The following is a 72,089-nucleotide window of genomic DNA, read 5'->3' on the forward strand; positions in this document are numbered from 1 at the left end:
GATGATATAGATTGATACAGACGCTTGCCTTAGCAACGGATGCGAATTTTCGTCAAGTTTAGGTGAGTATTTTTCTTATAAATCCCTGTCAAACTCCTAAGCAGGTGAAATGTAAATATGAAGCACGCGGAGGAATGACGTCAGATTTTAAATCGCACTGTAATCAATATCATGGGTATTAAGGAATGTTATTAGATTTTCGAAGCAAGGGGCACAACTCAAATTCCCTAAGATTAGATTCTGTTCGAGTTGATTCCCCTTTCCATTGTGTGTTTGATTAGAGATGAAAACAAACTATGACGGAATCGCAATCTATTTTTAGATAAAATATAAGCGATCGGGATTTACATACTCTCATTTCACCGAGTGAAGGGCGATTTACTGTGCTTGAAATTAACGTTTTGTGTTTATGAATTAAAATATTTTGTAAATGTGTACTTCAGCAGAGGCTGAGGTTTGAACCAAACATTATTTATGCCAAGTTTGAAGTTACTTGAACCAAAACTCGCAAAGATCTTGTTAAAAAACTGTCAAAACTGTTCGGATTTACAAACTCAACCAGTATACAATATATTATATCAATTAGATTACTTCAATAATAATTTCTAAAATGCGATAAATTAATATAAGAGAGTGGGTAAAAATATAATATCAACACTTTTTAATAATGAAAACGTGGAATATAACAATTAATACATTTTTCTCGATGAACAAACGATCATGAAAATGTGAAATCACGAAACGCGACAGTTCGATGAAGAAAACGCGATTATTTGACTGTACGATGACAATAATTCGATAAACTATCGTGTTTTTATCATCGTAATATCATGTTTTCGCGTTTACGTTATCAAAGTATCGTACTGTCGCGTAATCATCATTGTATTATCTAGTTTTCGCCATCGTGCTGGCGCATTTTCATTATCGTTCTGTCGCCTTACGGAGCGCAGGCGCAGAAAAAAAATCACTTCCCTGACAAGATGTCGGATTCAGGAGATAGCGCAGGGTTAATGCGGATGACACAGTAAAATGACGTTGCTTCACATTAACCTGATAAGAGCACTTGTGTTTTCTATGAATGATACCTCTACTACTGCTACTGCTACTGCTACTGCTACTACGACTACTACTACTACTACTACTACTACTACTACTACTATTACTACTACTCATCCTCCTCCTCCTACTACTACTACTTCTACTACTGCTACGACTACCACTGCATAATAATAATAATAATAATAATAATAATAATAATAATAATAATAATAATAATAATAATAATAATAATAATAATACCGGGAAACCCGACCCTCTCTTGCAAATTTGGTGTAATTATGACGATAATTAGAAAACAACAAAATCAGATTTTTCAGGCTGATGGTTACATTCAAATCGTCTTGATAACTGAATTATTTTAGTACGGTTATCATGAATGGTCTGTAAGGCCAAACGTGCAACACCAACCAATCTTTATTGTGTCAATCGGAGTTAAAACTTTAAAATAATATGTATAATATTTCAGATCCATTCACTTAAAGACATGATTCAAAGACTTAATACACGCATCCATGAAACTGACATTTCGTCACCCCGAAAAGAAATTCTTCTATGCGCATTCGCGCCGGAAGACGACAGTACGATTAACAGAACGCGAAAGTACGATGATGAAAACGCGAAAGTAGGTTGGTGAAACACGTGGGGTTATAATGTTAAAGGAGGAAAAATATGTAGGCCCTTTGTTTAAAGGTTGAATCTAAAGATAACTTGATTAACCCATGTCGAAAAATTAAACGAAGGCAAATATATGAAACTTTTTTTGAGAAACAGGGTTTTATACGACAGTCGTAAGCTTCTAGGTGACATTATATAAATATGAGTAAGATTTGTCATATGAATGTATTATTCGGTAGTAAATTCGTATTTTCCGGTTTTATCCGTATTACGCAGTATTAAAAATAAATCATTATCTGTTGTAGATATCATAGTTCAGATATTTGCCTGTTTATTCAGGATGTTTACAAAAATGTGAATACATGTATATCAAACTCATTCAGTCTTGAATCTTGAGCACAAATCAGAAATCTATTTTAGGCTTTTAATCCAGGTCACCATGCAAATATGCTCACGATTTTAAAGGTCAAGAACTGATAAGGATGCTAAGAGTAGCGAAAATTGAACTTTTTTAAGGACACGAAAAATGTTGATTAAAATTGCGCTTTCGCCATTATCATAACAGAGCGCTCAAAAAAACAATACGGAAAATATTTTTTTTTCAGAAAGTGCAGTTTAAAATAGGCGATATTTCCATTTATTCAGCTTCTATATTATATATTAATAAGCAATTTATGACGAATGAAACTGCAATATATGTGATTACATATGAAAATGATATACAAATATGTGCATTTACATTTAGAACTATTTAGCCCACAGCCTTCATAAAAATAATCAAATCAGCTCACACTGAAACGCACCTGAGTGATGACAATGGGAAGTGATTATTGAAAATAATAACCTTCAAAATACAATCGCTTTAATATCAGTGGTAACTAACTTAAGTGTGGCAAGTAAAACCAAATTAATACCCTTTTCCATTAATGTCATTATTAATTGCATGTTGATGTTATCATCGGGGTATGAACGCTGTTGGGCTAGTTAAAGTGTATATAGTCAAAAGAACTCCACGCGTACTTCAGCCAGCCCAACTACGTTTCTAACCCCGATAAAAGGTGGTTTTCAGCAACTTTGGCGATGGTTTCGAAAACCTGACTTATTGTTCAGGATGAAGGTTATATGTAATTAAGGTTGTTGAAGCTACAAACATTAACTTCACTTTAAGGTAAATTGGGGGTTCAGATATATAAGGTGATATTATACTGATAGCCGAAATTAAATTAAAGAGTCAGGTGACAACTGTCAAGGAAAAAGTCCTACTGAAATGATTAAAGGCAAAAGATCTAGTTGATAACACACCTGACGACTCATTTCAAGGATTTCTAATTGATAAAGGTTTAGATATTACAACAGTAGCTGCAGATAATTGCTCCATGCATCGAGACACCTAATTACCTAGTTTACAGCGTGATTATTATCACCTTTGATGGTAATAGGTGAGACTATATCTTCACAATATTAACGTATCGTAAAAGCGCCATCACACTTTGCACGCCCCTTTTATGATTGCAACTATAACTTTTCCTCGGGAGTAAGGAAAGTTGATGCAGCATACGGTAAATTGGAATTCACTATATCCATCTGCGCAAAGAAAAGTTCTTGCGAATGACCGTTTAAATGGATGTGGTGCAAAACCAGAAACAATAATGCATTGAGCCTCTGAACAGGCTTTATGTTTCAATGTTTCGTAATGTTCATTGTATTACTTAAACTTAACGTTTAGAGAATTCTGTTTGCCAATGGAATAAGATAATTTAGATTGTAATTGACTGAATTCTACTCGATTTTTTTAAACATAAATACAACATGAAAACAACGTTTTCTAAAATGATATCAGTTCGACCTGTTTCTTTTTCTTGACTGCTTTGTTTACAACATTTAACTCAATCAATGGACAATCTGCATTTGATTAATACACTCATTGTACAAGAAAGGTTGTAATAAATCAAAATATAAATAAAACTCCGCAGATAAGCACGATCCAAATAGAAAATTTGTAAGAAAACACTCGTGAACTGAATTACGATCATACAAAGCGGCAATTATTGTCCGAGTTATTATTACAAATTGAATAATTTGAAAACGTTAAGTTTGATTAGAACATATATCACGACACTGATACCAATACAGGTTTTGAGAGCGTGTGTTAGCAGCCTAGAAGCTCAGTCGGAAGAGATCTCGACCTGAGAGTGAGGGGTACCTGTTTCGAGCCTCGTTCGTCTTGCTGCACAATTTCTCACCCTGGCGCCAAATATAGGGACCGTGACTGTATATACATATCCTCAATATCCTGCCCGTGGTTTCTTCGAGAACATGTTAACAATTGTCTTTTAATAGGGGAACGAATTCCAACTTGGCTGTTACCGATACAGATTGTTAGAAGGTGTGTAAGCGGTCCGGTAGCTCAGTCGGTTGAGCACTTGTCCTGTTATCGAGGTGTACCGGTTTCATGCCCTGACATTTTTTCCACCCTGCGACACACATAAGATGTATATTTATAGTGGTATACTGAATATTGACCCTATAATATAATTCAATGAATAGTAAAAGAAAAGAGACCTACTTTTATTCGTTTTAATGAGCGAAAGATAAACAGTCATATGACGTGACTCCTTAACCTACTGATCGAGATTAAGAATTAAATGAAAATTAGAGCTTATTGTCAAATTGGCGCAGAAAGTGATGTAGCCAACAATTTTTCGAAATACAATGTTTTGCAGTAAATTCCAAATTGCACTTACTCCGTGGTTGTTGTAGAGGTATACTTTTGGGGAAAAAGAAAGTATAATTTTCTTCCAGAAACGTTTGGCACCCGAATCCAGTTCAAGATAATTTTAGGAAACCAAATATACATGACCCCAGAGTCAATAAACACATATTAAGTCGGGCGTCAGGTTCTGGCTTTAATGATTGTTAAGCTATGCTCCTTTTCGATGGTAAAATAACGCTGGTGTTATTACGGACACGCATTTCTTACAGTAAATTTGTCATGGTTTTAACTCTCAGTCGTAACTTTGTTACTATTTATGGGATTTCAATACAACTTAAAAGAATCGTGTGTCACTCTTACGAGCTATGCAGTTGGTTCAAATTAAGACGCTAGTGCAGCCTAATAAGGAATTCAAGGCTTCCTTTTCTATTTTGAGCATATATTATCATTATATTCTTTTAGCTCTGATTGCGCCCAAGCTTTGTATATCTTAAATTTGAAAATGTTTTGTCTAAATAAATATTTTTTAAACGAGTTTTTCAAAATATTTTTATGCATGTCGTAAATGTTATGAAATAAATGGCTGAAATGATATTGCTATAAATGACAAAATCTTATTTTGACCCAAATTATTAAATATCACTTTGAATGGCAAAATGCTTATTTTTCCCAAAATTATCGAAATATGAATTATGAGTTGCAAAAAAATGCTTTTTTACATAAAATCATCGAAAAACTTAAATGAATGCCAAAAAGATGCTGTTTTCCCAAACTCATCAAAAGTTTGCTATAAATTAAAAACATGGCGTTTTCCCCAAAATCATCGAAAGTCTACTATGAGTGGCAAAATGCTGTTTTCCTCTAAATGCAATGAAACACACAGTGCTGTGATGAATGGCAAAGATGCCCCTCCCCCATCCTCGAAATAAAAAAAAATGTTTTGCTTCAAAATACTGCAATGAATGGTAAAAATGTTTTTTCCCTAAATCATCAAGATATTGCTGCTATGAATAGCAAACGTTCTGTGGTGTTAAAACTCACTAAATGCTATAATAATGTTAACTGTGCCTTTTGTGTTTAATCAAAGTGTAGTATCGACCTTCAAACTGTGAAAGAGATAACAAGTTTCTATTAACATACCCCGTCAATAGGGAGTCACGTGTCCAATTAATGATACTTTATCTATATTATTGGAAGCAGATGTAGTGTAATTTAAATCGTTCATATCATTGCAATATATGTATGCTTTTAAAATTATGCTCGTTTGGTATCTTATATGTGAGCGCGGACGTTCAATTTGATTACATCACGACTTTGGTCCACTTTAATCAATAATAAGATTATAGTGAACGCATACTTGACATTTTCGTTGAAATCGTCCCAGTTTTGATTAGCCTAGATTGAAATCTTAATATTGGATGGTTTAACAGTAGCTAAATCGACGAATACTTGGTTTTAAGGCTAAATTCTAAGCATTACAGACACAAGACACAAAAAGTTCAAAACATCTCAGACAGACCAAAAATATCTCAATATTTCACTGACAATAAAAGTAAATGCAACGTTGTTAAAGACTACCAAAATATGAATGAGCATATGTATTGTTCCTTTATCATCATGCGATCAACAGAATTGTGACCTTTTGGCCCCTGAAATTATATGCGCACTGAACAATTTGAGAGGAGAGTGCATAGCTGGACGTTTGCTGATACAACTACATGCATGTGCTTTCAAACTACAGTGATAAACAGTCCTCTAGTTTTGCAAAGCTATCATCTTTGATAAAGAGGGAAGGGATACATGACTATATATCTTATATAAGTAGTGTGGACGTTCATTTTTCCAGTCCTTTCACTAGCTTTAACATTTTGTCTATTCGCCTGTTGAAGCATCCAACATGATGCGGTCAATATTGACTGTGGTGATTGTCATAATTATGTTATTCACAGAAGGACAAACAATCGAGAATATACATTCTGATACATGCACCATCAAGCCCGCGACTCCGCATGATGCCAGACTTATTGAGGGATCAATTTGGAATGGAAATAGGATGATCTGGATAACAATAAACAACATATACGAAATCAGTAACCTAAATGAATCAGCTGATATAGTGAATCCAAAGCAGTGGGTGCTGACTACAGATGAACCGCATAAACAACTTCTGCTACTTGGGGAGGATTTCATCCCTATGTCTCTGTGGACTTTGTCATTCAGTGTTGATAAAATAACAATTGATCTTAGATCAGTTCCAAGTGAATGTCTATTGCAGTTGAATGTGTCTGATCAGAAACATCTCCTCTACAGGCAAATGCTTGATCAAATTTTCAACTCATCTGTTGATCTGCCTGAATCATCTGCAGTGTGCCTTCAACAGATGGGTGACATTAGTAAAGGGATCGCTGATGTATACTATGGATGTTATGACGGATTTCAGAATTACGAGCTACAAAAAGGACCGTGGATGAGAACACTCGCAGTATTACATATCTGTTCCACATTTTTTGTGACTAATTTGTTTCTATACTTTCTTTTGAAATTATGGAAGTCCATGGGTCGTGCCCAAACATATTTATTAACATTCGTGAACATGCCACTACCGCCTTCTGATAAAACGATACGTGTGGAATATTCCTACGTTACTGAACGTGCCTCATATCCTGTATCCTTCTTTGCCTTTATATACAATCAAATATTCTGTCGCTGTTTTGATTTGGTTAAACGATGCTTAAATATTGAAATCTATAAATGTGTGTGGGATATCTTTAAATTCATTTTCGATTTAGCAACGTTAAAGTTAATTTTTGGTGGTAAAAGAACATATGAGATGCTAGCAGGCCTTGTCAAAATATGTTTACTTATGATACTGCAGCTGATTATCATCCAGGCTCCATTTTTGATTGCTAGTTCGTTCAAGATATCCGTGAACTCAGACGCTATCGTTGATTCAAGAAACATGATCACACAACTATTCCATGATATCCAATCTGAAAATAGAAACATGCTATTATATATATATGCGTGCTGTTGTTTTTCAGTAGGAGCTATGTGGGTTGTTGTACTTTACCATATGCTTTACACAAAACTTTGCAAAGGGTGGTGGTCAAGTAGTCAGTTTTTAGATGAACTTAAAAAAAAACTTACAGAAATGCCTATTCTCTCATATGATAGCAAAGCATTATACAATGAAGTCTACAAAGCCACAGTCACCCTATTCAACAAAACTTTGATATGGGGTTTTATCATATTACCATGTCTCTTCCTCTATAATATTCTATTGAATTTACCGTCATTATACTTTATTGCTTTGTTGATTGTGCACTTAATTCGCTTAGTTGTCTTTCCATGTCGTCTTTCAAAATTAGATAAAAATGTCGACAAGAAGACAATTTTTGTTGAATACATTAACGCAATCGTGTTTGATGTTGCTGCTATTGTATTTTGTTTGGGACTATTTGGAATTCCATATGCATACAGTATTTACTTTTACATCAAAGCTATTGCTTATACAGCAATAGGATTACAATTAAACTTCGATTATGCAAACAAATATTTAGTCATGGTGATACTTATTCTCGTGTATTGTTACCATTGTTTCCACAAGGTTAGCATAAAATCTCATGCGTACACTAAACTCATCCATGATCATTTACAAGATAAATTTAAATCGGATATCGAAGCAATATTTAACACTCTAACAGCAGAAAGTAGGCAGGCGTCAAAAGTTAATGGAACCTCTATAAAGGCCGATGGCCGTGACTTTTCAAGCCATTTCGGAATAAATTGGCCTGGGGGGTCAGAAAATATAGAAGAACACGATGAAGTTCAAATTACATGTTTTTGTCCTAATTTTCTAGTAAAGAATGAAGCCATTAACGACGGATGCAAAATGTGCTCTTGCAAAAGTCAGTTACGTGAACGCTCTTCTAAAAACGATTCAACACTTCGACCGTTAATTTATTTTATAGATGTGAAAAAGGGAATGTTTTTCCTTCCCAGAAAGTTTATATTGGAAGCGTTGGCTATTGAAGACATTGTGTCGCCGGGTCCGTTGGGTCGGCAATACACAAAGGCTTTAATTGAATTACTTTTTTGCGTCGTTCTCATCTTTTTTGTCATTACAATTGTGTTTGCATTGGGTCAAGGCTTGGATTTATCACCGGTGGGTCAGGCAGCGTTCGCTGTAGCTGGGGGATTTCTTCCTTTTTTGCTAGAAAAACTCCACTCAAAATCATCGAGTGAAAAACGCGTAAATGCAGATGTATTGCATATTTGGAAGTGCAAACTTGAACGCCTTGCAGCCACAAATATAGACTACATTTTTAGTGACACGGAATATGACGAAGATGATTCACTTCCTTGAAAGCAACAAATCTAGTGAATGGAATTTATGAATGAAGACATAATCTTATTACTGAAACGCAGACATTGAAAACTTAGCTCATTTCTTTTCAGCATTTGGCTTTTAACTGACTTTCGTTGTAGTTTTAATTATTTCAACAGTATGCGACAAAAATTTGCCATAGGGGTAGATAATTGGAAATACAAACATAAATCTCCTGCAGAACCAAATTTCGAGTGATCTTTGTTTTAATATACACTAAGATAAAATCCAATGAAATGGAGCGATTTTTGTTTTTGCATGTGTTTGTCATATAATTAAAGGTATACTCTTTCATTGAAAAGTTTTAGTTATAAGTGGACGTGGGTATTGTTTAAAGAATGTACATTACTTACGTATATATATTTGTAAATAGATGTATACAAATTAAGCTTTTTTTAATTGAATAGTCTTGTTGATTGAACGATTTTAATTAATGTTTCATTATTTTTTTATTTTTTTCTATTGGTATTTGTTTGTTTTGTATATATTTTGATATGAATATAAACTGATTAAAACTGAATGATTTTCCATAATATGAATTTTGGCATGAATATGAACTGAATTATTTGTCATTTATGTATATCAAATACACCATTGTTTGTACTACAAATCTTATTATATTTATGTTACTTTATTCTAAGAATGATTGTGATGAATTTTAATTAACTTCAGTAAAGAGTTATACTTAATATGGTGGCATACTTCTGCCACCAGATAACCATAAAACTAACTAGTTAATTAAGTGGATAACTAGTTACGTAACTAGTTAATTTTTTCAATAAATAAAAGATCATAACGGGAAATAAATGTATGTACGTGCCTTCAACTGCCATTCTTGTATTATTTTACCGGCCTAATGATAAGTGATTAACTAGTTACGTAACTAGTTAATTAGTTTTCACTTATCTATAAATGTATATTACGTAATATTTGGAATTTGCGTACTGTACCACAATCCTTCTTCCGCATCTGCGCGGGAAGTATATCATACATGACATGTAGGCTATAGATCGAAGAGTCTTGCTGTCTGCCCTCGCTCGTGCATTTACATACTAAAGTTTTTTTTTATATGGACACGGAAGAGCGAGATTTCAAAGGGGACCTACAATGTTAAAACTTTCTATGTACCTACTAGTATTATAGTCAAAGACCCTACAGATATGCTTATCCAAATTTAACAAATATTTTCTCTCTTCATCGTGAAATTGTTTAGAAAGCCTCCCCCTGATGAGTGTGTTTTCTCATCAAATTCAACGTAAAAAGCAATCGGGGGCTTTGTCCCCCATACTCCTGACAAAGTGGCAACCGCCTCTTGGAACCCGAAAATTGCACCCCCACATTTTCACATCCTGCGAACGGCAATGCATTACGTTAAGGATAGCAAACATCAAAGGCCCGCTCATAAATCTTTAATTACAATGTGCAAAGAATAGCCAGGTGTGTCGGTAGTTGTCGACCAGATGAGGCAATTATTGACCGGGTCGTTTGTTTGAACACAAAACTTCATTGATAAAAAATTCCCTCTTGTTTTTGTGAATTAATTCTAGAATACTATTGCAGATGGAATCACACCCATCAACTGAAGATGGTGGTTAATACCCCCAAAGACTTCGTATAATGTCTGCGATGACTTAAGTGTGACTGAATATCAATGCAATGGAGCAAAACAATGCTATTTATAGATAAGTGATAACTGGTTAACTAGTTACGTAACTAGTTAATCACTTAAAAAACTAGTTAGTTATGTAGTTAACTAGTTACGTAACTAGTTAATCACTTAAATAATTAGTAAATTATGTGGTTAACTAGTTACGTAACCACATAATTAACTAGTTAGTTATATGGTTATCTGGTGGCAGAAGTATGCCACCATAACTTAGTTATAAACTATTTTTTTCTCTTTGAAAATAGGGAATTGTAGCGTTTAAATGTACGTCCGAAATACTTGAGCGAGTCTTTGGCATTTGTTTGCTCGCATTCATATGACATGTGGTTATGAAGCAAATGGAAGATAAACACACACGCACGCACGCACTCACACACACACACGCACACATTCGGGGTCAACAGTGTTATGTATCTTACCGATTGTTTATAACCACTATTTCATTACCTTTTAAGGTCAAATCAATGGTAAGAGATAGGACAGTTTCTCTCCGATACAAATTTTAACCAGTCTAATATATATGACACGTGGTTATAGAACAAATCGCAGACACATATATGTCTTTCAGTGCCCTCTTAAAACAACCATATACCCTCAACATGTGCTTAGGTGCATTTGCGACGATACTTTCTTGAAAAAAAACGACAACAATAAACGTTCAACTACGGATTAAGTACTATAATGGTACAGCCCAGTTACCTCCTTTCACGAAGTTGATGACGTCTTTACACGACTGACAACTTTCTATTAATTTTTGTGGTGAAACTATTGGCTTCAATATCATTGTCAATAACAAACACCAGTGTCCTGGTAAGATGCTCTTTGGTTCGGTCTTCAACGGTGACGGGGTGCGACGTCAACTCCCTGGAACGGGGGGTGTTTCTAAAATTAATTTTCTGATGGAGTTTTGTGATCTACTTTAGCACCAAGATCACGCACAAAAGGAAATGAAACTCTTGCCATTTTCCATTGTGTAATTGAAAACATGGTTTCATTTTGCATAATACTAATGACAATCTGTAGTCGTCGTGAAAGAAATGATCGTAGTGAATGTACTGTATATATACTTCAATTAAACTTCCAAACTTAACATTGATTAGATAGCGTGAGCAGTTCATATGTATAGCACTCATAACATCATAACACAATACAAATCAATATACAACATCTAGTCAAATCGTTTTCTACGAAATATTTGCATTCTGTTAAACTACCGATTATATGAAAAGATAACATGGGTCAGATTAAAAACCAGAGATAAACTTCGCCCCAGCAATAGAGTTTAAAATACTCTGGAAAACTGTTCCCACTATAACTTTAGACTCGCCATATATTATACTTAACATACCACATACGACATGCGAATATGATTGTGTCATGCTTTAAGACCACATTGCATTATATCTGTACATTTCTCTTACACAATCATATCTGATATTGTAAAACAAAAAAACTTGAACCTGATTGCCTGGAAAGTTGACCGTTTAGATCATCGTCGAGCGTAGAACTAATAGCCACGAATATTTTCCCGCCTAAACCTCCAACCAATAGCCATTGGTCACTTGACTTTTACACCCGATTAAACCGCGCACTAATATTTGCGCGCCAAAATGTTAAGACAAAATTTCTGCGCTATACTTCGTAACTCGCAAAACTAGTAAGTCTGAACACTTTACCGAGGCAGGACATGCGATAGAATATACTTATGTTAGTGAAGTCGGTAATCAAATTAAAATCGTGAAACATTCATAATTTAAGTTGTTCTGTGATGAACATTTTATCTCTAGACAATCATCGACATAGCCGTCTTTGGCCGTATCTGTCTTCTATCGACCGTATCTCTTTAGACAACGGTCTGAAACTCCGTCAGACTTTGCTGCTACAGCAGCTCCACTGGCTCTTAAAGAATGAAGAATGAGTCCCCAAGTTTAATGTTGTAGCAACTTATTGTAACTTTGAAACTATGCATTCTCTAGCGCGGGTATAACTGATATTTTTGTTCTTTTTTAACAGGAAACATTTTTTGCCTGATCTGTATGCTGGCCTGAATAAAAACATATCTGAACCGACTACTAACCCGGCGCATTTCATGAAATGCTCCAACATAAAAAAACTGGACAATCCGATGTCAAGCCCTTTGATATTAAAACCCCCACGATAACTGTCTGTTTTGCTCTTCTTTATCCTAATAACTGAGTGTTCACTTTCAAATTTAACGTCAATACATGTCAGTGCACTTAGCTCGTAAAAACGTAAAACTCCAGCATAAGAGAGAAGAATCATTGCGAGATCCGTTGATTCAATAAACATGTCACAAAGCTTTATCAAATACTCAGAATTTACAACGTCTTTTTTAATGGGTTTTGAATTTAAACGCTTTGCACATTCAAGCTTTGATTTTACTACACTATTCTCTGTTGCATATGTAAAGTCATTTACAGAGTGGTACTACTTGATGGCTTAAAACACTGCCGAAATGACACTGGCAAACTTGTTATTGTCTAGCAATGATGATAAATACATTGCAATATGAATGGAATGCGCTGGTCTATTTTCCAATCCTTTCTCTATATAAAAGTCTATAAATCTCTTGACTTGGTAGTGATATTTCGAAACGGTGTTGTCCGCCTTAGTAGCTTGCCATTCTGTCGACCACATGTTCAGAATTGTCAATAATCACGGCTTCCTCAAACCTTCGTTTTAGCGCTTGTCTCAAGCCAATATATGCAAAACGTATACATATTGATACAACATGTACATGTTCCGTGTTCGCTTATGATTTAGATACACGTACGCCAGTCTGTACCTGTAAAACCGTATCAATGACGTTTCTTTGAAACGTCAAGCATATCACAATATAGCGCCATTAATCTTAAACTCAAGGGTTCGTGCATCAATATCCCGTTGTTCCCTTTTCCCTGTAAGACTGCGCCTGTAACGGAAAATTCATAAACATATTTTACAAAACTTCTAAAACCATGTTTCCCAATAGTGAGTAACGGTCAAAATGGAGCCGATATCCACCTAGGAACGGCCACTGTTCCTTTGCATTTTTCAGCAACCATCTTGTTCAAACGTTCAACGATACGATTCGGTGGTGGAACAATCCAATTCATCTCTCCTACCCAGTTTTGCGAAAAGCAATCATGGCGTCCGTATCTGGTACCCACCACTTTGAAATGAAACGAGCACATTTATTGTTATAATGTGACGCAAATCTATCAACTGTTAATGGTCCCCATTTTGTGTCTAAAAATTTAAAATTATTATCACTTATTGACCAATCATCTGAATCTAAGCGTCTTCTTAAATGATCTGCTTCTGCGTTATCCTTCCTCGGAACCCATTCTACAAACAAAATGATGTGGCTAACATAGCATATACGATGAATATCAAGACATATTTCGTGTAAATCGTCTTTAATCAGAATGTACTTTACATTTTTATTATCTGTGTAAACCAGACCATTTTTACCCACATCGAATCCGGGAATTTGTCTTTGAGACGGAAACCGTCTCTCGCTAACATAGCGAGCATACTCACTTCCGGGAGCATACCTCTGAGACTCGACCGGATTCGTGCTATCTGAGCGCACCCGCCCACTTCCGGAAGCATAGCTTGATGCTCAAGCGATCTCGCGCTATCTGAGCGCACCTGCCCAGGAGCATACCTTTGAGACTCAATAAGCCTCACGCTTTCTGAGCGCACCTGCCCACTTCCTGGGGCTATATTCGAATAAACTAAGCAAGTATTCTGAAAATACCTCTTTTCCGAGAGCAAACCATCGCAAACGCAGTCTTTGCGTGAGCTGCAATCCGTTTCGTCATCTGATGACGTCACTTCCATGTCAACTAGTAAACCTGAGGTACAATTAACATTATGATATAAACCTACACGTGATCCCTGACCAAAAACTACTTCACTAATCACGAATCCGCCGAGCCCAAACTGCTTGCGTCTAACCAAAGACTAAACTCAGTGGTTTTGTCATATACCAAAGACTTGCCTTTTGTGTTCAATCGTTTTACATTTTCCCGCCAAAACGTCAAATCATTTATGGCGTTTCCGTTAACCTTGACTGGAGCATTCCAACTAGCTCTACTATCAATATAACAATGCAAATATCCGGTCATTCTAAAAACGATCTTACCAAGCACGCTTTGTAATGAAACAATTTGGCTAACGATACCAGCTAAACACGCACTCTGACCAGATCCAGATTATCGCTTGCGGGTTGAAACTTTATCGAGTCCTTCGCTATTTTTAGCCTATCTATCCGTTCACAAGAAATGAAAATTTGATTTGATTCAGAGTCTAGCTTTTGACCTAACCAGTTACCGATGCGTTTCGGATACCAACTGCATTTGTCTTTTGCCAACAAAAAAACAAATTCTCCTACTGCCAGGGGAATGAATGAACTTGCTAACGTTGCTTTTGTTTGGTGAATGTGGCCGCCTATACCGTCATCAAGGAACATAATAATCTTGTGACCTAGAGATCTCCAATATTTGACCAACACCCTTAAAGTTTTACTAAAAATACATAGCGTTGGAAATACCGAATGGCAAAGATTTATATACATACCATTTATCCTCTCAAAAAAAACTCGAGATATATACATTGATCTGGGAAAATATCAATATAATGATTGGCGCTTTCTTAATCAAATGAGAATATATATGTGCCTTTTTCAAATAATGTTTCTGCAACTTTAATGTCCTCGTATTTCATTCGAAACAGATGCAAACATTTATTAATGTGTCTACAGACAGTCTGGGCTTACCATTTCTATTATACGCTACTGTAAGAGGATTCACTATATGAGGTTTCCCCTTAACCTCTGAAACGACACCCTTTTTAACCAGGGAAGCTATTTCTCCCTCTACAAAACTTGAGTTAGTCCTTGCAGATTATTTCTCAGCTCGATTCTCTCTGGAATCACCTTAAATGGTAACTTATTACAATTGGCAACCACATCCAAAATGTATTGATTATCGGACGTTTTCGACCACAATCAGGTATTTCTTTATTCTTTATTTATGCTAAACTCCACCCTATCTTCTTTTAAAGGGTAATATATAGAAGGACTTTCTTGCCTCTCCACTTCTGGTTGAGAAGGTTCAATTTCCGGATGATTCGTACCTGAATCTGTTACGTCAATAACCAAGCAATTCATAAAACTACTTATCTTGTTATTCTACTGGCTTGTGTTCTGCAGGCACTCCATATTCCAATGGCCAGACTTCCAACACATTAAACCCAATCCGGGATGCTGCCTGTTCGGTTGTACGATGCCTTCCTACTGGCTCGAGCTTCGGCCTGTATATGTGCTTCTCGTCGTCACTGTCGTCTGCAATGACATTGGCCTCGTACTCCGAAACAACACGCCAACCCAACTCGGACGTGTCTGCCAAAAGTTCCAGTTTCTGGTTGTGTTTCAGTAATTTAGTAGCTATAAAAACACAATACAACTGGCGTAAGAAAGCGCTATATGAAGTACTTATTATGTATATGGCTTATGCTTCCCATCTAATAAATGACCAATGTGATCACTACAATCCGCGTTATGTACACAGACAAATTGTTATCGAAAGAGAAAATTATCGATGTTATGTTTACCTTGAACAATAGCCTCGTGAGCGGAGTTCAATTTTTGCGCCTCGACGTGCGACCCTGCCGTTTCAATTTTCCCTAATACCCTTAAATTAATCTTATACTTTTCCTCGTTACTTTTCTTTTTAAATTTAGGAATGTCAAGTAAAGACGAGGATTTATCACTTATCTTAGTAATCAACCCCCTGATGCTTCGGAGTAGCTCCTGGTTGTTCGTCCTCATCACTTCCATGATTTTTTGTTCAGTCCTTTTTTCCATAACATCTGACATTTCGGATGTCGCCATGTTTCAAGCAAAAGAAAAGGTGACCGTTCAGATCGCTTTCGAGCGTAGAAGTAACCGCCATGAACAGTATCCTGACTAAACCGCCAACCAATAGCCATTGGTCACCTGACTTTTACACCCGATTACACCGCGCACATATATTTGCACGCCAAAATGTTAAGACAAAGGTTCTGCGCTATACTACGTAACGTGCAGAACTAGTTATAATATGCGGTCACTGGTAAGTCAGTGTACGAGTAAGGAGCTGCGGCTTCAATTATAGCCTTGAGACCGTATATTTTCACAAAGTCGCGAAAAAGCCTCTGCGGTATATACAAACTGCAAAAATTAAAATGCGCATACAATTTTTTATGTTACGTGCAAAATAGCTTTACGACGATTACAAACCACTGAATTATTCATCTTCTTTACTGCACATGCGTGTAAACTTGAGATGTTTTAAAACTTATACAGGCTTACAATCTAAATTGAATAAAATATCTCCTACCCCGTAGTGACTTACCATCGTGGAGCTACGCAGTGACCGGGCTGGGTAGCACTAAAGTCTATTAAATTATTATTGTTAGACCATGATTTAGTTTATAGCTAACATTAATTTCACGTCGTATTGGCATAAAAGTGGAAAACGTGCAACTAGTACAATATAACTACCAGCTTAATAATACATTTTCCTTTAAAGCTCATATTTCCACGGTGGGGCAAAACTAAGGCGTTCCCCATCCGGTTCTACGAAAATATAACAAGAACAAACTTTGTCATGGGAGACCACTGCGTTGGAGAGCTACAGTTACGTCATACTTTAAATTTAGAATGATTAGTCACATAGTGTGGCGAAAAAGAGGATAATGGCGGTATGTTTAACCTCTTACTAATCTGTATATTTAGATAAAATCTGGATTCCTTTCTTTATTAGTGTACATCAGTAACGTTCTTATATTATCATTGCTTCCAGCTGCGGTTGTACACAGTTATCTATATAAACATACATCACTAAATGACTTCGGAATGTAAATAAGCTATGCTCATCGACCAACATTGTTGACATATCAAATTTGAAAGAAATAATAGTATTAGCGTTTCTTTAATGTTTTCTAGTGATTATAACATTGCGTATATTAGTAAGTTTTGTTTATATATGTGATAGCATTCTGCGTTTCAGGTAATATGTATAAGGAAAGTTGTTAAAGTTTACAAAATGGCGCAGTTTTCAACTTTACTCTGTAGAAAATTCCCAATATTCTATAAATATTTTTAACGGGATACCATTTGTTTTCTTTATGTAGCTTTCTTGGACAGGCGTAAAGTGCTATAAAGTCTTGTTTATGAATGTGGTATCATTCTGCGTTTCAGGTTATATGTACGTATAAGTGAGACTGTTAAAGTTTACAAAAGGGCGCAGTTTTTAACTTTAAAATGTAGAACTTTTCCACTATTCTATTAATAATATTAACGGGATACCATTTGTTTTCTTTATATAGCTATCTGGGACAGTCTTCAAGTGCTATAAAGTTTTGTTTATGATTATAACATTGCATATATTAGAAAGTTTTATGTACGTGGTACCATTCTCCGTTTCAGGTTATATGTATAAGGAAAACAGTTAAAGTTTACAAAAGGGCGCAGTTTTCAACTTTATTAAAAATGTAAAAAATACCTACTTTTCTATAAATAATATTAACGGGATACCATTTGTTTTCTTTCTATAGCTAACAGGGACAGGCGTCAAGCGGAAAACATGGTGAGTAATTTTTATCTATTTAACAACGTGACATTTAGATATCAAAATAAAATACAACATAAATGAATGAATGAATGAATTAATTAATGAATTAATTAATGAATTAATGAATGAACGAACGAACGGACGGACGCACGCACGAACGAACGAACGAACGAACAAACGATCGAACACACGAATGATTAAATAAATAAATTAATTAATCAATGGGTAAATGAATGAATGAATGAACGAACGAACGAACAAATGAATGAATGAATACAAAACAAATAATAAAATACATTTTCAGTTATGACCAGTCTGATGAAGAGGACGAAGAGGAGTCTTCAAGACTAATTAAACGTCCGAAAACAACAAGCCTATCTGGTGAGGGCTTTTCAAAACATATGGCTTGTATACTTACAATTAAAATCAACTAAAATATATAAAATTGAACTCGATTTTTCTAGTTTTTTTTTGGTTCGAAGTATTGTAGTCACATTGTCATCTACGTCGTTAACACTGCGGGCATTATATAAACATTTGCATAAAATATATTATTTAAATGCTTTCGAACGGTTACATACATGTTTTTGTATGTCCATATGCAGAGGCGGAATCAAACCCACGAACTCCTTCGATCTCAATCCCCAAAAATGCCCTAACGCCGTTCTCGGAGTCTGGTTACGGTGCATCGAGTTTCGGCATATCTCCCGGCACATTTTCCAAACAAGATTCATCTGTGGTTCAGCCTGCATCGAACGGGTACAGCTCGGGTATAGGTAAATGGTTAAATGTATTTCAATACTTTTTAGCTCGACTATTCGAAGAATAAGGAGAGCTATACTACTCACCCTGGCGTCCGCGGCGGCGTCGGCGGCGGCGTCGGCGGCGGCGTCGGCGGCGGCGTCGGCGGCGGCGTCGGCGTTGGCGACACCTTGGTTAAGGTTTTGCATGTAAGCACCTTTAAGTCATTATCTCAGTAAATACATCAGTTATTGCATTGAAACTTTGGATATATGTATTCCCAACTATCTTACATACTAAATTAATGAAGTTAGATAACAATTATTTGAATATAATGCAAATAATAGGCCTTTATTATTCGACTTAGAAATTCTGGTTAAGGTTTTGCGTGTAAGCACACATGGGTTAATATCTCAGCAACTACTTGAGGTATTACATTGATACTTTCTAGTTTGCATTTAATGCAAATAATTGCCCTTTATTATTCGACTTAGAAATTCTGGTTAAGGTTTTGCATGTAAGCACACATAGGTTAATATATCAGCAACTACATGAGCTATTGCATTGAGACTTTATACAGTGGTAGTAAACCATCCAACCTACTTAATTAACCAAGTAAGATCACTCTAGTTTGCATTTAATGCAAAATAATTGCCCTTTAATATTCGACTTAGAAATTCTGGTTAAGGTTTTGCATGTAACCACATTTAAGTCAATATCTCAGCAAATATATCATGTATTGCATTGAAACATTAGATATGTATTCCCAGATAACACTTTTTTGAATATAATGCAAATTATGGGCCTTTATTTTTTTACTTAGAAATTCTGGTTAAGGTTTTGCATGTAAGCACCCAGAGGTTAATATCTCAGCAATTACTTGATGGATTGCATTGAGACTTTATACAATGGTACTCAACCATCCAGTCTACTTAAATAACCAAGTAAGATAACTCCAGTTTGCATTAAATTAAAATAATGGCCCCTTTTTTATTCAACATAGAAATTCTGGTTAAGGTTTTGCTTGTAACCACTTTTAAGTCAATACCTCAGCGAATACATCATGTATTGCATTGAAACTTTACACACAGGCTCCCATCTGTTTAACCTTCTAATTAATTAAGTAAGATAACTCTATCTTTTTTATAATATATAATTTTGGCCCCTTTATTATGCGACTTAGAAGTTCTGATTAAGGTCTTGCATGTTAGCACACATAGGATAATATCACAGCAACTGTTTGATGTATTGCATTGAGACTTTATACAATGGTATTCAACCACCCAACTTAATTGAATAACCAAGTTAGATAACTGTATTTTGCAAATAATGGCTTTTTATTATTAGACTTAGAAATTCTTGTTAATATTTGCATGGAACCACATTTATGTTAATATCTAAACATACCATGTATTGCATTGAAATCTAATCTAACAGTAATCCATGCATGTTTCGCCAAAACTTTTCAATCCTTACAGTCGAGCGCGCTGTCTCTGTGACAGCTCTTGTTTGTTTATGTATGCAATGCCTTTCCGTAGTATTTAACATGAATCATTTTCACCGAAAGCCCTTCTAAAAATCATTATGACCAATTTATGTCTAAAATAAACACTGAATAGAATAACAACCATAATAAATGGTCAAATAAACACTTGCAGTAAACTTCTTTACAGAAAGGATGGAATGAAATAATCAATTAAAAATTCAACATCTTATGTATTCATCAAAGATCTAGCCCATTTTTCCTAATGATTTTAGACTCTGATTGTGGGACGCCAAAAGTTACTCGAAAGCTGTGGCCATCCGAGAAACAAAAGGAAACGGTATGCGTCCAGAACAAAAGATCTGACTTTATCAGAATCATTACAATAACACCCAATAAAGACATTACGCAGTGAATATTAATTTCTAGGCAAGTAAAAGTTGTATCGAAAATACTTTCGAAAAACGAGGACTACCTCAATAGTAAACAATCTAACTTGCTTTTGTTTTAGGTCATTCTTACACGGTTTGGGCCTGATCATTTAAAGAAGTTTTTACAAAAGAACTACATATTATTGAAGGACGAGATCGATCCAAAAGGCATTGCAGATATTTTGCGTGCAAAAGGTGTCATCAGACGTCAGGCAATGGAAAGATTAGGCGAGACAAAAAGCAGAGCCCAGCAAGCAGATATACTTATTAAAGCTATAGCGAAATCCAAAATGGCAAAGGATGTAAATGTAACAAGATATGTACTAGATGCATTCACAGATGAAGGTCGTGAGGATCTGTTTGTCTCGTTTGAGGAAGAAATAGGTTAGTGTTACATATTTTTAGCTTTGTTTGGGCAGTTTTGCACAATAACTGACTGAAAAGGAAAGTCCTACTATCAAACTATTACACATATATCGACATTTTAATACTTCGAATTTAATCTCTTCTCTAGAATATAGTTGTATGCGTTTACTGTAGAATCAGACTTAAAAAGGCAAACACAAACAAACGTTTATTTGTTTATTTCAGATACGTCCTATTCCACATTTTTGCCTACATATTTTGATGTAGATGATATTGAGGAGAAATTCTTGCACCATTGGAAGGACATAGAAGATGAAATTGATCCGCTAGCGATTATTGATCAGCTTCTGGCAAAGTTTGTTCTCTCATTTGACGAACATGAAAATATCAGAAGTATAGAGTTCAAACCGGATAAAATGTTATGTCTATGCGAGTATGTTCTTCGAAAGTCATGGAAAGCATTTGGTGTATTTTGCCAAACCCTGAAGGAAGAGCCTATCTATTCACACATTGCGGATAAATTGATCTCAGAAACTAGAGGTAGAAAAACGCAAAAAGGTAATAAAACGTTGATGCAATTTGGATGTTTTTTAAACTAAAAAAGAATATGAATGACTTAGACATTGATAACATTGTGGTTAACTTGTCGTTTTTGTCTGCTAGGCTTTGATATAAATGCCTTTAAGCTTATCAAATACCGTGTAAATACGCTTCTACATTTTGATGTGAAGTACAATCCATATTTGTGTTTCTGTTTTGTCTGTAGAAGGAAGATCGAGCGAAAACATTGATTTTCGAGGAAGAGTAAAAGTCATTCGACGACAAAATACACATGACATCGGTACGTTTAAATGCATCTGCTTGAAAGATCGTTTTTTTATTGCTTTAAATACTATGCAATAATTATTTTCCACGGAATGACATTGTTTATTGAATCCACAGAATTTATCAAAACGTATTATTATACTTTGATTTTAAAGGTTATGGAATGAGCGAAATAACATACAATTTGGGATCAAAAGAATTGGAACGGATGATAGTCGAAGACTATTCGGATGACGATGAACATCTGCATGCAGAGGTGAGTCTTTGTTTGCAACATGGCATACGACCGATTTTCAATTACTTATTTAAAAAATGCAATTCATTTCCGATGTCAAATCTATGACAAACAGGGTAGTACAATTTAACGTTATGTGAAAACAAGGTGTATGTTAGCTGTTGGATATTGTACAAGTGCGTCATATTCGGTTCCGATTAATCTGAATAAACTGAATATTTATTTAAAGATGCACTCTTACTCCCAGGTAAGATTTACCACAATTAATAATATTGTTTTGACATTTAACAAAAAGATGAATAAATGTCAAAAACAATAGTTCTTATGAAGGATACAGGGTTAAATTGGAAAGAATTGTGCATAAAGCACAGTATTTCTACCTTATGAGACTATGGCAGACCACAGTTAATCTTTTAGCATTCACCAATCATTTAATATTTTTGCGCTTTCTACTTTTACATACAAGGTTATAATCTTGTTATAAGTAATTATTATTTTCCATAAATGCATAATTCAGTAAGTAGTTAAAGGTTTATCATTCACAATTTATGTTTGTTATACATGTGTATGTATTGATTTTGAATGAGAGTGTTAAGAAGAGAAAGATTATACGATTGATTTCACTGTGTCATTATTACATGGCGTGCACTAGCATTTCAACAACTAATGGTGATCACAATGTTACACATATTTAGTTTATATGTTTAATTGCAGGTATTTCGTATTACTAAAAACAACAAGCAATGAAGCAATTTAAATAAACTAGGACTCAATAATTCTCAGACAAAACTGTTTTAATAATAATGTGTTTACTCATCTTGTTTGAGCGACACATTGAAGTATTTTCTAGAATGTATTTGATTTGATTTTTACAATCCTCATAAGTGAGTATCTAATACATGATATATATATATATATATATGGATTTTACAGGCAATGGACTTAGGATTTGAAGTAGAAGAAGTCAAGTTTTCAAGCATCAAGATAAAATTGTCTAGTCTTTCATGCCAATCACAAGCTGAATTTCTTCGGCGTTTGAAAGAGTCTGATGAATTTGTTGGCAAGATTTTAAAGGCTGTTTTAAAGAAGAAGCATTTGAAGAAATTGCGAGAAGCTGAGGTTTCCGAAATACCGTTTAGAGTAACTTTACAGTGGCCAAAACCAGATCAGGGTATTTCTAGTTTTTCATTCAAAATTAAATTAAAACTTTTTAGGCGTGCCGTTACGAACGTTTTTTTATTCGTAAGAAATTGAAATTACTAGCTTCTCATAAAGACATTGTATTCAAAGATACTCTCGTTTGTGTTTTTACAAACATTTATTGTGATTTTTAATGTGTGTATTATTTTAATATAAAACATAGAAGAATATTATTTTTAAAACATTTTTTGACTTATATAATTGAAGATTAATTCGATGCGTTTAAATGTTTATTTTTTTATTTATATGAAATATTATGTATTTCAGTTAAGTGTCTATGCAGCCTGAAAAAGGAGCACATTGTTGAACACTTTACAAAGATAGAAGGGAGCTTAAAGCATGCTGATGAAATTTCAAGAGCCTTTGGTGAATTCGAAGGATTTCCAGAAGAAAAGAAAAATGAATTCTTGAGTATGAAAACTAACGAAAATGACAGCAAAGCAGATGCGCTTCTGCGAAAGATTTTAGACGGAAACACCACACATCTATGTCTTTTGGAAAGGGAACTAAGGAATCATGGCTACAACGAACTTCTCAGGGATATTACCTCCCCTGCTCAACAATTAGAAACAGGTTAAATATCTCTTTCCAAAATGCATTATTAGATCAATCACTAATTGAAAGAGAGTGAGACTGGTAAGGTGGATGTATTATTTACTGTCTCACACCGAAGAAGTCGAGAACAGCTTTTTCTTGGTTTAACAACCGTACGGGTTCGACAGACGGACCCGAGTGTGGTAAATCTGTATTTACAAACGTGCTACTTTATACTTTCTGAAAGTGTATAAGTGTAATAAATGTATTTTATATGTATCAACGAAAGTGTATTAATATTGCAGATAAGATTCCAGTAGAGTACCTTGAAAGGCATAAAGGGTTGCTTTTTGAAGAGATAGAGCCAAGAAGATTTTTAGAGATGGTAGCTGGCTTAGAGGGTTCAGATGAAGTCGTGGAGACGATTATGAACAAGAGTTTGTTGAGACGACAGAGGTGCAACGCGCTTATTGAGTTCATTAAGAAAAAGAATGCAATGACTGTCTTTGTTCAGGAACTCAAAAATATCGGCCTGACACATGTCGCTGAGAAATTCGCAGTCCAGAAGATTGACTCGCAAAGTAAGTTCAGTTTCTTTATTGAAATTTTAACTATACTAAATCACGTACTTAAATACAGTATATGCATTTGTAGGTACATGTTGTATCTATGATATATATTGTTTTACGTGCAATACATGAATGTATTCCGGTTCGAATTATGCAATAAACTTTGCTTTTCAGGATGGAGAGAAGCCATTATTTTTTCATCGAAAGACATTGTCAATGAAATCGAACCGAGTCGATTCAAAACATATTTCAGAACTATTGAAAGTAGCCATTCAATGAACGATGCATGTAGCCACCAAAGCCGACGAGAGCGTGCTGTGTTCTTTTTGAAATGTCTAACGAAAGGATCCGACGCTTTCATAAGTGACTTTATCAGCGCCATGGGCATACTAGGTTATGACAGTTTGCTTCAAACGCTAAAAGAACGTGCAGGTATGTATTGTAATTTAACTCAATATGACTTAACCTTGCAGCAAAAGTTGTCAAAGTAGTCGTTGGAAGCATCAGTACCGTCCTTCAAAACATTTAACCTTGACTATACCTCAACAACTCGTTTGAGATATGCCCGTGGATCTTAATGATATGTGTATCGTCGCGATTTACTACAACATATATCGTGAAATGAGCCTTTACGAACTGAGAAAATCGGACAAGTGTTGATATCGGCTTGCTGGTCAGCCAATTAAAATTTATTTTTGAAAAGGAAAAAATGGAGGTATTTGAATAGTCTGTACGTTTTCATCGTCAGCGGCGATGGCGTTGTCGACAAACATGATAGCGTTGACTTTAACATCTATGCCATTACTATCAACCTTTGTACGCATATCGCTATGACAATGCAAATGTTTATAGACGTCTCAACCTTTCGCTGTATGTCAAGTAATGTCTTTTTAATAAACTGATAAAAAAGTCGTTTAGCGCTCTTATTTGTTTAATTTCCAACATACCATGATCACTTGCACAATTTAAATCCAAGCTGCATGAATCCAAGCTGCATGATTTCAATTTGCAATGAAAATGCGTATTTCAGAACAATACAAGGATTGTCCAAGACTTGCTCAAAGCATGCGTGGAAACAGTAACATAGTTGCATGTGGAAATATAACTGTCCTATATAACGAAGGTATGCTTTGATAATTTATTCACATAACTGTTAATTCATAATTGAATTTTAAAGGCCTAAGCGTACATTTCGTAATACAGAATAAAGTAATTTTCATACCACCAAGATAAAGCAATAGCACTTCGTTGCAACTGCGAAACTTGTGTTTCTTTCGTCTATGCCCAAACCGTTCACTGTAATTTAAACATTATTTTGATTGTTAATAATAGAAACAGAACAGAACTGTCCATTCAAAATCTATGTGGATTTAAAAGCAAATCTGACGGAAAGTGGTGACGAAAGTAGCGAACATGAACATGATGAGGAAGATTTCCCGTCCAAAAACACAAGGACTAAAGAGTGGGTTATTAAACAAATACAAGAGAGAAAACGTAAACACGAAGATACTAGTGGAGAGGAACCTTTGGGTAAGTTAAGGGAACTTAATTGCTATTTATTTTGGTCGGTTTTTGTGCAGTTTTTAAATTTTAAACCGATTGACATTTATTTATTTATTTATTTATTTATTTTATAGATGACATTCCTATGAAAATGAAGAAAGACGACAATGATAGCTCGACATTTTCGCAGGAAGTCATTCAAACAGCCAGAGCTGATGAGGGTTGCGATCACTTTACTTCAGTAAGCTCCCCTAAAGCAAACCAATCTTCACGGCATAGTTCAGGGAGAACATATCCTACTGAATATGAGGATATATCACCTCCTTCATCGCCAGCATCTGGGACAGGCAAAGGCCATCAACTGTTTAGAGCCCGGTATTCTTTCAACGCAATGCAGATACCATTAGGTCGACGGAGAAACTCACTATCCGATGGCGCTTCGAACTACTCATCAATCCCATCGTCAACTGAATCGCCGAGTTCGCCAGCACCACTGAGTTCATCATCCCCGTCCGTGTCGCCTGTAACTGTTCAAAGGCGTCGCGTTATAAGGTCACCGTTAATGTCACTTTTATATGATATTTTTGGCCTAAACAAAAAATAGAACTGTTTGTAAAGAAACAATGACGGTGTGAACTTAAAGTGCAGTTAATACTACAGCAACAGAAAACACGGTGTTGGTTTTAAGTTGTAATCTGTCAACGACCTACTGTTGATGTGAAAGAATAACATATTGTAATACAATGAGGTTTAATGACGTTTGCATAAAGCTTATATGAGTGTTTCTATTTCTGTTTTCTTATCTCCACATACAATATATATTTTTGTATTCTTATTAAAGGTACTTGATTTGATACATGTACATGTGCGCAGCTTTTTACTGGATGTAATATGTGTTAATGTTTTCTTCTCAGTACTTGACAGATCCTCTTATTGTTCATTCTATTTTGTCTGATTTTAAACCCATCGGAAGTATGCGCGTTTATTTATAAAGCGACATATTTCTGGTCTTTTATAAGTATTTATTTGTACATTTTTTTTATAATTGATTCGACCTTTTACTTTTATAGTATTTAATTGTACATATTTTTTATAATTGATTTGTATACGACAAGGTAATATTGTAACTTTAACATACATTGATTGCCTTTGACTTTAATTTGCAATAAAATCTTGACTTTAAAGAGTGCACATTTTATTTAGTTGTCGGCGTATATATCGGCGTCGTTAGCAATAAACTGGTTAATATTTTAAGATATTGAAGTATTTAGGCACACGTGCAAGCACCCTACATTTGGAACATCAGCCTTAGCATTTGCTTTCAGCACTAGCGTTGTATTACACATATCTTTCTACGTTTCATCAGTTAATTTAAATATTAATACGTTTTTTAAAACCTACAACAGCAGTAAATGAAAACACACGTTAAAGAATGATGAAATGTTAATTTATTTAATTGCACGTATTTTTTTTATTTAAGGAACACGTTAAATCGTTATCAACTAACCAGCATGAATAATCAAGGAACATACAAATAATTATCACGGTAGCACGTCTACTGAGACGAGCTTTTCATTTAGGGAATACGTTCAAGCGTTTTTAACTAGACAACATGCTAATCGAGGAACATTTAGAATGAAGACATCAGGCATCCAATTTAACATTATTGCCAAATGGCTCAATGAATCGACAAGACTGTACTGTGAGTGACTTCATCCCCCCCCATTTCCTTCTCCCCCTCATTTCCTCTTTCTTATTATAACTAGCATCCCCCCCAACCATCGTGTATTTCTAAGAATTATGTTTCTTTAATTATAACATCCTACCTTAAAATGGCGTAATACCCATATTGTACCAGTTATTTTTGTATATTTCTATCACTTCGTACCATCAGTAGTGTATCAAACTATTTCTGAGATTATATATTTTAATTATTTGTACTAACCATATCTCTTACAATGAAATTACTCACTGTTTATGCACTTCACCACTGTCTATTTTGTTTGTATGTTATGCATTTCTGTAGCTCATATGTTTATTTACTTTTTTTCAATATATTCTGCAATAAATACTGGCTGCACCAAACGACAAGGCTTAGCTTTATTGTACATTCGATACTTAATATATATTAATGCTGCACACATTTTTCTTTCAAATTAAGTGGTATCGAAAACTGTTTTTTATGAGAATGTATGTTTGTTATCAGAATGAATTCACATAAGTTTATCAGTTTAAAATTATACATAGTTCATGAATTAACTACCGTTAACAATGCGTTTCGGCAAACTAAAGTACATCCATCTTTTATATATATTTTTAATATCATATTTTATAATCATTAAACATAATCCAATCTAATGATGTTCTATCAAATATTCAATAGTATTATTTAAAATAAATTATTTTCGGTCATTTTATATCAATAATTTCTTTTGAATACATGATCATGAATGAAAAATATCCTCGTGAAACTTCAATGCCCGAGATTGTTTTCGCAAGACATGATAAACCGAGTCTGGATTTTTAACAGAACAGAAATGTTTTCGCCTTACCAAGCATGTAATTAAATAAACCTCATATATATATAAAAAAATACAAATATGACATCTCCACATCTGGTAATGTAGTTGGTTCATTAACTTTATCGACACTACTCATTCATTATAGAAATAATTAACAACCTTACCAAAAGAAGCATATTGATTTCGAAGTAGCAAATCGGATGATTTTAAACATGGTCATTGTAACGTACTGTGGGAGGAGCTAATGAATATCGGTAGTATACAAAACCATAGAGCAGCTCACATTAAACATACTAGTATTATAACAGAACGGAACAGACCAGTATTGCTATAGTTGGTAGATAATTTTATATCGACGTGTGTGGAAGGATAGTATAAGGTCTTATCAAGCCAATTTAAATGATAATCGATGCAAAAGCACTGAAATACAGAAGAAGGAATTTGATTAAGGACACTTTAAGTTGATGACATTAAGTCTTCAATCGTTGAAATTGAACAACCATCGGGTAACTCAGTTCAATTTGAAATCGACACGTAACAGGGCTTAATTTGGATACCTGGACTTATTACAGTGATACAAACTACGTTAATAATTAAGTATCACCTGCTAGACCTATGAGTGCGTTCGAAGTGCGATAGAAACTTTTTCAGTTGTAATTCATTACGGCATAGAATTGAACCTCTTGTGGTTGTAAAGAACTAAAAGAAATTAGTTTCAAACCTGGCAAAGATGAGGACAGTATGCTTTTTGCGGACGGACAGTCAGGCCAGCGAAGAGGACAGTGGTTGTGAGAGCGAAGGAAGCCAAAGGGGAGGAAGAAAGAAGGTCCACTTTTGTGGATTTCAGGATAATGAGACTGAAAAAATTGAGACACATTCCGTTACAGACATCCCTTCCAAAAACATCCTTGAGAAACAACAAAAATGCGAGCGCAAGTCGCGGAAACGTAACGGACTTAACGGAGTGAATATAAATAGGGGTGATATACCAGACGGATCTGACATTTTCCGCCTTGTGTTAAAAGAGATTCAAACGGAAGACTCTGAAGAGGAGGAGGTTGTGACGCCAAGATCAGACTGTGTTACTCCTACCTCAGCATTGAAATCCATTCTTAAGAAGAAATGAGTGGTTTGTCGGAGGCGAATACTTAAAAAGGACTGCTTAACAATGCTATGCTGGATGCTCGTTTACCTTCGAGTATCCGATGACTTGTCCCACTATGTTGTAATGGGAGGGATTGTAAACGTATGTCTTTAGTTTTTACAAATTTGATGGTTAGAAACTGGCGAGAAGATGTTCGATAACAATGTGATACTCCTGCTAAAGCATCAAGTATAGCCTCCAGAAGAAAAGAGAGTTTTGTCGAAGGCAAAACCTTAAAAGGACTGCTTAACAATGCTATGCTGGTTGCGCATAAACTGCGTACCAGTCAGCAACAGGAAGCCTATGATCGGTGACTAAAGCTGAGGGTCTAACTGCCGCGTTTATCTTAAGGTACCTGATGATTTGTCCCCACCGTGGTTCCCCATCATGGGAGTGATTGTATGTAGAACGTACGTTCTTATGTGTGCACACATTTGATTGTGGGGAAGTTGGTAAAAGATGTTTGTTTAGTAAGCGGTACGTTTCAAAGTGACACTTGGATGGTGCTTGGACGCGCATTACTGCCATTGTTAGTAATTTTAAGATTGTATATACAGATATACACATATACACAACATTACACAACAGGGTATGCATTTCAGTTCATATGAATGTAGTACGTGTATGGAGATCCTTCTCTGTGATGACGGTTGGCTGCTAAGCCATAAAACCATTGTGTTTGAATATATTTATATCAACGATATAATTTACATGCAATAGACTGTTGTGATAGCTTTGTTTGTTACTTTTTTGTCATTAAGTATAAACTTTTCTTGAAAATACAGTACATGTACATATTATGTTTTTTCAAGAGTTTAACTTTTTTGTTCTACGCATTTCTTCTAAACGTGCAATATGCAATATTTAACTCTGATGTATTACTATCATAGGTGATAGAATTCTGTATAAAGTTCACTTGATATAATAAAATTAATACAAGTTATTTGATTTTTGTTGTTTTGAAGTTGCGCTCATTTTGTTGCTAATGATATATGAGAAATTATTTTTAGTCTACATGTATAGTCGAACCCCGTTCGCTCGAACTTCAAGCGACCGGCGAAAACACCTCGAGCCTAGGAAAATTCGATCCAAGCGGGAATGCTTTCTTTCAGAATAAAGAAATCGGTCCTAAACAACCAGTTGTCTCCAAGGGGGACGTCGAGCCAAGCGAGTTTGAGCCAACGGTGTTAGACTGTATATGCTAAAAATGTGCCAAACAGAAAGATTATTTTTATTTATTCGAAAACAACAACAACGATCTTTTAAAAATGATATACAAAAGTACGATACACCTATATGCAACATGAAAATAACAGTAAACTAACTATACACGTGTCATCCAATTCCTTGACCTCCGGAGGAATTAAGACTGACCTCCGACAGAAAGAAAACATTTGTTTAAAACAGTTATCAGGAGATCTTACAAAAGAAATCAAACAATGTTTGGTTGAGCTTAGTTTATTAGCAATACTTTCCTCAAAAATGTGGTGTCTAAACGCCTTATTGTAAAATTTGGATATCTTAATCGAACCCATTTAGATATGAAACTTTAAAACAGAACATTTTGTAACTAAACACACTTGTTTTTCACCCACATGCTGTCTAATTACTCACAGATTACAATCGGAAATCTATAATTATAGAACTTATTATTTGGTTTATGAAAAGAAATGACGTTTTTCGAAATTTGATATTCAATTGTCTTTTGTCCACGACAGTCCGGTTTTTGTAAACAACTTAAAGCGCACCATTTGCGATACCATTCGACTCAGACATAGTCTGGAGTTAAGTTAATGCCATATTGGTTTTTGAATTTGCTTTGTTTATCAATTTGTGAGAGCGATAGTCCTTTTACAAATCTGTCCTTCTTCGATGATTTATTGCCTGATAATAATTCGCTTCTGAAATTGCTTTTCAAATGAAATGTACTTCTGCAGAAGTCTTGAAAATCTTGTTCAAACTACGCTCATGTTGTCCCGCGCATATCAAGGACTATCGTTTCAACTTTAATTCTTCTAAAACGTATCCTTTACCAGGTTTTCAACGAATGGGGATGTTGTTGGGTGGAAGGGCGGGTGGGCGTTCGTCAAACATTGGTTTTCGCACACTTACTTAAGTTAAAATCGATGTATAGTAATGTAATGCGGTGTGTTGGTAGCTTATCTGAAGAGCTAGCTGGGATTGCTCCTGAGGGGAGGCAGGAAAGGTCAGGGTCAAGGTCCAAGGTAGTGTTACTAAAATGGTCTCCGCCCAACAACTTACATAATAATTGATAGTTAGTGATGAAAGATTGTGTGTAGGTAGTCTATGCAAAGAGCTAGCTTGGGATTGCTTTTGAATGGGTGTGGGTCAAGGTCAATGTCATTGTTAATACATATGAAAAATGGTTTCCGCCCAATAACTTTAGGTAAAATTGATGAAAACTAAACACATTAAGATACTTAACTAGAGTAACTTTCAATTTCTTCTATTTCTGACAAAGTAAAGATAAAGGCTGCTTCTTTTTCCTTACTTATCCAAGAAATTAATTGGCTATACTATCTGATTGTCCATATTAAAAACCTGATTAAGGCGCATAGCGGCTTTTCTAGTTCTACTTTAATTTGCGTAACCGGTTTCCAAATACTTGGATAAACCTAGGAACATACGAAGCAATTCCGTCTGTATTATATTATCAAGATTCCTAATCCATAAAAAGGAAGACAGAAAATCAAAATCCCAAGATATGTCCCTATGAAATTAAATCTCAGAGTCAAGAACACTAGAAGTTTAATCGTACGGAGGCAATAAGGTCACGGAATACAATGGCCTAAACAAGAACTGTACACAACAATCTTTTAAACAATCTTTATTGAAAATAATGACAGAGAATATGTATACAGTCGAGAGCCATTGGCTCGAACTCGTTTGGCTCGATTTCCTTGTTGGCTCGAACTCGTTTAGCTCGACTTCCTTGTTGGCTTAAACTGGGTGTAAAGGACCGATTTCTTTCTACTGAAGGTAAACATTTCCGCTTGGCTCGAACTCCCGAGGCTCGAGGTATTTTCGCCGATCCATAGGAGTTCGAGCCAACGGTTATTATGAATCACATTGAATCAGTTCAGTATTGATACTCTTTTTGATTTAGGAATGTGTAGCGCCGTAATGTATACATTTTCGGTGATGCGGTTAGCTTATCTGCATAGTTATTACACCAGTTATATACGAAAAATAGTGCATGTGTTTATATCACTTTTGTGCAATTAGTTACGTTATAAGACTACATAACTTTATGAGGAAGATTTGCCGCCTACTTTGTCAATTATTAAAACCCTGTTTACATATCTTTGTAACAATTAATTGGCTGTTTTTGAATCAGGAAGGTATTAAAGTATTCTATGAACTAAATCATTTATGATCATGGTATGCGTCAGTTTGTTTATCTTTAGATTATGCTAGCTTATTCATAAATCAAAAAGGAACATGACAAGTCGATTTAACATTTTCAAAAAGCCAGGAAAACAAGATAACACCCATACCTTTCCTCTCCCAAAGCGATATAAAACATAAAACGTAGATATTATGGAGTATAGCTTATTATGTCTAAATTATTTAAAATCATTCAATTATAAAGCGACAGCAACTAGTCCAGGGGCCATTTTCTCAAATCCTCTGTTAAATATGACGCTACGTTACCTTAATAGCCCGTTAAATCTCTAACGGGGCGTTACTGAACGCTTTGTGAAATATGAAATTGTGAAATTGTTAACTAACGCCAGCGTTGAAGGCCATGTTTGGCATGACAATCTCCTGCTGTGCATGTCCTGCTAATTGCACTGTTATCACAGTAGAGGCCAATTTCTTGTGTATTTGCTTATTGGCTCAGGGATATTAAGGGTCCCTTTCTAGTATAAAACCTCCCAGACTGCACAACAGGATACTCAAGATGATAAGACAATTAGGAAATTAGATTAAGATCAATACATATAGGTTTTTACTATACACGTTTTTTTTTTTTTTTTTTTTTTTTTTGGGGGGGGGGGGCACTGAAGGATTTAACTAGGCCTTTAAATGCTTCACAGTCCGTTAACTCCTACTTCCTGTCCCATAACGCATCATTCAATCCCAAAACTCCCATTCCAAGATGATGGGCTGTCAAATTTCTTCTGAATCTGAAAAAAGATCATTATTTTTCAAGAAATGACTAGGGAAAATTTATCAATAAATTCAATTATTTAACTTGTGTATTTTTTTTTCATTCTAACAAAATTATATCACTTCTATGTTTTACATTCATCGAACGAAAGAAAACAAATCTCAGAGCCATAACCGAGAATGAACTGGCCATAAAAATGTGTTTTCTTTCAAAAATATTTGGTAACTGCTTCGTCTTAGCTTAATTTAATTTGGTTTGTATGTTGATTTTAATACTTTTTCGCATTGTCTCTTTTAAATTCGATTACTTAAAGTGCGAAAACATTTTAAAAAGCCGAACTGTTTAAAATCAAATCTGATAGACGCCTGCTACCGCCAAAGTGAGATATACCCACAATTTGTTTGAAACTTCACATAAGTGGCCCTTCAAAGATACTTAAGGCATGTTTGTTTGAATTCTCCATCAGATATAGGGAACAGTAAAGGCAAATAAAACATGGGACTAGGTCAATGACATTGAAGTTGTATTTAAAATTTAAATGCCCTTCATTATATTTATTATTCTACTAAATTTAACTTTACTTCATTTACAATCAAATTGACATTAAAACCGCCAAGCTGAATTTGTATATTAGTATCAATGAAATATAGAAGAATATTTTGTCCGTTACAAATATGTAAGTCAATCCCATGCATGCTTTACTGTCATTTGGCATAAGTCCATATTATGCATTGAATTTGGAGATTCAATGATAACATTCTGATTGTTATTTTAGTCAGAAATTATTGTAGTGGGGTAATTTATAATAAGTAGTAGAGCCATGCCATGATTAATAACGATTTCTAAAAAACAACTAGGAGTGAATCATGCGCGTGCGTGCCACAGATCATCTTAACTGCATGCTATTAGCATATATCTAGGATGAGGAATCACATGACATCAAAGGGGTTCTCACATGGGTCATCACGGCTCAAAACCGATGTCAACAAACAAGGAAGTGACGTTAAGTTCTTACGAACTTTTTTGACAGAAAAAAATATGAAAATATTTCTTAGCCTAGAAAAGACGATGTTTTTTCGACTTTTTCACGTGTGAAATATTTTAGATTTGCTTGTGTTTTAATGATGCAATCCTTTGCCAAAATTTCAGCGTTGCATCGTTCGACAAAGTTCCGTGACATTGACCCACGTACATTGATTAGCAAATGTTTGGATTACCGCTTTTGAACGGTCAGTGAAATTTGAGCACAGGCTTAGAATGTCAAATAAAATAATGTGCGTAGGCAATGGAAACGTAAAAAAGATGGAATATGTCTGCTGGATGTAGAAAACAATGTACGTGTTTGCAAAACGTTTACAAAGAGGACGGTGTGACAATGTAACAGCCCGTTTATCATAATGAAAGAAATAAAACCTACGATAAAAGTTTAGGTTTACAGCACCGTACGACCACAACGTGAAAATGTAGGCACAAGCCAAGTAGTCGATAAAAATGCACTAGTCAATTGTAACCACGCCCCCTCACGGGGCCGGGGTATAGCGGATACTTTGACTTTCGGTCCAGCCAATCCCGGGTATAATCCCCGTCCTGCGGGGACAAACTGCGGGTAAAATCCCCGCCAAATGCCCTCGCACCCCGGGATACCTAGGTAAGGCCCATTCCCCGATATTTTCGGCGCGATAACAAAACCATCACATTCAATCCGCACTGCGAGGCCACCTGGAAGGTAAACACACGGCCCATTTCCCCGGTATCCGTGGTATACCCCCGGACCTCCGCTATCCGCGGTATACCCCCCGGATCTGGTGGGGCCGTGGTAACAATTAACTGGTGCATTAGCAAACAAATACACTCTGTGTTTAGAGGCACTGGACAAGGATTAACACGACAATGAACGAGAGACAAAAACGTATAAACATCACATTCAAACGACACAGACACACGGACTACACACTCATAAAAATAGCTTAGCCGATAAATGATGGAATAACCGCCTTTGAACGGTCAGTGGAACATGAGTTCACTGGAACACGAGTCTACTGGGGACTTTACTACTCTTTATGACCACAAACTTATACTTATTATTTAATTACCAAATTAAAAATATAAGCCTCATAAGAGCAAGCAAGCTATAAAGAATAAAGTTAGAAAAAACATACTAATTGAACTGGCTACTAGCGCAAAAGGTTTTTGTAGTTTCTCTCTCTAATTCACTCATTAAAATATGTATTGACAATAAAACTATTTGAGGACCAATGTTTAAATCAAAAGAAACCAGAGTTTTTTGTCGCATTAGGAGTTGTTTTGTACACCAATGCAGAGTGGATTGGATTTCGGTATGGCAGATATTCATGAAAGGTCCCCCACTCCTGGGAAATATGAGACCTTTGTCATTCCACGAGCCTACGCGAGCGTGTGACGATTGTTTAATCATTAAGGTTAATGATTCATTGAACAGATTGCAATATTGATTATAAACTGGCATCATAATAGAAATGACATAGCAGATTAATTTATGGAGTTGATTAAATGATTTATTTGAATTCAGTAAGAGCGACTGTCATAATGACGAAGGGGTTTGGGGTAGATGCCAAAGGAGCATAGCAAAATATATATCTTTGCCAATGGGATTCAAGGGGATTTTCCATCTTTCCCAAATAACAGGTAATGCCATAACAAATCGTTTCTATGTTTAGCGTCCGCGGGCAGGGGCGGATAGATTGTGGGCTTCCCGATCCCCCACACACACAAATCTATATGATACACAATCATGCCGAATATTTTTAATTTCCTTTTACTATTATTCTGACTATAGAGCATATGTGTAAACAAAATGCGTCATGCTTTGTACTAGTATCCTTGGCATTTGATATCATCAAATTATGCATCCTGTCTGATTTCCATGATCAACACACTTACTAGAAAAAAGTTTTATTTGAACTCATTTTGCAGTGGAAATCTATTTAACAATTGAGAACGGTCCCGAATGGACTAAGGAGGCTTATGTCACTCATTTTGTATTCGTTTTTTTCGGTGGTTCGTTTATTTTTCAGGATAGATAGGTAAGTTTTTGTCCTAAGGGTTGACGCTTTACACAAAAAAACAAAACGATTCGTAGTGGCCTTATATAAATATTATTAATTAGAGTTAAGCAAAAGTATTAAAATATTTTTAATATATGATTTGCTCCCATATATCAAATAAGCAATAATTTGAGAATTCGGCAGAAGTACTGAATGTGAAAATGAAACATGTTTAACATATGACCAGCTCATTATTGCATACAAACAATATTTGCGCGATTAACAGAAGTCCTTTACGAGAAAGGAAAAAAAACCCATTTCATATAGAATGTGCTCTTAATAACAAATTAAACATTCTTGAGAGATAAGCAGATGTTCTTAACGAGAAAGTAAAATATTTTGATATAGCATGTGTGCTCAATATGTCATATTAATTCACCAGTCAATTGTAATCACGCCCCTCTTCACAGGTCCGGGCGTATACCGGGGAAATCGGGGAAAATGGGCCGTGTTTTTCCTTTTTAGGTAGCCCCGCAGCGCGGAGTGAATGCGGTGGTTTTATGTTTGCTCCGAAAATAGCGGGGAATGGGCCTTACCTAGGTATCCCGGGGTGGGGCATTTGGCGGGGATTTTACCAGCAGTTTGTCCCCGCAGGGCGGGGATTTTACCCGCGATTGGCTGAAACGAAAGTCAAAGTCACAGCTATTCTCCGGACCTATAGGGCCGTGGTTACAATTGACTGGTGCATTAGTGTCACGAGAGATAAGCAGAACAACTGTTGTTGTTTTTTGTAAATAACGGGAAGGAAAATATTTCTCATATATTACATGCTAATTATATCATATGAACATTTAGGCGTAGGATTCCTAACCACTAAATCTGCATGTCATTCCACAATCATCTTATCAGTTGCGTATCAGTTGTATACATACAAATGGTTATGAGTAGATGTTCTTAACGAGAAAGAAAACAATTTTATTTAGTATGTGCTCATCATATTATATAAATAAAAAAAGTTAACTGACATACTTAAAGAGAGAAAAAGAGACCGTATAGATAGAATGTACTCATCTATACAAATTAACAATTCTTTAGAGATAAGGAGAAGCACTTAAAGATAACTTAAAACAGTTTTGTTTTTATTTCTGACGTGCTCATCATATCATTTAACAATTCCCGTTCAAGTTTATTATCTTTACATTACCATTCTGTAAGGACTTTTGGAATGTTTTGCTTCTAGACTTGATCCTATAATTCTATTTGATCTAGAGCATGTCCATGCCATTCTGAAGAAGATAGCATTAAACGCGCACAATACAGGTTGACGGTTGAAGTTTTTAATATTAATGCAATTTTGTATTGTGTATTATTCATTTAATTGTACTGATCAAAAGGAAATATGCATATGAGTTGTGCACAGATAAAACATATCGATATTTTGAATATTTTAAATTGAGTTATTTGTGACCACGTAGCTGTTAATTTTTTTTTGTGGGTAAAGACTTACGTTGTTTTCATCTGTTCACACATCATATGCTTTTATTGTTTTGATCATTAAAGTCAAATGAGTTAAAAATAAAAATGCATTAAAATGAAACAATCTATTTTTACATCAACCAATATTGTGCGCTTTAATTATATTAAATATTAAATATTTTCTTTCATTTTCCATCACAAACAAAAACAACGTTGATTCATCGATGACCATAAACAGACAAAAAGTTCAACCCAAGCAGAAAAGGCATTATCAAATTATATATTACCATATTTAGTAAGTTATTTGGTATACCGGACATTTAATATAGGTCCTAGTTTAAGGGCGATGTAATGCCACTCTCCAAAACAAAAAGAATATCTTTTAATTCCTACTTTGTGTCAGTATTTACCAACAAACCTTTTGTCATATCAGATTATTCTCGTGCCCTTGTGTCAATATTGGTAATGGGCACGCGAGCCGCTTTTGTTGTTGTCAGAAATATGACCCACTAGATTACAAACCGATACTTCTATCTTGTCTCTTTGGTCCACAACTTTAGAGGCGTGTTTGTCCAAATATTTATTCAGACTGGTCATTTCGTATCAACTTATTGACTCACATGGCCTTTGCTTTGGAAAGTCAACAGACTATCCGGCGTTTAATCACCGCTTCTGGTATTGTGTACTTTTGAGAGTATCAAGAGTGTTTTTATTTATTTTTTGTATTAAATTTAAAGCATAAAATATATGCGTGCGTGCGTGTAAATGTGCGTGCGTGTCTGCGTGTGTGTGCGTGTGTATTGGTGCGTGCGTGTGTTCGTGCGTGAGTTGGTTCGTGCGTGCATTTCTGCGTGTGTGGATGAGTATGTGCGTTAATTGGTACGTGCGTTTATTGGTGCGTGCGTGTGCGTGCGTGCGTGCGTGTTATGGTAGATATATAGTCCTTTAATGCAGTTGACATTTAAGACATCGTTCTGAATTAAAAGAATATCCCTTTAAAATTACCGATTTCTCCGACCAAAACATTTTCATCTCTGAAAGTAGGTAAATGAATGCATTTAAACCATGTACCATTTAATTCCAGGGTCAATATTAGTCTTGATTTGGTTTAAAAGGAGAGCACCTAAGAAGTACATGTTCTCTTGCTTGAGTATAACTATTTTATTTCGAATAAAGGAAGCCGTGTATTCATTTTAATGTCACGCAAGCATTTTCTCAGGGTATTTTAAAAAGATAAACCCATTCATCATCAAAATCGGTTTTCCAATTTGAATACGTTTATAATTCGAATAGATGGCAGACTGATAGTGTTAATTTCAAATAATTTTTATAATTTTAAATGTTGGGTGTAGTTGATATGAAAGATATACAAGTTGGAAGTGAACAAGTATGTCTTTCATACTGACAATTGTACCCGCTCTTAATTCTTTTGAGGTCTCTGGACTTTTGACAAGGCGGTGACCCCGGTTTGTTGAAGACGTAAGGCTCTGTTCCAATTAATTAAACCCATATCATAACCTTTTGATCCTCAAGATAGTGTATATTATGTTCCCAACGACTAACAACGCCATACGAAACTTACTGAAGGAATTAAGGTATTACATTTCAAGATTCAATTAAGTGTAATAGCTCCAATCTAATCATAGACTCGACTTAACCATAATCCCTTTGTATCCTAAATATTAAGCCGTAAAATGATTAACTCCACATAGATACAAGGCTTTAATTGTTTGTAATGAATTGATTATTTGTCGGCGCTATTTGATTTTACTTTTAATAAAGTCGTTAACCTTTTAAAATATTCAATGGATACAGTGATCCTATTAATTTAACAAGGCAACGCTCTTGTGTGTCAATGTAAACTTGCTTGTGGGTGGGGAATGTGTCATAAAAGTATTACTTTGTTTAAATTTGGATTGTTAAGATAAACAAAAATATGTTAGCATTACAAACTATAATCGTTATATTAAAGTACAACGGAATACTAGTTAAAACATTAACCGCCATAAAAGTACCTTTAAATTGAATAATACTGCATGAGATGTCGTTCGGTACAAATTTATCATAATAAATTTTGGATTTTTAAAATACACAAAAATCTGCTGAGCATTATGAAATTTAATCAGTATATTAAGGTGCAACGAAATACATATACAAACATTACCGCTTTTGAAATATCTTTTAAATTGATTTATCAATAAAGATGTACGAGATGTCATTCGGTACAAATAAATCATGATGCATTTTGAATTTTTAAGATAAACAAAACTCTTTAAAGCATAGTAATATTTTATCATAATATTGAAGTTCACCTGAATACATATAAAAACATTTTCCGCCTTTAAAATATTTTGAAATTGAATTATTAATATAGCTACATGCAATGTTACTTGGTACAAATTCATCATAATGAAGAAGGCAGGGTTAGTAAGTAAAATATAACTTTGACAACCAAAAGCGGTTAATGATTTTAATATGCACGTAAAAAAATGTGCGTTTATCATTTAGTTACATGCGTCGGACCTGACCAATACCTGTATCAAGACTGTGTTTAAAACAATCGGATTCAAAACGAAGCTGGCGCTATTCAAAGACCTGAAAAATACGATGGAATAAACCAGTTCCAGTTTAGTCAGAGGCAGCAGTTATTTCCCAATACCACGCAATAAACTCAGTTTTTAAATGAGTCACAAGCCAACAATTCTGATAAATTTGCATTCATAGAGAGCATGATGTAAATAGAAAGTTGCATACTCTGTGAGCAAAAGGAGAAGACATGATGTAAACAAATCTTTGAAAGTTGCATACACAATGTGCATTAGGTGAAGGCATGACACAAACCGTAGAAATTTGCATACACGATGACCATAAAGGGGAGGCATGATGAATATAAACCTTAGTTAGAAAGTTGCATACACGGTGACCATAAGGGGAAGGCATGATGTATACAAACCTTAGAAAGTTGCATACACGGTGACCATAAGGGGGAGGCATGATGAATACAAACCTTAGAAAGTTGCATACACGGTGACCATAAAGGGGAGGCATGATGAATACAAACCTTAGAAATTTGCATACACGGTGACCATAAGGGGAAGGCATGATGAATACAAACCTTAGAAATTTGCATACGCGGTGACCATAAGGGGAAAGCATGATGTATACAAACCTTAGAAATTTGCATACACGGTGACCATAAGGGGAAAGCATGATGTATACAAACCTTAGAAAGTTGCATACACGGTGACCATAAGGGGGAGGCATGGTGTATGCAAACCTTAGAAAGTTGCATACACGGTGACCATAAGGGGAAGGCATGGTGTATACAAACCTTAGAAAGTTGCATACACGGTGACCATAAGGGGAAGGCATGGTGTATACAAACCTTAGAAAGTTGCATACACGGTGACCATAAGGGGAAGGCATGGTGTATACAAACCTTAGAAAGTTGCATACACGGTGACCATAAGGGGAAGGCATGATGTATACAAACCTTAGAAAGTTGCATACACGGTGACCATAAGGGGGAGGCATGACGTATAGAAACCTTAGAAAGTTGCATACACGGTGACCATAAGGGGAAAGCATGATGTATACAAACCTTAGAAAGTTGCATACACGGTGACCATAAGGGGAAGGCATGGTGTATATAAACCTTAGAAAGTTGCATACACGGTGACCATAAGGGGGAGGCATAATGTATACAAACCTTAGAAAGTTGCATACACGGTGACCATAAGGGGGAGGCATGGTGTATACAAACTTTAGAAAGTTGCATACACGGTGACCATAAGGGGAGGCATGGTGTATACAAACCTTAGAAAGTTGCATACACGGTGACCATAAGGGGAAGGCATGGTGTATACAAACCTTAGAATTTTGCATACACGGTGACCATAAGGGGGAGGCATGATGTATACAAACCTTAGAAAGTTGTATACACGGTAACCATAAGGGGGAGGCATGGTGTATACAAACCTTAGAAAGTTGCATACACGGTGACCATAAGGGGATGGCATGGTGTATACAAACCTTAGAAAGTTGCATACACGGTGACCATAGGGGGGAGGCATGGTGTATACAAACCTTAGAAAGTTGTATACACGGTGACCATAAGGGGAAGGCATGGTGTATACAAATCTTAGAAAGTTGCATACACGGTGACCATAAGGGGAGTCATGGTGTATATAAACCTTAGAAAGTTGCCTACACGGTGACCATAAGGGGAAGGCATGGTGAATACAAACCTTAGAAAGTTGCATACACGGTGACCATAAGGGGGAGGCATGATGTATACAAACCTTAGAAAGTTTCATACACGGTGACCATAAGGGGGAGGCATGATGTATACAAACCTTAGAAAGTTTCATACACGGTGACCATAAAGGGGAGGCATGGTGTATACAAACCCTAGAAAGTTGTATACACGGTGACCATAAGGGGAATGCATGGTGTATATAAATCTTAGAAAGTTGCATACACGGTGACCATAAGGGGAGTCATGGTGTATATAAACCTTAGAAAGTTGCATACACGGTGACCATTAGGGGAAGGCATGGTGTATACAAACCTTAGAAAGTTGCATACACGGTGACCATAAGGGGAGGCATGATGTATACAAACCTTAGAAAGTTGCATACACGGTGACCATAAGGGGAGGCATGGTGTATACAAACCTTAGAAAGTTGCATACACGTTGACCATATGGGGAGGCATGGTGTATACAAACCTTAGAAAGTTGCATACACGTTGACCATAAGGGGATGGCATGCAGCGCGTTCAGTAAAGATGTTTGCGGCGAACGTTTGCTGTTTGGTTTCCCGCTTAACGTGTATGCGCTGCGTTGCAACAGGTATACAAAACAAAACGTTTGCGAGCGTTTTGTAAACGCTCGCCTGACTGAACGCACTGATGGTGTATACAATCCTTAGAAAGTTGCATACACGGTGACCATAAGGGGAAGGCATGATGAATACAAACCTTAGAAAGTTGCATACACGGTGACCATAAGGGGAGGCATGGTGTATACAAATCTTAGAAAGTTGCATACACGGTGACCATAAGGGGAAGGCATGATGAATACAAACCTTAGAAAGTTGCATACACGGTGACCATAAGGGGAGGCATGGTGTATACAAACCTTAGAAAGTTGCATACACGGTGACCATAAGGGGAAGGCATGATGAATACAAACCTTAGAAAGTTGCACACACGGTGACCATAAGGGGAGGCATGGTGTATACAAACCTAAGATAGTGACATACAAGTGTGAGAATTACGGAACTGCATGATGCATAACAATCGTAGAGAGTTGCATACACGGAGAATAATAGGGGATGGCATAATGTATACAAAGATGAAAAAGATGCATAAACAGTGATCATAACGAAGGCATGGTGTATAAAAATCTGTTGCATACACGGACAGCATTCGGTATGGCGTTAGTTATAATCATAAATTGCAAGGAAGAAAAGGGATATTGGTATAGCAAACCAATCCCTTCGTTGATAATAAACAAAATGAAACGGAATAGCAAACATCATTATAGTAGATGAGGCGCGGAACAGATTCTTTCTCATGGAAATTGAAAATTCTGCTGAGTACATAAGTAATTACAAGTAGGATTTTGAACTGCATAATTATTTCATGCTTTCAGAATTTTCTATTTATTCAGGTATCATTAGGCGCCTACAATCATGAGAAAGTTATTGACAGTCAAATGTTTACAATGGCGTTTTGACGTTATGTCTATTGTGAAAAACACCATGAGATATATCACAGAGAGTTAATTACTATACAAGTTCATCATAAAGTGTTTACTTTCTTTTTAAGAAGGTAGCATACACAATGAATGTGTTGTTTACGACACAGGGTATGCAAACAGTTTTTGAATTCACAATAACAAGATTTCTGCTGAGGTTATGTTAAAAGTTGTTATTAAATTAAGTTAAGGGGGTCAACGGTAGTTTCAAACTTGATTGAAGTGTTTCAAACTTAAAAGTGTTTGCTCAAAAACTTAACAAGATTTTAAATCCATTAAATGTTTATTGAAATCCTTTGGTGTCGTGTTTTCATATCCTTGTTCGACCTACGTATTCTTAATTATAAACATGCACTTTCGCTGATTCTGTTTGCACGCTCGTTTTTTTCTCCCATCGAAATGTTTGTAGAACACACGCACTTTTAAAATGAAAACTTTTTTGACAATTCAGTAAATTGCAAGTCATTCGTATTCAATCAATTTGTCTTTAAAAAAAGGCAATATACTGTTTTACGTGTTGATCTGCTTTTTATTTTTACTTACTTGATAAACCTGTTAAATAGTTCATTTGCAGTTCACAGACATAATTTCATTATCATTTTCGAATTCCGAGGAATGACTGTTTCCGGAATGTATGAATTATTTTGCTAGTTCAAAAAATTTGTTCAAGTAAAAACGGAAGGAAATTTACAGACGTTGACACATTTGGTCCTAATATCTTATGCGTTTCACATCATAACAAAAATAGTGTGCTGGGCTTTATTCTGTAATAAAGGAGTAGTGGCAGAGCATTTATACAATGCGTTAACACTTATTAAAGGTAATGAATATATGGAAGGAACCGAAAACAAGACACTGTAATCTTTTATGCTTCATGGCATACTCGGTACTCCTCGGTATTTCTCGGTACTCCTCGGTATTTCTCGGTACTCCTCAGAACTCCTTGGTACGCCGAGGCATACTGAAGGATAGCAAGCCTATTTCCAATGGTATATTCTGTAGAATAATAGGAATTCTGACGTTGACTTAAAGCGACTCGCTCATGTTTTTGGTACCTATATTTTCCGGATATGCACCTGAAAACGCGACTGTACGATGGTGAAAACACGATAGGTGTATCGCATTATGATCGTATTATCGCGTCTTCGTTACCTTGCTGTCGCGTTACCATAATCAAACTGTCGCGTTTTCGTTATATTTTTTTTATTTTGCGTTTACATCATCGTACTATCTAGTATCGCGGTTCAGGTCAACATATTCACCAGAGCGGAATTCCGTGAAATAAAGTATCAAGTCCATGAGATTAGGCGATAATTTGATCCCTTCATTTGTTCAGGTTGCTATTTTAATGATATCATAATTATTGTTAAATGGATTATTGTCAACTCCTGTATCTACCGTTCAATTGTTTTAAGTAATGGTTAGATGACATGAAGTAATATCTTTATGATGAGGAATGGACAGAGTGAGCGTCATTTAAAGCGAAGTATGTATCGGATGAGTGGCAGTAGGCGTACCTTTAAACACTCGCGAAAGTTTATAACGATTAAGCCTAGTACAATTTTATTGGCTGAAAATATAAGTTGAATACTAAGTTAGATATTCAATTTTAAATATTGTTTACAGAAGACACGTGGAACGTCTCGCAATGATACTCAAGATCGAGCTCTTTGCAGAGGTATTCACAACTCCTTGTTGTGGAACGAACGACAACTTTGTTCGACTAACGAATCCTTACGCTGCCTAGAGAAGCTGACAGCGTACAAAAACTAGACGTAAACTTTTAAAAACAAACACCTGACTCTTTTTCACACGAATAACATGATAACTGTTCTTGTACTATAAAAAGCAACAACGTTTACATAACGTTTATTTGATCAGAGTTTTTGTTTAACATACAAAATGTAAAGAGAAAAAACGATATGCCTTGTATTGAGATCAATCCTAAATTAAAGAAAACAAACCAACAAACAAAGCTGATACAAAGAGGTTATAACATTCGTGTAAACTTTATTTAAACTTTGCGCATGCCTAAAAACTCGAAGCAAGAATTCTTAAAAGTATTTCCATAATAATATAAAAATATCAAAATAAAATTTCTTTGTAATTAAAAGATATGAACATAAACACATTTAAAGCTGCACTCTCACAGATTGCAAGTTTTTACACTTTATATATTTTTTGTCTCACAATCGGCTGATGTTGGCATCAATACCTTCAATTCAGTCATTTTAGATAAATTACAATAGAACAGATCTCAATATTTTGGTGAACTGTCGAAAATTTCATTTTTATTTAAGCGTAAGTAATGCTTTTAGTCATAATTCATCAATCAAACTGCTATCTGATCTTTTGTCAGCAGTCTTATATCAGTGGTTCCCAGACATTAACGCAAAAAAATGGCTCATTCAAATACAGAATAAATAACTCTGTGTTTGCAGCTTTAAAGAATTGGCATTTTTTTTTAACACGTTTGGGCAAACAGAAAAACAACAACAAATGTATATTGATTGCATCATGAATAAAGATAAGACGTAGCAAAAGTTTAAAGATTATGATTTAAAATATAAATAATAAATGCTTCAAAAACGTGACTTTTTGGCATGAATACATACTTAATGTATAAAAATGCCCAAACTATGGCGTGCAGTTACGGTCATTAATGTTTGAATTGTCAGTTAAACTCCATTGAAAAAACACAAGAAACCAGTCACCCTTGATAAGCAGAATAGATCTATGCCACAATGAGCGAGTAAAGCTGGATTACAGTTATTTAAACTTTCTTTTTGATGTTTTCTTCTCTCTGTTTTGGATAGCTTTTTTATCAATTTTCAATTATTCAAAGTCCATTCAGATTTAAATACAAACAATATTTAAAATTAAAGTTACCATTATATGGTCACGTGATTTTCATAGTGGCAGAAATTACTTTACTGTAAGGGAAGTAACACTGCAAAACAAGCTCAGTAGCAAAAAGTTTAAACATAAACCCGGCTTAATGGCACTGGGTAAACGCCAAAGCCTAAACTACAAGCAGCAACCATTTTACTGTAAAAGCACCATCATTTTAACACGATTATAGCACTGTCAAACATAAGAACTTAAACACAATACACAATAATGCGGAATTTTTATAAACATTATTAGTTTAAACATCGTAGACTCGTGTTCCCGTCAATAAGAGTGGTTGAATCTCAACACGTTATCCAGTTAGCGTATTGGTTAGGGCAAGTAGCTATAAAATGCTGTACAAAAGTTACATAATAAATTCAGTTTAAAATAAATTCAACACAGTAAATACATGTATATAAGTACCATAATTATATTACATGGAACACACATTCATCAAATATGAATATGTAAACTACCAAACACTACAATATATAACTAAATATAAACTCTGTGATAAAACTGTTGTCATGTGGTAATACAACGGACTGTCAATCTAGGTCTATGCCAAACTACTAAAAATACCAAACTGACACTCCCACTGGGGTGGACTCCAAAAGATAGATATTTAGGTGGCGTCATACATTTGACATAAAATTCCCATGCTATAATTTCTATTTGGCTGGATACAACACTGTTCACGTACATCACTTGTGTTTGGCTGTATTCTACAGTGCCCATTTATAGCACATGCATTTGGCTGGATTCATACTTGCACAATATCCATGCACATCTCTTGTATTTGGCTGGATTCATACTGCTACAATGTCCATGCACATCTCTTGCATTTGGCTGGATTCATACTTGCACAATGTCCATGCACATCCCTTGCATTTGGCTGGATTCGTACTTGCACAATGTCCATGCACATCTCTTGCATTTGGCTGGATTCATACTTGCACAATATCCATGCACATCTCTTGCATTTGGCTGGATTCATACTTGCACAATGTCCATGCCCATCTTTTGTATTTGGCTGGATTCATACTTGCACAATGTCCATGCACATCTCTTGCAATCGGCTAGATTCATACTTGTACAATGTCCATTCACATCTCTTGCATTTGGCTTGATTGTTACTTGCACAATATCCATGCACATCTCTTGCATTAGGCTGGATTCATACTTGTACAATCTCCGTGTACACCACTTTTGTTTGGCTGGAATCGTACTTGAACAAGGCTCATGTATATCACTTGCATTTGGCTGGCTTTATATATTATCATCACTTGCATTTGGCTGGATTCATACTTGCGCAGTGTCCAGGTTCTTCAAATACATTTGGCTGGATTCATACTTACACTATGCCAATGTTCATCACTTGCAATTGGCTGGATTCATACTTGCGCATTGCCCATGTTCTTCAAATACATTAGGCTGGAATCATACTTACACTATGCCAATGTTCATCATTTGCAATTGGCTTGATTCATAATTCACAGTAACCATGTACTTCATTGACATTTGGCTGGTTCATACTTACACTATGCCAATGTTCATCATTTGCAATTGGCTTGATTCATAATTCACAGTAACCATGTACTTCATTGACATTTGGCTGGTTCATATTCGCACTACAACAATGTTCATCACATGCAATTGGCCTGATTCATACTTGCACAGTGCCCATGGCCTTCATTTACATTTGGCTGGATTCATAGTTGCACTACGACAATTTTCATCACTTGCAATTGGCTGAATTCATAGTTGCACAATGCCCATGTAATCCATTGACAATTGGCTGGAATCGTACTTGCACACTGACTATGTACTTCATTGACATTTTGGCTGGATTTATACTTGCACAGTGCCTATGTACTTCATTGACATTTTGGCTGGATTTATACTTGAACAGTGCCCATGTACTTCATTGACATTTGGCTGGAATATTACTTGCACAATATCCTTTTACTTCACTTGTATTTGGCTGAAATCGTACTTTCACAATGAATGCATATCACTTGCATTTGGCTGGATACAATAGTGGCCATTTACATCACATTCATTTGACGGGATTCATAATTCTGTTTGTGAAATCGTAAGCGAAACCGATTCTCCATTCTGTAACATAGAAAGATAACTATCATTTTCCAGGTTGTTTAAAATATGTCATTTTCAACTGAATGGTTGATTTGTTTTCTTTTCCAAACTCCTGAAAAAACTTATAAATGTATCAAAAAGTCTAAGACGTGTACCCATTCATTCTTGGTCCTTAGAACAGATGAGCTTACTGATTTATCCGATCAATTTGGGTACAATTCGTCATTTATCCATTGGACATTGCATTTATATTGAATAACACAAAATCAATGTATGTTATCAAATACAGGTGTCAAAGCGTTAAAACTCTATCAGCTTGTTTATTTTATGCCACTGAAATCTTTTCGCTTTGACCCCAAGACATTCAAACGAATGACATCGCCCTGGAACTTTCAGTAAGGAACAGATTTATCAAGTGTTCCAATCTGCTTGCAACATCCGCATCAGCATGCTCATCCTCATCCTCATCATCCACATCATCCATATCACCTTATTATTATTATTATTAACATTATAATTTTTTATTTATTTGTTTTAGTGCGGGGGAACTTCTTTGTTTTACAGGCTTTATCCTTTTTTACAATAGGACTTGGAAGTTGCCACAATTTTCATAAATTAATGCCTGTATTAACCAATACAAATGTCTGTATTTATATACATGTATATATAAAACAAAATTGTCTTACTTCAACTTTTATTGTTGCTATTGCCCGTCTGTCTTCAATATAGTTGTGTCTGAAATGAAATTAGCATTAACATTATCAGTATGCCATCAAGCGTGATTAGGACAAGGTTACAATTACTTGTTTCATTATTCATGTGAAATAAGTATGTCTGGTTTATTTACCAGGGTAAGATTTGATAATGTTGGTCGAACAATTTGAAACCAGTAAACAATTGTAATATTAGATTATATTAAATTCAATCAAATTATAATGTTATACTAATATTATAAGATACAAATTATTCCTATAATGATATTATTTTTAAAATGTAATATTAACATATTCAAATGCAAAGTATGGTCATATACTGTTATTGGTGTATAACATTGTACTAATATTATTAGTAATACTAGTTATACTAATAAAATAAAATAGGAAGACTTTGGGGTTAGCGCCGAAAATTTAAATGAAAAACAATTTGGTACATTTTACTTTAACCGGTAAATGAACTTACAGTCTGTGGCCTGTTTCTTTGGCCACCTTTATGAAGAAGAAGCTGCATAGCGACACTACAGCAATGCCAAACACCACTAAAATAGCAATCAGCCAAGTGGGAAAAGTTCCTGCAATGTAAAACACAGGTCGCGTTTTAAGGTATATATTGCACAATTAATTATTTTATTAAAAACATATACTTTACATGTATACATACATTCTTAAAGAGAGGTCTTTTGAAAGAACAAAAAGAAAACATTTCATATAATTTCTGTAAACTTTGGAAAGATGTGTGCCATAAAATATTACAATACAAGCAACCAAAATTCATATCAAAAACCGAACAACGACGGTTTCGCTTACACATAATACTTATGCAATTAAATATGAATATCTATTTGTCGTCTGCATGGTTTTAATGTAATTGTCTAATTTCCCCCTGATATATTATGATCCCCCATTGTTTTCTTATATTAAGCGTACTGTTTATACCATATAAAGGCATATCTTACCATTTATTGCTGGTTCCCCATACACTACCATTGGATCACCAGCCGTTAATGTCCTATCCAAGGGTCGCAACTCCATTCGATATGCAAACTGTGTATCAAGGTCCTTTAAAAGGTAGTTACTAGCCATACCAGGCAAAGTTACGTTGACAACAGAATCTAAAGAAAAATAAACAACACTGTTGTTTATTTATTTTCCATATCTATTTTAACCCATAAATGATTTTTTATCGAGTACACAAAGGTAATATACTAGTTTATATATTTATAAATGTAAATGCATTATGGGGAAAGTGAATCCATTAAAAAAATCTTCACGCGATGTACATAATGTCCTGTCTTTTTATAAAACATTGTGATATTTATATATTGAAAGTCTGTGTATGTGTGTGTGTATATGTATGTGAATATGTGCGTATGAACGTATGTATGTATGTTTATGTATATGTATATACATATAAAACTCTGTTCTAAGTGTATCTTTATCACTATTTTATTTTGTTTGTCATTGTTAAAACGCTGTATACTCATGGGTATTTTTGCCTCGATGTATTTGTGAATAAGCCCTAAGCCTTACTATCGGATTACCCTGGAATAGCAAAAAAAACAACAATGTTACCTTTACACATTTCCTCCTTTTCACTGTTTCTCGGGCACACCGTAAGGATGAACCCTGCCACATATGGTCCGGGGTTACCATTATCACACGCCTGCGTATTCCACTTAATAAGGGCGCTCCCTTCCGCTAGGTCCTCGGTATGTATAGTAGGGTCATATGCAAATATCGAAGCTGAACCTGTTTGAATTGTAAAATTTTAAGATATCAATTCCTGCAAAAAACAGTGATGGAAAGTATATGTTTTCTCAAGCAAAGCTACTATCAGAGTTTACGCTTTATATATTATCAATGAGTTCGTTCGGTTGCTCAAGCTTTCTTCACAGTCCCCACTTTGCCATAGCTTAACTCCTTGATTGAAATGCGTTACTTTTAACTTATTCTTTGCATTGTCTAAGAAAGCGGGGGCTATTAGGTTAGCACTGGGTAAGCTTCTTAAACTGCTTTACGCCTATCACGAAGGCTTACAACATATCATCATTCTAGTGCAATAACTCAATAACTGCTTGTATTTCTATATGCAGTTATTGAGTTATTGCACTAGGGTAACAATATATTCCAACATTCAAGAGATGAAACCTAATGAATATTTTTTCAATTGTTAATTTCAGAGTTTTGCCCCTTACTCTTCGACGCATACAGACAACTGGTTTAAAATATATTTCATAAGGGCATTAATCGCTCCCTCGTCGAGGATATTTCTATCCTGGCTCGTTTCCCCTTACCGAATGCCAGTGAAGCTTATTTCTATCCTGGCTTGTCCCTGCTTACCTTTCGACACATACAATAATTTCATAATGCCATTAGTCGCACCTTCGGCAATCATACTTCTATCCCGGCGTGTTGCCCCTTGACTTTCGAGACCTACAGACAACTAATTCAACTATATCAAATAAGCGCACAGATCGCCCCATGGTCAAGATTTTTGTACCCTGGCTTGTAGCCCCTTACCTTTTGGTGCATACAGACAATCCGCCCAGACAATTCCACCACTCCCATAAGCCACGCCTACTCGGTACTGACTGACAGAAGTTGGGTCCGAAATGGCAACGTGCACTGGGTTGTTTTCCTTTGAGACATCTAACCACTTTATTTCTGAATTCGACTGTAAAATTGAAAATGAAAATGTTTTTTATAACTTCAAATGACTAGTCGTTGGTCCTATTTATATCCATGATCTTTATTGATTTAATTGGTGAACTAGCTCTAATGTAAATTTGCGATGGTGACGATTTTAATGAAGATGAAAATGACTAGGCCCATAATGAAGATGACAAAAGTGATGATTTCACTTTGCTAACAGACTGGACCAATAGGCAAATTTTGAAGCTGAACATGTTAGCAGTGTAACTTCGCGCAAAATCATAAGTGTTGGAAATTACATTTCATATGTGAATTGTGTAATTGTTTGATTTAAAATGTAAAAGCGTCAATAGTATTCATTTTTTAATTACGCTTTCTATCAGACTTTACAATTTCGCTTTCTCTATCATTTGGGTCCTTCAGTATTGGCTTATCACGCCATAACGCTAGTGGATATAGTTTTTTGACAAGCACTGGTTACGGTTCAAGTGCTATAGCTGGTTGAGAATCATTATGTACAGCTGGCCGGAGTGTATTTGTTAAAGGTTAGTGGTTCTTTTCCTGATATACACAGTACAACAAGAAATGAGTCCCAAGGAATATATCAGCCAATATGTCCTAAGAAAAAAAAAAACTACCAAGTCAAAATTGTTCATAAGCGGAGTGTTGTTGTTGTTGAGTTTATAAAGGTCTGTCCGCGCCCTATAATGGCTGCATTATGGCTTGACCCCGTCACATCCCCAAGTGTGACTAAAACAGAATTTTGAAGCCAAAAGGAGAGTTTTACTCCCATCGGTTGATGGGATATTCGCCAAAGGAGTCATTTTGTATCCAAAGTGCCGCGAAACCGGCGATGAATGACATCTTGAGTGGTCCCACACAGCTGAGTGTTATCATTAACAGCGCGTTATGTATTGAGAGGAATATAAACATGGTCGTCTGTGCCAGCATTCAATATAATTATTATCCTTATCCAAAGACATGCCTCAGTGATTCCATTCAGCCTATTGGTCAGCTAAATATACAGGCCAATCAAAACACTTAGTTTCTAAGCTAAATTATTGAATATGGCTCCTCAATTTTACTATGCCACAATACCTTGCATCGTGCCGATATATCACGCTGGCAGTAGAAAACTGTAATGTTGTTAATATCACCCTGTCTACTGTTGCCTCCGCTGATGTTCCAAAACACGTTGAGGCCTCTTTTTGTAACTTCTGGTATCACACTTGTAATGCTGGAGTTATCTGAAAATCGAAAAAAGGACAACTGAAATTTTCGGAAAACTGATAGATGGAATGGTCATGATATAAATGAGCAAGAATCCACCTGATTGTTGGATTAAAATTCATCACATTGGTCTATTTCTTTTAAAAAGATGTGTAAACAAAGTTCAACTAGTACATATAATATTTTTTTACATATACCAAATAAACACTCGTGGTATGATAATTGATCTCGTATAATTGTTTATCAGAAAGATAATACAGATCACTGGCACTTTTTTGCGGTTATACACGTTTATCTTTTTACCACAAGCAATTAAATACGTGCAATTATATGCGTTTGTATTGTTATTGAGATCTGAGTATAACCAGTTGGTACGAAACGCTTGTAAAACTGTTGCAAACTAAAAATGAAGTTATACAGGAATTGAGAACAACTTGTATTGAGGTTAGTTAGTTATTTCCCTTTTAACAGGTCGGCTTATATTTTCAGTACTACATTTAAAATATAAATTGGTTGGAAACTTTGTAAAAGGTGGATGTCATGGTACTAATATTACCGAACCTTGGAGAAGTCAGCAAGTCTTACTTTAACTCGTTTTTTTTTTTTCATTTGCATGCAATGTTTTGTAAATGTACCTGAAGTTAATTCATTAGTTGATGATTTTGTTTTATACTTCATTATGATTTAGATTTTTACATCATTACCTTCAAGATGATGCTGTCTACTATGAGGCTTATCTGTTTAGTTTGTATTTATTGATACACTTTGGCAAGTGTAAGGTGTATCGCCCGCCCGGTTAAAACCCTTAGTGATTTCTCACTGACTGTGTTAAGGCGGTAACCCTTACATTTACCGATCCCATGTTTTGGTAGTTGTGTTATGGGCGTTGTCTTGTAGCGCTGTGTCCCTGGTTAAGTGTTCATTGTCCGTGTCAAGGTAACCCAAACATTTACCAATGATGGTATTATTAAAGTTGTGAAATGTGTGTTATCTAATAGCGTTGTGTCCAATGCTTAGTTGTCACTGACAGTGCCATGGTGGTTATCCTAACATTTACCAATGGTCATATAGTTAATAGGTGTGCAATGTGTGTTATCTAGTAGCGTTGTGTCCAATGCTTAGTTGTCACTGACAGTGCCAGGACGGTTATTCTAACATTTACCAATGGTCATATAGTTAATAGGTGTGCAATGTGTGTTATCTAGTAGCGTTGTGTCCAATGCTTAGTTGTCACTTGCCGTGCCATGGCGGTTATCCTAACATTTACCAATGGTCATATAGTTAATAGGTGTGCAATGTGTGTTATCTAGTAGCGTTGTGTCCAATGCTTAGTTGTCACTGACAGTGCCATGGCGGTAATCCTAACATTTACCAATGGTCATATAGTTAATAGGTGAGTAGCGTTGTGTCCAATGCTTAGTTGTCACTGACAGTGCCATGGCGGTAATCCTAACATTTACCAATGGTCATATAGTTAATAGGTGTGCAATGTGTGTTATCTAGTAGCGTTGTGTCCAATGCTTAGTTGTCACTGACAGTGCCATGGTGGTTATCCTAACATTTACCAATGGTCATATAGTTAATAGGTGTGCAATGTGTGTTATCTAGTAGCGTTGTGACCAATGTTTAGTTGTCACTGACAGTGTCATGGCGGTAATCCTAACATTTACCAATGGTCATATAGTTAATAGGTGAGTAGCGTTGTGTCCAATGCTTAGTTGTCACTGACAGTGCCATGGCGGTAATCCTAACATTTACCAATGGTCATATAGTTAATAGGTGTGCAATGTGTGTTATCAAATAGCGTTGTGTCCAATGCTTAGTTGTCACTGACAGTGCCATGGCGGTTATCCTACCATTTACCAATGGTCATATAGTTAATAGGTGTGCAATGTGTGTTATCTAGTAGCGTTGTGTCCAATGTTTAGTTGTCACTGACAGTGCCATGGCGGTAATCCTAACATTTACCAATGGTCATATAGTTAATAGGTGTGCAATGTGTGTTATCTAGTAGCGTTGTGTCCAATGCTTAGTTGTCACTGACAGTGCCATAGCGGTTATCCTAACATTTACCAATGGTCAGATAGTTAATAGGTGTGCAATGTGTGTTATCTAATAGCGTTGTGTCCAATGCTTAGTTGTCACTGACAGTTCCATGGCGGTAATCCTAACATTTACTAATGGTCATATAGTTAATAGGTGTGGAATGTGTGTTATCTAGTAGCGTTGTGTCCAATGCTAAGTTGTCACTGACAGTGCCATGGCGGTAATCCTAACATTTACCAATGGTCATATAGTTAATATGTGTGCAATGTGTGTTATCTAGTAGCGTTGTGTCCAATGCTTAGTTGTCACTGACAGTGCCATGGCGGTAATCCTAACATTTACCAATGGTCATATAGTTAATAGGTGTGCAATGTGTGTTATCTAGTAGCGTTGTGTCCAAAGCTTAGTTGTCACTTGCCGTGCCATGGCGGTTATCCTAACATTTACCAATGGTCATATAGTTAATAGGTATGCAATGTGTGTTATCTAGTAGCGTTGTGTCCAAAGCTTAGTTGTCACTGACAGTGCCATGGCGGTTATCCTAACATTTACCAATGGTCATATAGTTAATAGGTGTGCAATGTGTGTTATCTAGTAGCGTTGTGTCCAATGCTTAGTTGTCACTGACAGTGCCATGGTGGTTATCCTAACATTTACCAATGGTCATATAGTTAATAGGTGTGCAATGTGTGTTATCTAGTAGCGTTGTGTCCAATGCTTAGATGTCACTGACAGTGCCATGGTGGTTATCCTAACATTTACCAATGGTCATATAGTTAATAGGTGTGCAATGTGTGTTATCTAGTAGCGTTGTGTCCAATGCTTAGTTGTCACTGACAGTGCCATGGTGGTTATCCTAACATTTACCAATGGTCATATAGTTAATAGGTGTGCAATGTGTGTTATCTAGTAGCGTTGTGTCCAATGCTTAGTTGTCACTGACAGTGCCATGGTGGTTTTCATAACATTTACCAATGGTCATATAGTTAATAGGTGTGCAATGTGTGTTTTCTAATAGCGTTGTGTCCAATGCTTAGTTGTCACTGACAGTGCCATGGCGGTAATCCTAACATTTACCAATGGTCATATAGTTAATAGGTGTGCAATGTGTGTTATCTAGTAGCGTTGTGTCCAATGCTTAGTTGTCACTGACAGTGCCATGGCGGTAATCCTAACATTTACCAATGGTCATATAGTTAATAGGTGTGCAATGTGTGTTATCTATTAGCGTTGTGTCCAATGCTAAGTTGTCACTGACAGTGCCATGGCGGTTATCCAAGCATTTACCAATGGTCATATAGTTAATAGGTGTGCAATGTGTGTTATCTAGTAGCGTTGTGTCCAATGCTTAGTTGTCACTGACAGTGCCATGGTGGTTATCCTAACATTTACCAATGGTCATATAGTTAATAGGTGTGCAATGTGTGTTATCTAGTAGCGTTGTGTCCAATGCTTAGTTGTCACTGACAGTGCCATGGTGGTTATCCTAGCATTTACCAATGGTCATATAGTTAATAGGTGTGCAATGTGTGTTATCTAGTAGCGTTGTGTCCAATGCTTAGTTGTCACTGACAGTGCCATGGTGGTTATCCTAACATTTACCAATGGTCATATAGTTAATAGGTGTGCAATGTGTGTTATCTAGTAGCGTTGTGTCCAATGCTAAGTTGTCACTGACAGTGCCATGGCGGTTATCCTAACATTTACCAATGGTCATATAGTTAATAGGTGTGCAATGTGTGTTATCTAGTAGCGTTGTGTCCAATGCTTAGTTGTCACTGACAGTTCCATGGTGGTTATCCTAACATTTACCAATGGTCATATAGTTAATAGGTGTGAGATGTGTGTTATCTAGAAGGGTTGTGTCCCATGCTTAGTTGTCACTTGCCGTGCCATGGCGGTTATCCTAACATTTATCAATGGTCATATAGTTAATAGGTGTGCAATGTGTGTTATCTAGAAGGGTTGTGTCCCATGCTTAATTGTCACTTGCCGTGCCATGGCGGTTATCCTAACATTTATCAATGGTCATATAGTTAATAGGTGTGCAATGTGTGTTATCTAGAAGCGTTGTGTCCCATGCTTAGTTGTCACTTGCCGTGCCATGGCGGTTATTCTAACATTTATCAATGGTCATATAGTTAATAGGTGTGCAATGTGTGTTATCTAGTAGCGTTGTGTCCAATGCTTAGTTGTCACTGACAGTGCCATGGCGGTTATCCTAACATTTACCAATGGTCATATAGTTAATAGGTGTGCAATGTGTGTTATCTAGTAGCGTTGTGTCCAATGCTTAGTTGTCACTGACAGTGCCATGGTGGTTATCCTAACATTTACCAATGGTCATATAGTTAATTGGTGTGCAATGTGTGTTATCTAATAGCGTTGTGTCCAATGCTTAGTTGTCACTGACAGTGCCATGGTGGTTATCCTAACATTTACCAATGGTCATCAGGTTAATAGGTGTGCAATGTGTGTTATCTAGTAGCGTTGTGTCCAATGCTTAGTTGTCACTTGCCGTGCCATGGCGGTTATCCTAACATTTACCAATGGTCATATAGTTAATAGGTGTGCAATGTGTGTTATCAAGTAGCGTTGTGTCCAATGCTTAGTTGTCACTGACAGTGCCATGGCGGTAATCCTAACATTTACCAATGGTCATATAGTTAATAGGTGTGCAATGTGTGTTATCTAGTAGCGTTGTGTCCAATGCTTAGTTGTCACTGACAGTGCCATGGCGGTAATCCTAACATTTACCAATGGTCATATAGTTAATAGGTGTGCAATGTGTGTTATCAAGTAGCGTTGTGTCCAATGCTTAGTTGGCACTGACAGTGCCATGGCGGTAATCCTAACATTTACCAATGGTCATATAGTTAATAGGTGTGCAATGTGTGTTATCTAGTAGCGTTGTGTCCAATGCTTAGTTGTCACTGACAGTGCCATGGCGGTAATCCTAACATTTACCAATGGTCAGATAGTTAATAGTTGTGAGATGTGTGTTATCTAGAATCTTGTGTCCCTTGCTTAGTTGTCACTTGCCGTGCTAAAGTGGTGACCTCAACATTTACTAATGAAGATATCTTTATAGTTGTGCAATGCGTCTTATCTAGTAGCGTTGTGTCTCTGGTTTAGTTTGCACGGACTGTACCAAGGCGGTAACCTCAATTGTTTTAATTGAGTTATGGACGTTTCATATAGCTCTTTGTTTGGCCGTGCCAAGGCGATACTCCATTTCGTTTACAAAAACACGAAAACATTATTACACGGTATAAACTATATTGACTATTTGTTGTATCTAGTACTTGTAATTTTTCATCAATTATTACATACAGTTCTTAAATATTTCATTGTTATCATATGCCCATTTCCTTATGTGTTTTGTCTTGTCTCTGAAGTATTCCAAGTTCAATCCTCCTTGCACTTACGACATTGATTCATTTAGAAATATGTTGTTTATTTTGACATTCATTAACATACGACAACAGATGCGTTATGACCGGTCTTCCTGTGAACTCAAAATGACATAATGTCATCACTTATTCAAACTTATATTTAAGGTTGACAGTTTTATGTCCTTTTAAACATCTAAATATCATATGATATGTCATATGTTTCTTTGATTTTGCGTTTTAAGCATTTAGGCATTAAGGTTTTGTTTCATTATACGCCTTTTAGTGACATAATAACAAACGAGGGGAGTTTTGGGGCAGGACTAAATTTGAATATTGTTTTTAATGTTTTATTAAGTATTCAGCGGAAATATTTTTGAAACTGTAAAGCTGGAATTATTATCGGGTTTAAATTGACTAAAGCGTTTAAAGCTGCACTCATACTGATCTACCGATTTGAAAACATTTTTATTTATTTTTTTGTCTTGGAATGAATTTTTGCACAAATATCTGCAGGCTAGTGATACAAGTCTGGTTACAAAAGATATGATCGCAGTTTTTCATATTTACGTTCAAAAATTATGGTTTAGAAGCGTTACTAACGCTTTAAAAAAAAATGAAAACAAAACACATAACTTTTTTTGACATAAATATGAAAACCTGTGATCCGATTTTTTTCCAGATACCTTATATCACTGGTTTCCATGCATTTTCGCAAAAAATGGGCTCGTTCCAAGACCAAAAAAACAGTTGTTAAAACGTTCAATCCGTGACTGTGTACCAAATGTATTACTCTGTGATTACCACGTATATGCTTGCTTTTAATTATTTTAATCAATAATCGATGGTTTCCTTGCATATATTGTGTTCATTGTTTGAATATATATTTGATCCGATCAGCTTTATTTTATTCCTGTAGATATAACTCTGATTCTTACAAACATATAAAAAGATCCCTTAACAGTTCAAAATTCATATAAAACTACATGTATATGAATATATTAGCAAATTAACCTAGCCCAAATTCATCGGGTGTTATAGATTAGACTATCTTGTCATAAGTCAAGGATGACACTGTTTGTCAGTGGGTTGACATTAAGTTCAACTACAAGTACTAGTAACCTGTTTAGTATTACTAACACGTCACTAATTGCGTCATCTCTAACCCAAAATCATAAATCCGCGTCTGACTAATACGGGGGAAACTACTTGGAGAAGCCAAGCGGTAGAACCGCCATAGATCCGCCTCTGACTGATACCGGGGGGAGGGGGAACTATCTGGAGAAGCCCAGCGGGCAGACAGTCATAGATCCGCCTCTGACTAATACGGGGGGAACTACCTGGAAAAGCCCAGCTGTCAAACAGACAAAGATACACGCGCGCCACCAAACACAGTTTTCATATATTAATATATGTACAAGGTACGGAATTCTGTTAGGGCCATCGTCTGTGAATGTGTTGATCTGAAACGCGATACTCGATAGTACGATGATGAAAACGCGAAATCACGAAACAACGATAACGAAAACGCGACTGTACGATAATGATAACGCGACAGTTCGATAATGATAACGCGACAGTACGATAACGAAAACGTAATAATACTACAGTACGATGATGATAATGTGATATACTATAGTGTTTTCACCATCATACGGTCGCGTTATCACAATCGTAAAATCGTACAATCCTGTTTTCATTATTGTAGTATCGTACTGTCGCGTTATTATCATAGTACTGTCACGTTATCATCATCGTACTATCGCGTTATCATTATCGTACTGTCACGTTATCATCATCGTACTGTCGCGTTATTATCATAGTACTGTCACGTTATCATCATCGTACTATCGCGTTATCATTATCGTACTGTCACGTTATCATCATCGTACTGTCGCGTTATCATCATCGTACTGTCGCGTTTTTTCTCATCGTACTGTCACGTTATCAACATCGTACATCGCGTTATCATAATCGTACTGTCACGTTATTTTCATCGTACTGTCACGTTATCCTCATCGTACTGTCGCGTTATCCTCATCGTACTGTCGCGTTATCCTCATCGTACTGTCACGTTATCAACATCGTACTATCGCGTTATCATAATCATACTGTCACGTTATCTTCATCGTACCATCGAGTTATCATTATCATACTATCGCGATCATTATCGTACTGTCGCGTTATCATCATCGTACTATCGCGATCATTATCGTACTGTCGCGTTATCATCATCGTACTGTCGCGTTATCATCATCGTACTACCGCGTTATCGTCATCGCACTGTCGCGTTATCAACAGCGTTCTGTCACATTATAACTGTCGTAATGTCGTGTTATCCTTACCGTACTGTCGCTTTAACATTATAGTACTGCCGCGTTATCACTCGTACTGTCGCGTTATCATCATCGTACTGTAGAATAATCATCATCGTACTGTCGCGTTATCATTATCGTACTATCGCGTTATCATTATCGTATTGTCGCGTTATCATTATCGTACTGTCGCGTTATCATCATCGTACAAATAAAATAAACTTGTCAGTTCATCCAGCAATTTGCAATAATGTTCAAGTTCGATGCTTGGTGACAGCATGATAGATTGTATTTTAAAGGGACTGTCTCACAGATTGGCACCAAAACAAGTTTTTTTTCGTAACGAATCTCAGAATTATCTAATAGAATGGTTTACGCTTTGATGTCAAAATTGTAAAAAAGTACCAAAATGTTAAAAAAAAAATGTGTCGGAGCCCGGGTTCGAATAAACCTACCTCGGTAATATCACGTGATAACGCCGACTAGCCTATCACGCATAAGGAATGAATTATACCCGGTAGACATACCCAGTACCTTTTTTTAATGGAAATATACGAAATAACTGCTAAAATTAAATAAATTGTAAACTATTTGGTACTTCAATAATTAAGTTTCAATGCATTGAACACATCGATGCCAAGTTTATGTCATTTTTCGACAATTTTTTTCGCTATTTTTTCATCTGTGAGCCAGTCCCTTTAAATGCGTAACATTTACAAGTTCTAATGCTTATCAATATGTCAAATGAAAGACGGAAATTACAGAACCGATTAAGTTTTGTTCTTTATTTTAACTGAAATCGGAAGTGAGATGACCGATGTTTTACCTTTAAAGCTGCACTCTCATAGATTGAACGTTTTGACAACTTTTTTATTTTTTGTCTTGGAACGAGCCAATTTTTGCGAAAATCCATGGAAATCATTGATATAAGACTGCTGACAAAACATAAGATCGCAGATTTTTATATTTAAGTTCTAAAATTGAATTTTATGCATTCTTCGTAAACCGTTAGTAACGGTTTAAGCCATAAAATAATCGAACGGAAATATGAAAATCTACGATCTGATTTTTTTGTCAGTAATCTTATTTCATTTGTTTGCAGATATTAACGCAAAAATTTGCTCTTTCCAAGGCTAAAAAGAAAAAAAGTTGTAAAAATGGTAAATCTGTGAGAGTGCAGCTTTAAAGGCCAAGAAAACGTGTTTACAATATATGTATCTGCATTATATTTACCTTTTTTACCTCTACACATTAAACTGTTTCTAATGATGCCAAAATAATATGGGATTACCAGATATCCAAATTTAACATTATTTTACAAACGATACTTTAAATTTGTTATCATCAAAAAGGAACCAACTGAGACAGGTCCGCAAAATAAACCATTTCTAATGATTTATTGTTATCTAAATTTGTAAACACCGTAAATGAAACCACATGAACAAACCAACCAAATAAACCCTTTCTAAGTTAAAACCAAATAATATTTTATTACAAGCCATACGATACCTTAAAAATCCATATCAACATGAATTCACACATAAGGGGCAAGCCAGCAAAAAAAATAAACCGCTGTGATTATACCATTTTTTAGAAGTAACAAAGGTCAGCCCACACACGATGGCTAAATGATGGGATGAATCCGTCGTGTACCGTCACGACTTTGACTGTACCCGGACGCTCTGTCACTGAACTATGTGGATACACCTTCATGTCAAGTGTAATTGTAGCAAGAATATCTGATCACAAGGCGAGGACGACACAGGAGACATTTTACTCATAACAGGGGCAGATCCAAATTTGACTTTGGAGGGGTGTATGTGAGGGGGCAAAACCGTTGACTTGCGCCCCTCCATCAGAACCGAAATGTGTTTTGCTTAAAGTCTTGACAGGGTGAGAGGGGGAGTAGGTGGTACCCCCCCCCCAAATATTTTTTTTAAACAATTTCTAGTCCGAATTTAATGTGTTTCCTTATATTGAAATAAAACGTAAACATGGATGGTTTTAGGAGGGGGCGCCGGTTGCCCCCCCCCTTGAGCCACCAGTGCATACCAATTTACATTCTTACAATTTCAGTGTTATCAGATACACATCCAGCTGAAACCACAAACATCATTTTTCACTCGACCCCTCAACGATAACATGTATCGTACACGCTTCACAAAAGGGAATGATTTATACGTTTTGGAAGAAACCGAGCTCTACGTATTATGAAACATATGTCTTTGGTCATGGATAATGTTTAACAAGCATAAAGTTTGTATTCACATGAAATGATAAAGCGAGCATGGGACTTATGTCCACATGCAATGGTAAAATTATAAGTTTGAGCACAAGACCACACTCTCGCGTAAAATCGTGCCAACGAATGGGATTAATATAATGTTGTAATAACTTGTTTCACAATCGTTGTTAAATAAATATGTTTAAACTTATCAGTTTGAAAGCTCTCGGCATGTTTTCATATTTGTGTATTGCATATTGCAAAAAAATACTCGATAGCGCCACCACTACTCGACAGCGCCACCACTAGGGAAACAGCGCCACCACTTTTATAAATATGTGCATTTTTCCTTTTTAAGAAGTGCTTATTAGTGTTGTTGTGTTCCGGCATAGGTACTATACATAACAGTTATGTTTGCATGCATGAGAATGTTCTTACGGGGTGTGTAAGCACCGAAATGTACTTGCTGTGCAATCAGATCTCAAAATATGCATATATAAAGTCCGATTCGGGAGAAAAGTTCCTGACACCACAATTTGCACAATATTGAATCCAAATAGTAACCCGCCTCCAGTAGAAGTGTTCTTACACGGTACCATATTTTCCGATTTTCGAAATATGTCCGTTAAATGAAATTATCAAATAAAATATAAATCATACTCACGTTTGTTCATGTAAACATGTGGCAGAGCTCCACCACGGAAGTGTCGAAAGCTCTTTTTCTATGCACCACCGTAAAGTGGTGGGGCTGGCGTTTAGAGGCCGTGTATACACATTATTATGTAACCAGCAGCTTTAATAATTTACCTTTAGTGTTGATTTCTGTTTGAGAACAATTTCTTGATGTTCCTGCTGACGTCATTGCACAAATATCGATGACGTAACGTTTGCTGCAGGAAACGGAAATAACAGCGGTGTATTCCTTTCCGGTCACATGCAACGTTGATGTAGAGTTTGCTTCTTTCTCCGTGAGCGTCAGTTGAAAATGGGTAATGATACCATTCTTATACTGTCGAGGAATATCCTGGAAATTATATAGGAAAATGTTTTCTTACTGTTACAGACTCAAACTTTACAATCATAGATGAAGCTTAAAATCTTTAGGATTTATTAGAGTCCTGTACCATAATCTGTCAGGTTAGTGCACCATCGGTTCGATTTCCGGCCTGAACGCACTTGAGTTTGGTTGTAATGATACCATTCTTATACTGTCGCGGAATATCCTGGAAATTATATAGGAAAATGTTTTCTTACTGTTATAGACTCAAACTTTACAATCATACATAGGTTAGCTTAAATTCTTTAGGATTTATTAGAGTCCTGTACCATAATCTGTCAGGTTAGTGCACTCTCGGTTCGAGTTCCGGCCTGATTGCACTTGAGTTTGGTTGTTCGGCCTGAACGCACTTTAGTTTGGTTGTTGACCCCCCTCCCCCCACAACACAGGACCCCACTCTCGCGCAACATAGTGCCAATGAGATTGACTAAGTACGAGTTAAGTAATCATAACTTTCTTCACTATCGTTGTTTAAAATATAATGTTTAAACTATGTATCACAGTTTTGGCTTCAGTTTGACAAAATGTGGGATTGCATTATATGCTCAAGTTTAAAAAGAGAGTATAAAGACGTGTTTATGAATAAGTATTCTTATATAAGACATGTCTATTTCAACTTTTTAATTTTATACCTAACGGCTGAAATGTACAAACCTTCCAGAAGAGGACAACCTTTCGAGGACATTCAGTATTGGTGTAGAAATATCCGTCTTTGTGCATTTCCGGTGCTGCAGATGGCGCTTTAAACATAATATGGAGATATGTTACAAGTTGTCTTGCCCATTTTGACATGATCAATACTTATAACATACGCGTTTTAATCAAATGTTGTACATTGTTTTCGGTTAAATACAACCATCACGCATTTGTTGTAAATCACATGTGTAATATGAAAAATTTACCCAACATGTTTGTAAACATTTAATTGGACAATAATTGATAAATTGTTAATATTCCAGCAATTCTTGCTTTTATTCCTAATTTTGTTTTTATAAAATAAAGAGTTGTTTGAATGAGGTTTTTAATTGTTCATTCTAATCATAAGAGAAAAAAAGAACGTTTTTATTGATCCTTAAAAGTATTGCCACATTTTGTATTTAAACAGGAAATGACCTTATGCACATGCATTACTTATTATGACATCATCAAACCAGGGGTTACGTCACCGTTTTAAAGATTGGTGTTTATGTTGTGATTCTTACTCGATATCAAAGCAGTATTCATTTTACCCATACAAAGGGTAAGAAATACTGTTTACATTGTTTGCTTTAACGCTGCACTCCCACAGATCTACCGTTTCGACAACTTTTTGATTTTTTGTCTTAAAATAAACCAATTTTTGCATAAATATCTGCAAACTAGTGGTATATGACTACTGACAAAAGATCAGATCGCAGATTTTCATATTTCTGTTCGAAAATTAATGTTTTATGTTTTAAACCGTTACTAACGGTTAAAGAAAAATGCATAAAACATCATTTTTTTTTTAACTTAAATATGAAAATCTGCAGTCTGAATTTTTGTCAGCACTCTTATATCACTGGTTTCAATGCATTTTCGAATAAATTGGCTCGTTCAACAACAAAAATAAAATAAAAAAAAGTTGTCAAAACTTTTTATCTGTGAGAGTGCAGCTTTAAATGTATTATTCCAGGTACTGCATTTCTGCTATACAGTGCATGTTGCGCAGGGAAATAGTACTGCTTTGTCATTTTGTGGTACTCGACTCATCATTTGCGCAGGTGAAAATGGTAGGTCTTATTTTGTTGTTTAATGTTTATTACCAGAGAAGGGCATATGATAGCAATAATCTGACACTTGCCGTCAAATAATCCACAATTCATCCAGATAATATCTTAGTAATTCGCCAAAGGCTTGCATACTGACAAATCTCGCCATAGGCTCGCTAACGAATATTTTTCTAAAACTGGTTGAATAAAATTGTGTATATGTGATGGCTTATGACAGATCCTATATATCTTTAATTGTCGACTGCAACTCAACATTTTATTGGTGGTCCTCCCGCCAAGCCGACCCGATATTCCGCTGCGGGGCTCGGCTCGGCTCGGCTCGCGAACAAAGTAGACAAAAGTTTAACATTGTCTAGCCCAACCCACAACCAAGTTGCCATTCTATAGTGGTCGGTGTTTTTCTCAGAAACAACAAGTATAACTTTCAAGTTAGTTTCAATGAAGCAAGTTACACTCACCTGATTCGTTTGTACGCACAGTAGCAGTTAATTTGACGTCGCTGTAATGCCCATAAGAGATACTCGAGTCGTTACACTTCCGGTATCTCACGCCGAAGTCGTACGTGGTGAAGGGCGACAACTCACACACTGTACACTCTCCTCCACAACCCGATGTTGGCTCATAAGAGGAACAGTTCTTGTCCGTCTGAAGTATCGTAAACGTACAATGATATTATTTCAAAATAATTGGTCTATTTTTAATCAATATATGGTGGTACCAACACAAAGAGAAAACAATATGGCCGCTTATGTAGGCTAAAGAATCACATTACTTCATAGGGGTTCCAACATTGGTCACCATTTGACAACCGGTGTAAACAATAAGTAAGTGACGTTAATTTCAAAATAACTTTTTTGACAGAAAAGATAGGTATGTTATTAGTTAAAACAGTTTTTATTTCAAATTTACATATTCAAGGTATTTTAACAACAATAAAAAACAAGGATTGGAAGACAATTACTTAAATTTTATGTAAATTCCTTTCCCATTAGTAAAGGTATGTAATTGCTTAAATTATATTCTCATTTAATACGAGTTTTTTCTTCTTAACTTACTGCCCATGCGTGTGTCTGTCCATGCTGCTTGTGTAACACTTGAAAAACAGCTTTACACGAGTTAAACAAATCTCCCAAGAGGTACTTTGAAACCCGCCACTTCACACGCACACAATTTGGGCTCACCGAGACGGATGTAACGTCATCAACAGGCACGGGCTTTACTAAAATAAATATGCATACTAATTTTGTAAACATGTTTCATGAAGAGACAAATGTTGATAGTTCTTACTTCAAGATAGGAAAACGCTCGACCATTTGTTTTTAAAACTGCACTCTCATAAATTGGCCATTTATTTATGTTCTGTCTTAGAATCAGTCAATTTTGCATTATTGTCTTTTATTTGCTGACAAAAGCTCAGATCGCAGGGTTCAATATGAACTGTTTATTATGGCAAATGAGTCAATTTTTCGAGAGCGTTAGTAACGCTTTTAGCTATTAAACATATATTTTTTAACGTAATTATGGAAACTGCGTTCTACGCCCACGCCGCCCATTCTTAATTATAAACATTTTACTTCATGTCATCTAACTATTAATAAGCTTTTCATATTATCAAGCCATTGTTATTGGTGTCAATGGTAAATTATAGGGACCGGTAACCAATAAATTTTTGGCATTTATTTGAAAGGTCATTGCATTCTGCTAATACATGTAAAATAAATGTCCAAAACAACAAGATTTTTTGTTTATTTCTCCAACTGAGACCATCTGTTTTTCATTTTTCAAAAGTCCAAAAACCGTCTTCATAACTTTATAATGTTCAGTATAATTTAAAAAAAAATCCTCATTTCTACCTTTAAAACAAATTATACAAATTATAATCTAATTAATGTGGAGTCAGCAGGTATCCAAAATTCAAGTTTTTGTACATTAGGTCTCAATTTCTCGAAACTTCTATTTCAAATAGCCGAAATACATACTTAAATCGACTTTTGATTGATGAAAAATGCTTCATTGTGATTATCATGAAGATAATTATTATCATAAGTATAAAAAAACTCATGCAGCCATTGCGCATTACGCAAATTATTTAAAACCAAATTAGTGAGCTAAGTTTAATCATGTTAATGAACTTCAGAAGTTTCGAGAAATTGGGGCCTGCAGATGCCTTAAAAAAGTACAGATGTCGTCAGTTGTCGCCATGACCTACCACACTCCATTGGATCCACAAACCAGCTCCCAGAAACCGACATTGTACCGTCGTCTGACGTCACAGTGACGTTAAACGTAAACGGAACCACCATTGAACTGCAGACGTCTGTGTCGTAGCATCTGCATGACGTATCTGTGACGTCAAGGCATGTTCCATCGAAAAAGTCGTCACTCCTTAAATAATCATATAATACCAACAAATGTTAAAGATGCTTCAAAGAAAATTGCTATAAAATCTATCATTTGACATCCTATGCCAACAACAGTATTTGCACGTAACACCATGGTCAAAGATACGTAAACATTTAATTAAGCATACAACATGTAGATAATAAGTACCTTCCATGGCCGAGAGTGTACGATAGGTTCAACTCAAACCGAGGGTAGGGTGAAACGAGGACTACCGATTTTTCACAGAACACCCTACACGGTGAGGGTTGGGATAAACATATATTACACGAACGGCCATGACATATGCTTGTTCTCCCACCTCATTTAAGTGAAATATAGTTAACATGTATTTTAAATCATTTTGTATATGCGGGTACATTTCTATCTTTGCCCGTGGGTAATATAAGCATTTCCAGCATGGCCAAATATTTGGATCAATTTATCTGCGGAGGAAAAAAAGACCTTGAATGTTCCTTTTATAATGATGTGAGTATAAAATCTCTAAAACGTATACAAAGACTTGGCATATAGACAAACTGTTGAATCTTTCAAGTGTGCATTCTTATAATAATATATTATTGTTTGTCATAAGTTAAAATTTCCTACCACGTGACTTTGGTAACGAGTCCAGAAAGTGATGAAGGAGTTACGTCCCCTAGGGTCCAATTGAAGACAGTCTCCCTTACCATATCCCAGCTCCTGTATATGGTGGTACATGTCAGGTTGCCTCGACTAAGAAAAGCTGTAAAATTTGAGAAAAATATGTATATTCATCCGTTCAGTTCAACAAGACCTGCGGGGAATAGTCATGCAGAAGAACAATGATGTCATTGTTACCACACGTAAGTGCACGATCAGTGAAAGTAAAGGGATTAAACAAGTTTCCCAGCGTAAATACACTAACAGTGTTAAAGTATATGGTTTAAACAAGTTTCCCATCGTAAGTGCACGATCAGGGTTAGTATATGGTTCAAACAAGTTGCCAAACGTTTGTACCCGATCAGTGTAAGTATATGGTTTAAACAAGCTTCCCAAGGTTAGTGCACGATCAGTGTAAGTATATGGTTTAAACAAGCTTCCCAAGGTTAGTGCACGATCAGTGTAAGTATATGGTTTAAACAAGCTTCCCAAGGTTAGTGCACGATCAGTGTAAGTATATGGTTTAAACAAGCTTCCCAAGGTTAGTGCACGATCAGTGTAGTATATGGTTTAAACAAGCTTCCCAAGGTTAGTGCACGATCAGTGTAGTATATGGTTTAAACAAGCTTCCCGACGTTTGTGCACGATCAGTGTAAGTATATGGTTTAAATAAGTTTCCCAACGTTAGTGCACGATCAGTGTAAGTATATGGTTTAAATAAGTTTCCCAACGTAAGTGCACGATCAGTGTAAGTATAAGGTTTAAGCAAGTTTCCCAAGATTAGTGCAAGATCAGTGTAAGTAAATGGTTTAAACAAGTTTCCCAAGATTAGTGCACGATTAGTGTAAGTAAATGGTTTAAACAAGTTTCCCAACGTAAGTGCACGATCTGTGTAAGTATAAGGTTTAAGCAAGTTTCCCAAGATTAGTGCAAGATCAGTGTAAGTAAATGGTTTAAGCAAGTTTCCCAAGATTAGTGCACGATCAGTGTAAGTAAATGGTTTAAACAAGTTTCCCAACGTTAGTGCACATTCAGTGTAAGTATATGGTTTAAACAAGTTTCCCAACGTAAGTGCACGATCTGTGGTATTATATGGTTTTAAAGAAGTTTTAAAGAAGTATTCAAATTCTTAACCTTATACGTGATATAAATTCTACAAGGGCTATCAAACAGTATTCGTACTCTTATTCTTTTAAAATCGAATTATGAAAAATAAAAGTTATTAAATCTTGGGTGGATCTTGGATCTGATTTGAGGTAAGAGAGAGAGGTACTTTGGGGCGCGTAACCGTTTGACTTGTGCCCCTTCTTTTTAAACAGAAATTTGTTTTGTGTTGGGGTACTCTAGGGGGGTTGGGGTACTCCCCCGATAAAAGTTTACTAATTCTAGTGCGAAATGATACTTTTTGGGCTTTTTTAATACTTCTTGCTACTACAATTTTGAAATAAAACGTAGACTTCGACAATATTAGGGGGGGGGGGGGGGGCTCGCCGGTTGCGAACCCCCCCCCCATCCATCCCCTAGATCCTCTAGTGTCCTTAAATAGTCGATATATTCGTTGTTCGTATGATGTTATCGTCTTTGTTTTTTAAGTGTATGCGTATTAGATATCAAGTTTATAACTGAACTTATTTTAACTAATAGGGTGGCATTATTTGATGCTTAGTTTTCATATTGATCGAGATTTTATATGCCGTACTTATTCATTGAATCAATAGTAAATATATTCGTCGTTCATATTAAAATTGTAACTTCATTGTTCGTGCGAGTAATGAGTATCATGGACGCGATTGCACTGGTAATATTACATTAATGTAAGCGATTGTACTGGTAATATTACATTGATGTAAGCGATTGCACTGGTAATAGTACAATGATGTAAGATAAGACTATAATCATGTCATAAAGTAGTGATTTGTATTTGACAAATACGTAATATTAAATACATGTACCTTCATTCATAGTGTTTCATTTGTCAGGCGAATCGAAGAAAATAAGGAGCGCATTTCTACAAGCGGGCTTAGAGAGGGTGCACCCGGCGAGCGCCCCCTCAAAAATCGTCAAACTTTATCTGTTATCTTAATTTTGGCTGAATTTTTTTTAGAATACGCTTAAAAACATTTCCGACTTCAAATTGTTTTTTCTTGAGGGAATAACCTCAAACGCCATGGAAAAAGTTTATGCCATACATGCTTTCGATTCTGAGGAAGGGGCGTATGTCAAAAGGTTGCGCCCCTTAGCTACGCCCCCTCTAACATCAATTACTGGATCCGCCTTTGATTTCAGCACCAAAATTAAATTCAACCACTACCACTTTATCATTTTTAGTGGTCAACATAATATTTTTTTTTCAAATGAGAAGGCAGTATGCTTCAAAGTTGCCAATACATGTATTTCAGTTACTCAGTAGTGAGCCGTTTTTGATTGTTTTTATTTGTTTTTAATCATGTGAAGCGGTATAAACGAACAGCGTTAGTGAGTAGTTTATACAATATTATGTAGACCACTAAAAAGGTAAAGATTGTAAATATGCACTTACACAAAGCAAACGGTTAAGCGACTTCGACCAGAACATTCTAACAACCTTTAACAATTACTTGGAGTCTATATGAAAGTGAATCGTTCGTATGACTGCGACATACGTGAACGATTAGATTATAAACTATACTACACTCTTGCGCACAGT

General features: G+C 35.8%; 2 protein-coding genes across 3 annotated transcripts in view; one reads left to right on the forward strand and one right to left on the reverse strand.

Moving 5' to 3' along the window:
• Positions 1-17,162: 17,162 nt before the first annotated feature.
• On the forward strand, positions 17,163-28,180 carry LOC128214137 (uncharacterized). The gene is made up of 16 exons (XM_052920412.1): positions 17,163-17,190; positions 18,046-18,077; positions 18,367-18,443; positions 18,668-18,838; positions 20,562-20,626; positions 20,798-21,101; positions 21,309-21,641; positions 21,850-21,924; positions 22,064-22,164; positions 23,077-23,314; positions 23,611-23,916; positions 24,183-24,458; positions 24,621-24,878; positions 25,477-25,569; positions 25,779-25,976; positions 26,084-28,180. The coding sequence occupies exons 1-16, from the start codon at positions 17,185-17,187 to the stop codon at positions 26,551-26,553; spliced, it is 3,003 nt and encodes a 1,000-aa protein (XP_052776372.1). The 5' UTR covers positions 17,163-17,184; the 3' UTR covers positions 26,554-28,180.
• A 17,693-nt stretch (positions 28,181-45,873) lies between these two features.
• Positions 45,874-72,089, reverse strand: part of LOC128213082 (uncharacterized) — a 29,274-nt gene continuing 3,058 nt past the window's right edge. For both annotated transcript variants that reach the window (XM_052918607.1, XM_052918606.1), the window contains exons 2-14: positions 69,371-69,506; positions 68,592-68,767; positions 67,438-67,601; positions 66,841-67,027; positions 65,286-65,371; positions 64,382-64,598; positions 53,466-53,614; positions 52,236-52,389; positions 51,288-51,464; positions 50,672-50,827; positions 50,179-50,287; positions 49,686-49,734; positions 45,874-49,020 (exon numbers count right to left, since the gene is read on the reverse strand). In XM_052918607.1, coding sequence (XP_052774567.1) covers positions 48,976-49,020; positions 49,686-49,734; positions 50,179-50,287; positions 50,672-50,827; positions 51,288-51,464; positions 52,236-52,389; positions 53,466-53,614; positions 64,382-64,598; positions 65,286-65,371; positions 66,841-67,027; positions 67,438-67,601; positions 68,592-68,767; positions 69,371-69,506 — 1,805 coding nt within the window. In that variant the 3' untranslated portion in view covers positions 45,874-48,975. The remainder of the gene's footprint in view (positions 49,021-49,685; positions 49,735-50,178; positions 50,288-50,671; positions 50,828-51,287; positions 51,465-52,235; positions 52,390-53,465; positions 53,615-64,381; positions 64,599-65,285; positions 65,372-66,840; positions 67,028-67,437; positions 67,602-68,591; positions 68,768-69,370; positions 69,507-72,089) is intronic.

The sequence above is a fragment of the Mya arenaria genome, chromosome 13 (assembly GCF_026914265.1).
Source record: "Mya arenaria isolate MELC-2E11 chromosome 13, ASM2691426v1".
Lineage (NCBI taxonomy): Eukaryota > Metazoa > Mollusca > Bivalvia > Myida > Myidae > Mya > Mya arenaria.

Excerpts from the sequence above, each read along its gene's own strand:
- LOC128214137 (XM_052920412.1), top strand. Across the intron at positions 22,165-23,076 it reads ATGAACATCTGCATGCAGAG|GCAATGGACTTAGGATTTGA; the intron begins GTGAGTCTTTGT and ends TGGATTTTACAG. Across the intron at positions 23,315-23,610 it reads GTGGCCAAAACCAGATCAGG|TTAAGTGTCTATGCAGCCTG; the intron begins GTATTTCTAGTT and ends TATGTATTTCAG.